Consider the following 70863-nt stretch of genomic DNA (forward strand, 5'->3'; position numbering starts at 1 on the left):
TTACTCTATATCTATTTATGTTTAAAGCTTAATAGTTAAAATCGTCCCATTTATTTACATTATTGATAAATGTGTAAATTGTCATAAATTAATATTACTAGTACTAAATTTGCCTATGAAAAACATTCTTTTATTTTTTTTATTTTATTTTGAATCGTCCACTCTCTTTAATTTTTATCTATTTATTCTACGTAATACTCCTTCCGTCCCACAATAATTGTCACACTTCATTTTTACCATAAATGGTAAGTAGGTCTCACATTCCACTAACTCATTTAACTCACATTTTATTATAAAACCAATATAAAAAAGTGGGTCATACGTTCCACTAATTTTTTCAACTAACTTTTCTTTACATTTCTTAAAATTGATGCCTACAATAAAAGTGACAATTATTGTGGCACAGAAGGAGTAACTTTTTTCTCTGTATTCAACAAACTTTTTTTATTCTATCTCTTTGCAATATAAATGTTTTAAGTCATGTTTTAGTTTTAATCTTTTGTCTTTTGTTTAAAGAGTGTCCATATATTCAAATTCTATTGGTGTAGTAGATGTAGAAGAGAGAGTTTATATATTAGTCTCATTTATTTTTGTAAATAGATGCTACATGTCTATTTTTTATTTGTGTATTAGGTGATGTTTTAGGTTATTCTCACCGCTTTTTTACTAGTTTATCTGTTTACATTGAAACTCATACCATCAACTTTACATTGAAACTCGTACCATCAACAATTGAGACTACATTTTATTAACTGAGATAATGTAAAATTTCATATTGACGATAATGCTGGACGCAGGGTAATAACATACGAAGCGATTTATTCCAACCATAAAATACACCTTCTTGCAATAAGAGGTCAATACATGAGCTTTGACAGAAGATCTCACAATATAATTTCCTCTTGAACACTGACATTCATAGTCTTGTTTGGAAGAACAATGCTGTTGATCACCACAACTTCATCTTCCACTGTCACCGATTCACCTGTTTCAACAACTTGTTCATAAGCTATGTATGAAAAAGGAGAGGAGAAAAAGCTCGCTCAACGGAAGGTGAAAGTACCTAGAATGGTGACCCCAAGCTTTGTGTTGTGGTCTCCCGAGGCCTGAAAAGCGTAAGATAAACGTTATAATCGGGCTGCAAAGAGCAAGAGACGCGTGAAGGAAAAGATTTCCGATCGAAGAGGTAAAAATGGAAAAGAGGCAAAGAGCAAGGACCTCTTTCAACGCGGCCGAGGCAAATAAAATATGGAAAAGAGGTAGATGTTGAGAGTAACAGCAGACCTAGGCTGCTTATTGCTGAGAAAAATGTTGAATACATTTTTAGACATACCTGGACTCTTGACCACCTTCCGATCGAAGATTTCCATCCAACGATTGCATGAATCACCACTGCGTTTTCCTAATAACGATACGATAGATGAGTTTATATATTCAAAGATGCATATTTTGTCGCTAAAATTGAGTGTAGTACCTTGATTTCGACATCATCAAGAATAATGCAGTGGACGAGCCTCACACCAGCTCCGATCCTAGCATTAGCTGAAATCGAAGCATTGGGACCGATCTGTTTCAAATCAAAGAACGCTGAATCAGAAACGAGAGAGTGTGCATACATTTCACTCATAACACTATAAATTGCAGCCTACCTTAGCAGTTGGATGGACTTTTGCTGAAGGATGAATATACACATTGCCAGAAATTGCAGCATTCTTCGTGCCATCTCCACTAGCCAAGAGATCTGGTGAGGTGCGCCTGAATTGGGCGAGGTACAACCCTGAGCATTTCAGGGACATTCTGCACGACACCATGTCACATGAGATAGGATCCAAAGGTACAAGAGTCTTGGAAGAGGAAGAAGTAAATATAATCTATAGCTCACCCGGGAGTTTTGATTTGTTCCCAGTAATCTGTGGTTTCGTACACATAAAACTGTTTTTTTCCAGCAAGTGGTGATAGAATGTCCTGATCCAGTCTTACAAAATCTGACGGGAGACTTCTGTTTATACATCGGTCATCAGAACCGAATATCAACAGTTTCTCTAGCCACACAATGTAAACGTAGAAGCAAATTTTGTGCATTTTTTCATGAAAATGTTCAAAATAATAAGTATTGGATTAATCTAGAACGTTTCAACTAGCTGCACATAGTACAGACATTCTACCTGTTTGCTGGTTGAAGTGCTTCAAAACTGGATACACGCCTTAAGGTAGCTGAAATTTGAACATCGACTAAATTAGAACATACGCCTCGTTATAATAGTTTTTGATGAAAAAAGATTAAAATAAGACTTCAAGAGCAATTCACATTCTTATTAAATGAGTACAGTACTTCCTTCAGGTTCGACATATTATGATTCAGATAATTTAGACTTATACATCAAGTCATCAACCTTTGTTAAACATATATAAAAACATGTCAAGGACAACGAAGTTCACATAGTAAAATTCAAAACTGCCACTAGTAAATAGGATCTCATTTTTGGGCGACTTAACTAAGGCAAACCAAAATAGAATGTCTATAGTCATAGCCATTATAATAAAGAACTCAGGGTAACGCTTACCCCGGTCTTTTCTTTGGGAGGACACGCCTTGAATGGCTGTAAAGATGTCAGGGGTAAATATATAAACCCCACAGTTGATACGGTCACTCACCTGTTTAAGATAGAATTGAGAAAGTTATATTGTGACCGAGCATACATCCATCACATTAGCGAAATGGGAGCAGACAGTAACCCAATCTTAGAACTTTCACGTACAAATGTTTCAGGCTTCTCTGTGTAGTGCAACAATTCATTTGTAACGGGATCAGCTACAAGTTCCCCAAACTGGTTTGCTGATTCCGGAGAAACCTGTACAAGGCATAAAGAGAGAAGCATCAGCCTCTATTGTATAATGAATTCGTTGTCAAGAAGGATGAAGATTTGCTAACTAGAGGTGCGGACCTCGATCACCAAAATGGTTCCCATCCCACGGTAGCTAATGTGAGCCTCTGTACAATCAACCAAAAATTCAATATGCATATAAAAAGAATATCATATGCTTTCTATATACATAGGTTATTTCAGGCCTGTAATGCACTAGATAAGTAGCTAATTTTTAATGAGTGGCAAAGTGACATTTTACCTAGCATCTCTGCAAGAGGAAAACTGCAGCAAACATCACAATTCAGCAAAAAGATGTGTGACTGCAAGATCGAATACACCTCTATTAACAACATTGTCAAGCACTGCATAAAACTAAAGTTAGCAACAAGAGAATGAAGTTAGAATAATTACCGGGCTCTCTTCCATGATTTGATCCCTGAAGTTATAAAGTCCGCCTGCTGAACCATGTGGCTTGTCCTCTTTCAAGTATCTAAAAATTCCAACACAACAAACAACAAAAAGGTCACAAACTAAGCTTTTGAAATGAGGAAAAGAGACAATCTTATATAGCAAGGTAAGTACCTGACAGGAACTCTGAGCTCATTAGATATAGAAGAGACAAACAATGCGAATTCACGCTCCTCATAGAAACCAATAAGGTAGATCTGTGCTAGATTCGGTATCTAACATGAATAACATACGCTAAATGAGTTAGTCAACCTCTCACCTCCACAATAATGAAGAAGCTAAGACAATTCTATTCCTTTTTTTTCATTTTCACATACTCTCAACTTCATCAATTCCACAAGTCAATGTCAACAATAAAATGATGAAATAAACAATGGCCAATGCACATTAAAGCATACCCTTTTACAAGCAGATATAGGATGATTAACCATTGGCTGTCCAGCCAATGGGAAAAGGGGCTTTGGAGTATTAAGTGACAATGGCCTAAATCTGGTCCCTGCATTTCCAAAGCCATCACCAAACAATCAAGAAACAGGATTAAAGCCCTCATTATTCCCCAAAAATCTTAGCTTTCTCTTCTAACAAACTAACAGAATTAACAACATGACTATTGAAAAATATAATTAAATCACAATTACACAAGAATCAGACATTGGTGATCATTATCAAGCATGAATGAAAATCAAAAGATGTTACCTTTAGTAGGGCCACCCACCATGATCACAGCCACCACTCTCTCTTCTGAACCACCCATTTTCCAACACCAGAGAAAGAAAAACTAAAAAGATAGACCCAATAAACCCAGATCTCTATACCCAGCTATAAATTCCCAGATTAGATCAACAATAGAACTTAGAAGTAGTAGTAGATAAAATAATCAATTTGCTTAAAAATCACGTGATAATTTCCAGCATCACAGTAACAGGACAAGAAATGCTGAACCAATCACGTGAGCTGAAAACGGTAAGAAGTTATAGTAAAAGATTGGTTCAAGATTGAGTGAACAAATCAAAATCTAAAGAGAGTTGAAGAGTAAATACGCGAGTCAGGTAATTTTGGAGTAGGGGTGGGGGTGGATATGAGTTCGGTGGCAAGTTTCCACCTCAAATTTCACGAGAGATAGAGATATGGGATGTCACTTTGCTTGCATGTGGGGTAGATTGCATTGACAGCCTACTACAAGGAAGGAGTGAATGCTTCAGAGATAAGGTATCATTCGAAGTGATCAATTTCAATATATTTACATTTTTTAAGAATATTCTTTGGTGATTTCTTTTATACTGTAACTTGAATTGAAATCAATTGAATGGCTGAAAATCGAATTATTGGAGAATAAGCTACGTCACCAACGGTTAAATAATTATTGAAGTTTGACTAAACTAAATATTGGGTCAGATCCAGAAAACTAATAAGTGGTGTGTTAAAGAAATGAAGTTTGATTCGATTTGATTTATGTATGCATTTATTTATCTCTATGAAAATAGACTTTTTTGTCTTTATTTTTTCTTTGACAAACTTAATTTAGCAAACTCGACCCTACTTAATGCGTAATGATTCTCACAATGTTAATTGTTTATTTTTTCAGTTAATTAGCTGCAACACCCTTAAGGATTAGGCAGACATATTTAGGCACAATACGAAAATATAATATAAACACTCACAAAATTAATATTATAATTTTAATTATTTTTACCGTTTCAAAAAAAATATAGTTTAGTTTTATTCTTAGGTTCATATAAATCAATTTAAATTGTACAAATCAAGTTTAAAAATGAAGTATTAATTGTTTAAATTTGGTTCATGTCATGTCAATCCAAATTGAATTTTGTCATTAATAGGTCTATGCCGTGTGGTCATATATGCATTTTGAAGATAGTAGGTATGTTCATGTTCAGACTGGGTTGAGAGTTTCCTAAATATTTTGTTCATAACAAGACAGAAATTTAATGGATAACTTTCTGTCTGAATAAAATTTTTCTCAGCCAAACAAGCTAACAATACATGTAACTAGAAAACTATTACATGATTGAGAGATAAAAGGGAAAAGAAATCTAATAGTACATAGATCCTACAATTTCCATTGCTGAAAATATTAAAACTGAAGTAACAGCAGCAGCCACTTTCCATTCTAAAACCATCAAATCCCCAAGAAAATCCTATTCTTTTCTTGACTGATCAGTGGTAGCTTTGAACCAAAATCTTAGCTTGAGCACCACCTTGAATGTACACAAAACTGAAGTCGGAATTAGGCTGTAGTGGTTGAATCCATTGAGGAAGCTCATAAGTATTCTTTGCCTGTGTTGGAGTCAGCCCCCACAGTGATCCTGTCAGCCCCTCAAACTGCAGTTTCATCTTCCCAATAGGCTTCTGTGAGATGTTCTTCACCACCACCTTGTGATGGTAGTATATCTCCCCTCCCACTGTCCATGTGTTTGTTATGGAGTGAAGAAACTCAACTGGAACAGCTGCAAGAGATCATAATGATGGATGGAATCTATTACTATCATATATACATAACTAAACAAATATAGAATCTTGTTATAGTTATGACTGATACTTTACCTACTTTGGAATGGGGAGCTGGTGCATTGTGTTGAGATGGAACTGTAAGATTACAACAAGAATTCAATCGTGAGAAATCTGACATACACATTTGATAAATGAAATAGAACTTCCATAATTTGAGAGACATGATCACAGACCTTGTGGTTTGTTGTAAGGACTGGAAGGCTTAGGCTGTTTTGGCTTCTCCATTTGTTTGCCTGAAGACAGTGTGTGCAATCTTGAGAAAACTCCCACAAGAGGTGCAGTTCCAGACAATGTAGGCTCAGTCTGCTCATAAGCAGATCTGTCATCTGTGAACTCATCGTTGGCGTTAGGGCCTCCGACTAGGGCTCCATGTAAGACATTAGGATTGGCCTCATGCCGTTTGTACCAAGTCTCGAACCCCTCAACACATCCAATAGCAGAGTGGAGGAGAGAGACGGGGGCGATGGAGGCACCCCTGTGGTGGACATGGAGAGGATACCTCTTGCCATAGCCCACCAAGTAGCTCAAAGACTTTGGATTCTTGCCAAGAATGTAGTCTGCCTGAATTTGAAACAAGCAACATTGTTATAGAATATGACACACTACCAATGCAAGAAAACAGACATGGAAACAAGAATAAACATTTACTTGTGATTTGGCAAAGTTGAGAATTTGTTGAGGCTGGATTAGGCCATCTGGGCACTGCACAGATTTCTTGGCCTTGGAGAGATAATCAGAGTAGACAGTGAGGAGGAAAGAAGCAGAGGCAGGGTACTGCAAGTTGTTCCACTCTCGTAGATAGATTAGGCCACCTAATTGTCAAAAATAGCAAAATTTGAGTCACAACAATTCTTGAAAATGGAATAACTTGTTTACAAAAATGTTGAAGTTGGAGCTAACCAGGAGTCATCTTCACATTGTATCCATCATTCTTCTGCATACAAGCGCAGGTGAAGTACTCGGCTTTCGCCTGATACTGCTGCAACGTAGAGGCATACTTTCCGGCCCGCCCTTCCAGCAACAACTATACAAAAAGTTTGCATTTTGGTTGGATTAGTACATTGTGCTTGTGTGTTTGATCAAGATTCGTGGTTTACCTTTGTGAGAAGGATTTGAACTCCGGCATACTTGTTGTCCCAGGAGAACTCTTTGACAGCCCAGCCGGTTCCACCGAAGGCAACGCAGTTGTCCACGGCATATTTCAAGTAATATTCATCGTTTGTAGCTCTGTGTAGCCATGTTGCACCCCACAATAGTTCATCCTAAAAGGAAAAAAAGTTACTTACATGATACATATTGTGAGAAATAAATGGAATATTATGCGACAAAAAAGGAAGAAAATCTTACATAGTAACCAGATGATGTGTAGAATTGCTTGGAGTTTCCAATTGAATCAGTAAACAAGCCTCTGAATCTGTCTGCAAATGAGAAAATCTAGAACAAAAAAGTCAATTAGTATTAGATATTTTTAAGTCGATTATGTGTAGGAAATTAATAAAGTACTAACCTGTTTTGCATGCACTAAAAGAAGTCTAGAATACGCAGCATCAAAAGGCTCGAAAGCTAGAGAGGCGGCAGCCAAGGCGGCCGCGGTTTCTCCGGCGAGGTCTGACCCCGGATGCTCGATGTCCAGCTTGTACGCCGTTCGGGACGTCGTCATGTCCTCCGCTCGTTGCCAACAATAGTGATCCGACGCTCCATCTCCAACCTAATGGTAAGATAAAACCATTGTTACAAATTTACAACGTATAGCAAAAGTAGTAGTTGTGCCAATAAATTTGACTAGATAACATTAGGGAAAAAATTGTCACAAAAATTGTTGACCTACTAGTAGTATTTTCTTCAACAAATAACATACCTGTCCCCATAGCACATTTTGTTGAGGATGGCATTTGATGAAATAATCAGTGCCCCATTTGATTGCCTCCAACATTTGTCCCATTTGATTTAATTTAATAAAGTCTTCCTTAAAATCGACAGCTGCCCATGACAACATTGTCACACTAAACGCCATCGGTAGACCAAATTTTACATGGTCTCCGGCATCATAGTATCCTCCAACCAAATTTACCTGCCAGAAATTCAAAAAAAATTAGTTTTGTATCAAAGCATATTAATTGTAAGTAGGTGAATATTTGGTTTGGCAATGGGAGTTACCCCTTGAGGATATCCGTCGCCAACGCCCGAATGACTTCGCCATTTCACACGTTGGCTTGAAGGTAATTTACCGGATCTTTGTGCCTCGAAGAACAACAAGGTTTTATCGAGGGCAGCCCCGTAGTCGAACGACTCGACTGCTGCGGCTAGGCCGAGCAAGAGGACTAAAATGGCGTGTGAAGGTGTTGTGATTGCCATTTCTTAGGAATTGTACACTTAAAAGATATTGAGGTTTTTGAATTGTGAAGTGCATTTATATATTTAGGGTGAGAGAAAGAGAGGTAGGGTAGGTCGAATGGGATTAGAACTTAATTGGTAGCCTCCACGTTGTTGGAATTGTGAAGAAATTATATGGAAATCGATGCAAAGATTAGGCTTCCCACGTTGGGTTTGACGTTTTTAAATGTTCATAATGTCAATTATCAGATGAATCGTTTATGTTTAATGATAGAATGAATGTGGGGCGACAAGCAACAAACTAGTCGTTTTGGATAAGAAATAATCTTATTCTTGATTAGATACATTTTTGTGTTTTCAGCAGAAGACGAGAAGACTTTATTTTTAAATAGTTTGGAATCTGTGGGAATTATAAGGTTCTTTTGTCTTTATTTTTGCGCATAAATTCGAACGTGCATGTAAGCTTTGACAAATTAATCTCATTCATGAGGAGTATATAGTATATATATATACATGGAAGATCTTATAGCATTTAAATAAGAGTACTTTACATCTTAATTATTTCAATTTCAATTCTAGGACTTTGATCTTTACCGGTAATAAAGTGTGCAACAAGCGGAATAATTGATGTTTTTTCATCAAACGTGGAAAACTTACTAAGTATTTTCTCAACATTAAGTTTTCGATGGAGAACTAATACATATTCTTTTCAATTTAATTCAATGTTAATTCTCATAATTTTCTAAGCATGCCGTTATAAGTGTTTTATGTCAAATTATCACTTAGTCTTTTTATCATGCATAATGGGCTTAATACAAGGAGTAGCACCATCAAGGCATCAACACAAAAAGAAAAAAAAAGGTATACTGGTCATGTTTTTAAATACAAAAAATGATTTAAAAAAAATCTTAAATTAAGACTGCATACATGATACATTGATCAAATTTTAAATTCAACTGCATAGCATGTACACTTATCACACAATGTGATTCGAAGGAATTATAAAAAATGCGGATCCTCGTCGGGTCAAAGTCCAAATAGTACCCAATGGGGAATCAGAGTCATTCAGCTTGGGGTTAAGCATTAGGTATGATTATAAAATAATTCATAATGTTAAACTATAACAATGGATTTTTTTTATAGTATACAAAGATTGAACCTTTTTTCATATAGAATGATTATAAAATATTTATGTTATTTTATTTATTTATAATTTTAAACTATAGTAATGTTAATGTTAATAGTTTTATTAAACTAATAATTAATACTCCGTCTCATAAGTGATCAACTTTCCATTTTGAGTTGTCCCATCACAAGTGATCAATTTCCTTTTTTAACTAAAAATAAAATTTCAATCATCTCTTACTCTATTCTCTCTTTATCTTTCTTACTTTTTTCTCTCTCATACTTTATTCTCTTCATTAACTCAATATATATCATTTTCTTAATTCTCGTGTCCAAAAGAAATACATCACTTGTAATGGGACGGAGGGAGTAGTATATAATTTTTTTAAAGCTAAGCGAAAATTTTGGCTCCATAACAAGCATGAGATAGTGCACTATAATTTTGCAAGTGATTGGAAATAATAGCTGCGTGCAGGGTTGTTGAAATATAAGTTAATAAAAAAACTACATTCAAGTTAGAGCATCCACAAGGCGTGGCGTAATCGGCCCGCGTTCCGTGCCGGAGGAACGAAACCGCGGAGAAACGCGTTGCAGCCGGCCGTTCCGTCCCCAGCCCGTCCCGAGACCCGCCACCACGAGACGAGGCACGAGACGTCTCGCCACGCGCCGAGGCGACGTACCATGCGTGACGCCCACTCGCAGGCCCACGAGTGGGCGTCGTCACGATGACGCAATAAATATTTTTTAAAAAAAATTTGAATTTTTAAAAAAAAAATTAAAAAAAATTGTAAACGGTAATGTTACCGTTTATAGCCGTTTTTCAAAAAAAAATTATTTCTTTACTCTATAAAATACTCTTATTTCATACTCATTTCACTCACAAACACACGTCTATTCCTCTCAAAGCCTCTCTATTTCCACCCCAATTTTCATCTCAAATCAAATCGCCGACGGGAGGCAGAGGAAGCCGCGCCGCCCCAACGACAGTCCCGTACGTACATTCATCGTAACCGGGAGGAAGGCGCCTCAAGGTTAGTATGCGACTACTTCTGCGATAACCCGGTTTGGGGAGATACGTACTTCCGTCGCCGTTTCCGCATGGAGAAACCGCTATTTCTCCACATCGCGAATACTTTGGCAGCTCGGGAAGAGTTCTTCCAGGAAGGGTTCGACGCGGTCGGCCGTCCGAGCCACACGACGCTGCAGAAATGTAATGCAGCAATCCGTCAGCTTGCGACTGGACAAACGGCCGACATGTTGGACGAATACCTCCACATCAGAGACACCACTGGTCGACTGTGATTGCTCAAATTCTGCAAAGGAGTCCGGGCAGCATTCACGACGAATTTCTCCGGAGGCCAAGCACGACCGATTGTCAGTTCCTGCTCGACCTTCATGAAACAGTGCACGTATTCCCCAGGATGCTCGGCAGGTCGATTGCATGCACTGGCAATGGAAGAATTGTCCGGTGGCGTGGAGGGGGTCCTACACGAGCGGCCACAAAGGCACCCACCTAACCGCTATACTCGAGGTCGTTGCCGACTACCGGCTTTGGATCTGGCACGTGTACTTCGGGGTCCCCGGGTCGAACAACGACGTAAACGTGCTCCACCAATCCGACCTCTTTACCGAAATTTTGGATGGTAAAGCGTCGGCCATCAACTTCGTCGCCATCAACCGGCTTTATAAAATGGGGTACTATCTCGCCGACGGCATCTACCCGAAGTGGCCTACCTTCGTGAAGACGTGCAGCAGGCCTGCGAACCCAAAGCATGCTCTTTTTGCGCATAAGCAGGAGCCTGCTCGCAAGGATGTGGAGAGGGCATTCGAGGTTCTCCAAGCGCGCTTCAACATCACCAAAGCCCCAGCTCGTACGTGGTTCATGGAGAACATGGTCGACATCATGTATACGTGCATAATCTTGCACAACATGATTGTCCAAGATGAAGGACTCGAGGCGGCAAATTGGTTCGACCCCGAATCCCGCGGAAGCTCAACCGCAAGTAGTCCGCCTCGAAGTGGAGCGCATCCGTCTATACAAAAACGGTTATCTATTCGTGCAAGGACACGCGACTCTAGCGCCCACACCCAACTACAAGAGGATCTAATTGAGCATATTTGGGCAAACTTTGGCGGATGAAATTATTAAATTGTGTACTTTTATTTTTTAGGAAATTATTAAATCATATTTTTTTTTACGAATTGTGTAAGTTTATTTTATTTAATGAAGTGTGTTTGTTTTAATTGAATTTGGTTGGAAATAAAAATAAAAAATGAAATTGAATGAATATTAATTTAAGGAACGGTTAAGGGACGGATAAGGAACAGAGGGTTGTAGGTTCCGTTCCTTAATTAAAAAATGGAGCTAAAAAGTACAGTGAAACCCGCAAATAGTAATTTAAGGAACGGTATAGCAACAGCGCTGTGGATGACCTTAATACCTCACTAAAAGCTGATTTTTTTGGTTTTGATATCACTATATGTTGTACAGCATATATTCAAATGCCGAGCTGGTTTGGTTAAAGTTGGCTGATATATTATCTTTTTGTCACCTCAGGTACCTACACTTTCCTATTATTGATAGATCAATCATTTCTGATAAAGTGTGTGTATAATAATTTATGTAGGTATTTGAAAATGATACTCTCTCGATTTATCCCTTAAAAATAATTTAATTTTATCATTTTAGATTATCCCTTAAAATTAAACTAATTTTAAATTAAAAATAAATTATTTTCTCTTTAATAAGGTGAGTCACGTTCTCCATTAACAATATCCTTATAACTTTTTCTTTCTATTTCTCTATTACTTTACTAATTACATAATAAAATCCATGTCATTTCAAAATTGATTTATTTTTTAGGAATGGAAAAGTATTCCTTTTTATCATAAGTAAATATTTGAAGATTTTTGTAAGTGAATTACAACAAATATTTGCAAAGTTGGGAAATAAATAAATTTGGCGCCACAAGTATACTGTTACACCCAGCTTCATATCTTGAGACTATTTATTTTTAGTGAGGTATCTATTGTAGTACTGATTTATTTTTAGTTCTCAATTAATATCAGTATGTATGTTAAATATATATTTTATGGGCGTTCTTAGTACTTAGCTAGTAATAATAAATAATTTGTTCACATTCACATTTGGGCAATATAAATATTTGGACATTCACACATATATGTGCTCTTATTCTACTGAAATGTGAAAATTAGCATTCAATGGTCTCTCTGAATTATTAACATTCAATGGACTCTCTTGGTAAATAACAGAAATAATAATAGTTCAATTAATCGGATGGATAAATAATTTAATACCATTAAACAAATGTGCAAATAACCAGCTAGTATCTGGTTTTATTTGTATATTACAAAGAAACCTAAATTACATAAATCAAAGTACTATAAAATAAAGGCACTAACCTTAAGTCATAATGAACGCTAAATTAATTTATCCCCCTCAAAAAAGCAGTCAGACATTTCACCAAAACACTAAATGGTCTTAGCACTTGTACTTGAATATCCTTAGCCATCAAATTAGAAACAAAGTATGCAGCACTGCAGCTAGATCATTGGAACACACCTTTAGAATGTAATGATATCTAATATTTGTGAGGACTGCAATTGTATATTTTTCATGCCACTTCTCATTGATAAAGTAGAATATTAGTTAGAAATAAATACATGAATAAAAGAGGAATAAATATTACTCCCTCTCTCTCACAAAGATTGTCCCATTTTTCTATTTCCGTCTGTCCCACAAAATTTGTCTCATTTCACTTTATACCATTTTTTGTAGTGGACTCCATATTCCACTAACTCATTCCTACTCACATTTTATTATAAAACTAATACATAAAAGTATGACCCACATTCCATTAACTTTTTCAATTCACATTTCATTATATTTCTTAAAACTCGTGCCCAGTCAAAGTAAGACAATTTTTATGGGACGAAGGGAGTATAATTGACAGAGGTTAAATTAAACGGGGGGTTATAGATAGCACCGGCCCTACAGAGGAGTAAGATATTAGATTAATTATATACTGTACCTAGCTTCAGATTTAATGTGAGTTTGAATTAAATCATTAATATTATGACAGATGTATATGCCAACATAAAAAATAATCTTCCAGGCATATAATTGTTGGAATTAAATTTTTCCACAGGGGCATCAGTGTCAAAATAAAACAAATGACTATAAATTCACAACTAGCAGGACTTCATACACAAAAAAGGATAAAATCTCTCATTGCAGAAAAAAAAATGGTGGCTTCTAAACTGGTGTTTGCACTCATCTTCTCACTCTTCTTGGTTTCTCAGGTTTTTATTTTTACTACCTTTTAAAAATAGAGTATTGCAAAAGAGATGCTTGTGAGTTAAAACATTTCCATTTTTCATGCAGGTTTCATCTGATTCAAAGAAGGATGAAGAGTCCAGCCATATCAGCCAAGCATTACATGTAGTTCCAACACTTGAATTTTTCTTTCATTTTTTTTAAATATGTATTAATTTTCTATGGTCAACTAAATATGGCATGAACATAGATAATAGATCTGAATAATTGTTTATCCGTTTTGCTATTAATTTGATTTATTTTTTTCTTTAGGTTTTCAGCAGAGGAGACGGAAACCTAATGCGTGCTGGTAAGTTATACTATGAGTAATTATGATTACTACTTCATTTCACATTATCATACTTCAATTGTGCCTTAATTTGGATTAGTTATATTTACTATATTGCGTATAAGAAGAAACATAAACTGGAAAATACAGTAAAAGTTAAAAGTACAATAGTCAGGCTATTTAATCGTTACTTTTTTCCCTTTGGACTTTATCGTGTCATTTTGACTGAAATCATTAACTTACAATATGAATCTAGCTTAGCTAGTCTTTAATGAATTATATTTATTTCGAAATGTTTGTCCAGACCATCTCATTATTAACTTTCAAATTATTTTCTTATTAATTAAGAGAAGTAAAAATCAATAACCTTGCTTTAATAAAGTTCAAATCTAGTGTTGATAGTTTGATAGTAAGTACTCAACTTATTATGACTTTGAATTGTTATGATTAATTAATTTTAGTGCAAGACATCTCGAAGTATTTCAAAGGTCGGCAAGGCCTCACCCTCAGCCCGGCTCCGGCTCCAGCCCCAAACCCTAGCCACGGGATCGACTGCAGCGGGCTGTGCAAGAAGCGGTGCAGCCTCCACTCAAGGCAAAATACATGCTTGAGGGCATGTGGAACTTGTTGTGCTAGGTGCAAATGTGTGCCCCCAGGGACTTTTGGCAATAGGGAAATGTGTGGAACATGTTACACTAATATGACCACCCATAGAAATCAAAGCAAGTGCCCATAATCAATTAATATGGGTCCCATTTTGCAGCTGGATCTTTTATGTGTTTCATTGTACTGTTACACTATTAAGTTATGTTATGTGGGACTAATTTGTTTGGTTTCAATAATTTATTGCTATTATTATTATTATTATTATTATTGTATTTGTGCGTATGTATCTTTCTTGGATTTTAATTTATTGCTCACATGTATGATTGAGCTTGGGGTATTAAATGCTTCGATTATTTTTGAAGAATTGAAGCTGAATAAGCCATAAGGTAAATAAGTATGCATTAATTTCGTGGAGTATCAATTAATGGGCTACAAGATTATTATTTTGGTATCGGCGTATCAAGAAATGATAGTGGATAGAGCTGTACTTAGGCCCATCTCAAATATGTAGTCTAGGAGTAGTAATATTTTCTTTTGGGAATTTTCAATTTTATTGTTTTATTGGTGATTTTGAGTTATTGTTTGTCGCAAGCGGGGAAAAAAGGGAAAACAATCATTTTTCACTCAAAACATAATTCGAAAACTCGGAATTTAAGTGAAGCAAATCAGAGTAGCGATCTCAGTAATTCAACACTTGAAAAGACGATATTATCCAATGACATAAAAATATAAATGAAAAACATAACATGCAAAAATCAGACTTTAGGAAAATTATTTAATTTAAAAACAAAGCATGCATCCTAATATTCATTTGACCCTTCCATATTTTTAAGAAAATTCTAAAATTGTATGTGACTTTGGAACGATGTCTTCATCCTTCTATTGATTTTATTTTGCGACCGCCTAAGGCGTCGCGGTGAATACCTGCCGGCCATTCGCACCCTTCCTCCGACACTTGACAACTTCAATACTTCAAATAGCCCAACTAATTATTCTTGAACTAATATCTAATTCAACCAATATTTAGTTAAGCCAGCCCAAACCATCCATCTACTGGCCCAACTAAATTAATTAAAATAAAGGCTTCCGCTTTCACATTGTTGGTCCAATCTTCTACTAAAATGCTGGCCCAAACAACAGTGCCCAAACTCTTTTTCTTCATCGTGCAGTCCCAAAACATGAGATGAGAGATCCCACTTCAAATTATACTTAAACAGCCCAATCCCAAATGGAACAGCCTAACTCACGCTTCCCTCTCTTCGTCATTTTCTGAGAGACTAAATCCCAAATTCTTAATCGGCGCATCCCTACTCTCTCCTCCTTCAATCTCACTCCCTGAATTGGGGAACCCCAGGTCAGCGGACACCTACACCTTCTCGCTCTTATCAATTAACTTTTCTTTTGTTTGCTGATTTGTGTTTCATAAAAAGTTATGAGAGCCTGTTGGAGGTGAGAGGTTGGGCTTACACATAGGCTTTACATTTATATTTTGTTGGGAATTAATTTGCCATCATTACCGAACTGAGTTGTAGGTGGAGGAGTTACAAAACGTTTTTTTTTAGTGGGGGAGGGATCAAGAGTTTTTGGTGAGTAGCTAAATAAATTTGTTGAATTTTTGGTGAAGACTACTATGATTATGTTTTAATTTATTGAATTTGAACCTTTTTCCAAGCTTTTGTGATTATTTTGATTGCTTTCATGCTTTTATTGTTCTTTGTTTGGCCAGCTTTGGAACTACGATTGTTTAGCTATATTGTTCGCGAGATAGGTAGCTTTTCGTGGTTAAGGGAAGTAGGATTTTATAGGGCAGGCTCCTACTCCCTTTGTCCCCCATTATGTGTCCCATTTTTACATTTTGGTCTAGCCCTTAATCGTTACACTTCACTTAGTACTTTTGGTTATTAACTCCACGTTCCACTAACTCAATTCCACTCACATAACGCTAACTTTTTCAGCCCACTTTCTTTTACATTTCTTAAAATCGAATCAGGGCAAAGTGGGACACATATTGAGGGGCGGGGGGAGTATTATATTTTGAAATGTTTCATTTTTATTAGTACTAAATTAATCTAACTGTGAAATGAAGGTGGGCTGAAAGAGTCCTATGAATCCCAGTTTACTCTCCCCTTTCAATTTTGATAAAACAGCCATATGATTAAATGATGATGATGATGATAGACATCGTCCATCTCCCGATAAATCCCTAATTCTAATCTCCATTTTCTCCACAGCCTCTGAATCGCCTTGCTTCTCCTCTCTCGACTGTTACTCTCTTTCTCTCGGTGGAGGCCTGTCAAGGAAGCAGGCTTGCAGCCGATATATTGGGTAAGAAAATCTCCAATATTGATTCCTTTGTGAGAAAGGCTTGGATTTTAGATGCTTTTATACTATATGTTGAGCTTTAAGGCAGCTAAGGTTCATTAAGTGCATCCACAATAGCGGATGCTAGGTAGGAGTAGGACATCAGGTAGGACTAGCGGGATGTCCGTGAAGCGCAATAGCGGATGAGTGGTGGGTAGGACGTCCCGAAGACGAATGAGCGTTTGTCCGCGCCTAAACCGGACGTCCTACCTGACGTCCGTGCTCTTGTCTGCTATTGCGCGGACAAGAGCACAGTCGTCCGGTTTTTTATTTTTTTATTTATACTCAATATTTACAACGCATTGCACTTCATTTTTTGTATATTTGATAAACACCAACAATTAAAATGAATTGATCGTATTTTTCAATTTGTTTTATTGGCTAGGGCGTCGGCTAGTCCCAGTGCGAAGCTATTATTGTGCCTTGGGATGTTCTAGTGATGTGGCAGTGCAGTGGGATGTCCTAGTAACGTGGCAGGAGGTGTTTTTGGGATGGCCTAGTGCTAGGCTATTGGGATGTCCGCCCTATCGTGGATGCTCTTATGATGCCTAGGTGCCGTTTGGTGAGCTTATGAACATGTTACATGATTTCTAATATAAAAGTTAAAAGAGTGAAATTCTTGACATCAAAGTTACCTGTTGAGGATTTCCCTTAGACAATTTGTATCGATTCCTTCTTGCTTCTCTGCAATTCAGATTGTGAATGTGGAATGGAAGAGTTGGTTGTTGAGGTCGTAGATATCATATTGACAGCCGAGTTGAAAATATTAGATCAGCCAATCTAGAGTGATAATATATACTCCTGTAAGTAGATGATTTAATGAAAACAACCAGTAATTCGAGTACAAAGCTCAAATTCTAGACACGAGGCATGAATCAATGTTATATAGCAACTTTTGAAATCGTTTCATGGTGCCTTGGTGCAGGGTGATTGCAAGCAACGCGCCACCTTCATTTTGAGGATCAGCAAACAGAAAACTCTTCCCTTCGAAGATAGCTCCGCCGGGTCCGATAAAAACAGGCTTCCCCCATCCGAAATCCGCTTCATAGAACGGCAGCCTAAGCCAGTTCGTGATCCCGAAATTTGGGCATTTGACATTGTTTTGGCTACGAACAATGCCTTCCACATTCCGCATATGCAACTCCAAGTAATCCAAGGCAGACCTTAAGTATTTGTCATCCATTCGAGCGATTGCCTCGTGCACTTTCTCCACCGCGAACTTCAACGGCTTCGATTCCAGCTCCCCAATCAGAGCAAATGCGCCCGTGTAGAAGACTCCATTGCCGAAAAAACCCTCTGGAAGAGGGGGCCGTAGTTTCTGCCGCGCATTCATAGGGAACTGCAGCTTCGTCTCCTGATCTTGTGGCAGGCTGCGGGCAATGCTGACGCAGCGCCACACGTGGCCCGCCACCACCTGGTACGTAGTATAATTCAAACCATCATTGCATTTTTGCTTGAGGGCGTTGATGTGATGGCGGCTTAGCCTGAACGTGGAGAATGTTGCGTCTCCGCTGGCAGCCTGGATGGGGGTTTTGAGCCGCGGAGGGGGTTGGTGCTCGATGTGGGGGAACTGGGGCTGCGGGGGGTTGCGCGCCGAGAGGATGCGGCGGTCCAAGGAAACAGGTGGGACGGTAGTCAGGCCGCGAGCGATTTCCGACCACGTGTTGACGAAATGGAGTGCGGAGATCCCGTCTGATGTGTGATGCTCGTTGGTGAAACCTAAGCTCACGCCGCCGCATACGAAACGAGTTAACTACATGTACAAAAATCAAACTCATAAGATAGGTATATAATTAATTTGTGGATAATAAGTAACGCACCTGCACCAGGAAAAGTGGGAAGGTGGAAATTCCTTGAGAGTAATCGACAGCGGGGATGAGGCTGAGGTCAGGGCTAAGGGTGCAGAAATCACCCAACTCATCGAGGGTAGCGTCGCACTCTGCCTCCACGAACAACACCCCTTCCCCGTTGCAGTTGATCTCAAGGCGGCCGCTGTCGTCCTTTCTCAGCCTGCCCGCATACGGGTAGAACTCAACAAGGGCTCGGCTTAGAGCTGCCTTGAGTGCCGCCGTGTCGAAGAAGCCGGCGCCGCCATCGCCATCGCAGCGGTACAAGTACATCCACCGGGTATGGTAAGTATCAGGAAACATTAAGTCTAAATTGGAGAGCCACACACTCCCCCTCGGAGTTTCTTCCATTGGTTTTACTGTTACTGATTCTTTCACTCTCATCTTCATGCTTCCCACTTCCCACAAATGAATTACTACTACGACTTTTCTTCCGATTCTTCAATATAACTACGTGCTTACTTACGTGGACTATATATATTCGTCTTTTTTAATAATCAACCACCTACTCTATTTTAATTGTCTTGATTGGGTTTCTCAATTGCCGGCGGTATTGAATTTTATGTGGAGTATATACATTCGTCTTTTTTAAATAATGAACCACTTACTATATTTTAATTGTATTGGGTTTCTCCATTGTCGGCAGTATTGAATTTTACGTGCTATAGTGAAATCAATATATTCCACTTCACTCACTTCACTCACATTTTCTTATAAAATTAATATAAAAAAGTAAAACTCATATTCCAGTAATTTTTCCAATCATTTTCTTTTTAAATTTTTTAAAACTCGTGTTCACAATAAAAGTGATAATAATTGTGGGACAAAGCCGGTATAAAAGGAAGCCATGTTATAATGGCCGACAACTTCTAGGTGGGATAATAGTATCAGCTAATGCCACTTATGGCTTGGGAGGAAAAAAAAGATAAAAATATGAAAAAGTAATATTTTTATTTTTCGATAAAGAGGAACGTCTTTTTAGTACATCAATTATCCTAAATTAGTAAATTTGGTCTGTAACATTTCATAATATTTTTTAAGGTCCATCAACTATAAGTTAATATCAATTCAACTATTTTTTTGCTATTTTCAATATTTTCATGACCAAAGTACCGTTAAGGCCAATGAGGGCAATTCAATCTATTTACCATCTCATTTTCATTAAAGTAGTAGTATGTAATTTGAGATAGGTAATGTACCAAAAAAGATGTTCCCTCTAATTTTAATTTCAGTATAAAAATATCTTAATGATATTAATATTCAATTACTATTAATTATTTACGTTTAGTTTTACTTATTTGTAATATTTTAAATCATTGTATTATATTTAATATTAATAGTGAAACAACTTAGATATTAATATATGTAAACATTATACTTATACAATATTTGTAAATAAAAGTAGTTCAATTTATTAGGTGGAATATTAATTTTTCAATCTTAAAGCTATACATAGAATATGTTATTTTTAAGTACAATACAAAATTGATAATTAAAAACAAAATAAAATTTATTAGCATACATAAAATCTTAAATAATTCAAAGAGCTAAGTTTTATTTTATCAACTCTTAAATAGTAATTATAGTCTAAAAAATAGTTGAAATTATCAATAATCAATTTAATAAAAAAGACAATGACATTCTTAGTTAAATATATGATTAATTTAAATCTATGATTGTTTAATTAAATAAAAAATCAATAGTTGCTATCAATTGTTTAATATCACAATGTCGCGTCTTAATTTTATCATTAGGTCATTTACAACATCATGAAATTGTTCATAATTCTCATATCTATTCCCTTGACTATTCGTGAATCATATTTTTTCTACTTTATTAAATTTTTATTTCAATGTAGTATATATTATATATTATTATTAACTTAAATTTTCAGTTTAATAAAATTACGAGATTCATTAAAATAATATATTTATCTTAGTTTTATTTAAATAATTGAGAATGTTACCATATAAAAGTATTAACTAGAACTAGAAAGTAATATCATAGTATTCAAATAAGGTATGGTATATATTAGTAATAATACTATAAGATCTATTAAACTTAATCCCAAATAAATTAGAAGAAATAAAAAAGTGGATGAATAAATAGATTGAATTGCCCTTAATTGCTTTAATGGTACTTTGGTCATGAAAATATTGGAAATAGCCAAAAAGTAGTTGAATTGATATTAACTTATAGTTGATGGACCTTAAAAGATATTATAAAATGTTACGGACCAAATTTGCTCATTTGGGATAGTAAAGATGTTCCCTCTTTTTGATAAAAAGTGCTTTCTTCTTTTTATGTTAATTTGTTTCATGCTAAATGAGCTATTTTTTATTTTGAGAAATTTTAAGATTATTGAGTTATTTTTATTTTTGGTAAAAAGTAATTTTCACTTTTACTTTATTTATTTTTTCTCTTACTTTGTTCTCTCCTATTTTATTCATCATCCTATGCCGAAAGAAATGCCTCAATTAACTAGGAACGAAGGACATCCCAAAAAATGAAAATATGTTACTTAGAATGGGATAGAGAAAGTACAATAACATACATGTCATACTACTTTCTCCATCCCGTGACAATAAGGACTTTAGGGACGATATAAATTTTAATGTGGAAGTGGTAAAGTTGTAAAAATATAGAAAGAAAAAGTGGTTGAAATATTGTTAGTAGAAAATGAAGCTCACCTTATCAGAGATAAGATTTGTCAAAATTCGAAAATAGTTATTTTGTATGCGGAAAAAGAAAACTACTCCTTCCGTCCCATAGAAATATGCCCTTTAGAGTTGGCACGGTTTAATGTATAATTGGTAAAGTAAGAGAGAAAGAGAAAAAATAGTTAGAATTGTGTAGCGGGTGGTATGACCATAAATGATAAAGTAAAAGAGAAGAAGAAAAAAGATTATCATAAATTGATATGAACTATTTTTATGGGATGGACGAGAAAAAAAATAGAACATATTTTTATAAGATAGAGGGAATATTTATATGGAATGGTGGAAGTAATACTATTCTACTAACCAAAATAGCTGCTCAAAAGTCTATTCTAAACGAGGGAGAAAAATTACAGGGGGTGGTGAGCTTTACAAGCGCACTACTAGTTTCAGACGTTATAACACAATCTCAAAACTCAGTGCGTTGTTAACTTGTACTACCAATTTATTATTATCTAATATGTGCTCTATTTTGATCTAGTATGAATTTTAAGAAATATAAAAAAAAGAAATTAAAAAGTTAGTGGAATGTCGGTCACGCTTTTATACATTAATATATGCATTAATATTATAGTAAAGTATTGGAAAATGAAAAAGGTAGAGATGATGAAAGAATAAATTAAGTAAGAAGAAATGTATTGACTTTTACTAAAAAGAGAAATGATTCCACTACTATGGAACGTACCATATTGTCAAAATGACTCTACTACTATGAAACGAGGGAAATATTAGGTTATGTTTTGTGGGACTATTTTATTTGGATTTAAATTATTATTATAGTTCTAATAATAATTATAATTTAATTATAATTATAATTATGAGCGAACTACAATAATGGTCCTTGGACTATGGGGTTTATCTTGCCCATAGTTCCCTGGACTTTAAAAATATCATTAGAAATCATTGGACGAAGAGTTTATCTCAAAAATGGTCATTTTGGCTTTTTTTGAACCGAAACTGACCTTTTGGAGTGCTGGACAATTTGGTCTTTTTACACTTTTAATTTTTTAAATCTAGCATTATTTCACTGATGTACTAAATCTAATATTATTTTAGTGATGTACTAAATCTGATATTATTTCAAAATTATCATTCTTCTTCCCTTTTGTCATCCTTCACTTTATTTCTTTATTTCAATATTAGATTTAATTTTATAAAATTAAATTTTAAATTTAGATTTTTAAATATCAATAAATGTTTTTAATTAAAACCATGGACACTATAAATATTGATTAACACAATTACTTTTTGTTATTTAATATAATATTCAGCTGAATTGAAAAAGTACAAAAAAATAATACGAATCGTGATGGAAAAATAAGAGTTATTCTACTTAGGCTTTGTTCGGTTGTCATATTGCTTGTGATTAAATATTATAAAGTTGACTAAAAATTTGATACTACTAAAAATTTGATACTACTAAAAATTTGAGACTACTATTATTCTATAACACTCCATCCTTTCCAAAATCTTTTTTTTGTCATTTTTGTCCATCCCACAAAATTAGTTCATTTTTTTTTATTTTTTGAAAACCTTTTTTATCAAAACATTATAATCCGTACAATAATAAGTCTGTGTCTCGCTATCCATTATTTCCTCCTACTTGCCCATTTGAAGTTTTTATATATGAGTATTTTTGTTTTAATTTTCTAGTTAATTTTGATTGTTTTCAAATAAATAAATAAAAATTATATAGTCTTACATTAGATGTATATCTATTCATGATTAAAACTATTAAATATTGATTAAAGCTAAATTGGCGTAGTCATATCTTATTGATTAAATATTAGACGCTATCAAATATTGATTAAAACTATTAGTTTTTGTTATTTAATATTTTTAATAAAATTTATTGATATTTAAAAATTTAAATCTAAAATTTAATTTATAAAATTAAATATAATATTGAAATAAATAAATAAAGTGGAGGATGACAAAAGGGAAGAAGAATGATAATTTTGAAATAATTTAAGATTTAGTACATCACTGAAATAATATCAGATTTACCAAAGTTAAAAGTGTACAAAGATCAAATTGTCCAGCACCCCAAAAGGGCATTTTCGGTTTAAAAAAGCCAAAAGGACCAGTTTTGAGATAAACTCTTAGTCCAGGATTTTTAAAGTCCAGAGACTATAAGGAGATAAACTCATAGTCCATAGACCATTTTTATAGTTCACTCAATAATAATAATAATAATAATAATAATAATAATTAATGTGGTTGTTTTTTCTCTGTCTTGTACATAGTCTAATCTTGAATCTAGTTTATTTTGTATATGAATTATGATTGAGGTGGGATTAATAAATATTTCTATTATTTTATACTAGTATGAATCAAAGTTGAATAAGGTGATTGAGGTGGGATTAATAAATATTTCTATTATTTTATACTAGTATGAATCAAAGTTGAATAAGGTATCTAAGTATGCGTGGCTAAATCTGTGAAAGTTTCTAATTAAATGACGACAAGGGACATGGCCACTTTGAACTAATTTCATACTAGTACCAAATAAGGCCACCCACAACGCGTCTCGCGGGTGGCTCGTATCTCGTCCCGCTGAGACGAAACGGCGGCGAGACGCGTTGCAGCGTCCCGTCTCGTCCCGGTCTCGCCGAGACGCCCGTCCCACAGAGACGGTTCGCGGTCTGGCTCGCCACCCGCCCGCGCGACGTGGCGCGAGCTGGCGCAACGAGTGACGCCCACTCGCCGGCCCGCGAGTGGGATTCGTCACGCTGACACAATAAATCATTTTCTTAAAATTTGAATTTTAAAAAAATTAAAAAAATGAAAATGTTAATATTACCGTTTTTTTCGACTGTTTTCCTTTTTTTATTTTTTGACTCGATAAATACTCATATTTCATCCTCATTTCACACATAAACACATCTATTCTTCCTAAATCATATCCATTTCCTCTCCAATTTTCATCTAACCTCTCCAATTGTAATCACAAAATGTCCGGCGACGGAAACTCTGGCGGTGGCAGCTCCGGTGGGTTTGACATCAACGCGTTTGGCGACTGGGGGCATGTACAATGTCTTGGGAGGTTCCGGTTCCGGTTTGTCGACGCCGGGCACCCAGGGCTCGTCGACGCCAGCGGGGTACCAACCACCCCATTTTGATGTTGATGCATACGCTCGTCCCTCCGCCCCGAGGTATTCGCAGGGATTATCCCAAATTCTGGAGGATTATCCGGATGAACCCAATCCGGAAGGAGGACGAGGCAGTGGAAGCTCCAGGGCATTCGATACCGCGGAGGAAGAGGCGGAGGCGGCCGAGGAGGAGGAGGATGTAGGCCGACACCCGTACAGCCGCAAGGACACGATGACTGTGTACAACGCCTGAAACAACGTTTCGTACGATCTCATCGTCGGGAATCAACAAACCCGGAAGTGCTTCTGGGAAAAGGTCACCGATGCATGAGATTAAGCCAAGGGGGTCCCGCCGCCGCACATTGAAGATGCTCCGCGCTCACTTTGACTGAGTCGACAGAGAGGTCAAAAAATTCTGCGACATCTACAAGAACGAAGCGGCTCATTACCAAAGCGGAGCCACGGGAGCCGACATTATGAGATCGGCTTTGCGAGTCTATTTCGACGACACCAGCAAAGAATTCAAACATGTCGATGTTTGGGAGGCCGTCAAAGACGAGGAAAGGTGGGCCAGCGGTGTCCGGTCCAGCACGAGCTCGACCTTGAAATGCATGAAGCACACGGCGGGTGGCCAATACTCGTCTAGTGGGGGCGGTTCGGGCAGCGCCGCACAAGAGGTTGTCTCGCAGGAGGTTGAGGTGGAGGCAGACGATGCAGGGGGGTCCTCCCGTGGGCGCCGTCGGCCGCAAGGGACCAAGGCGGCGAAAGCGGCGAGAGGGAGGAGAGGTCGAGGCGAATCAAGCCAGGCAGACTCCCAAGGGCCGCCCTCCTCCTTAATGTCCATATACTTCACCGCCACGATGGCGGACACTTCCCTGATGACGCCCGCCCAATATCAAGCCCATCATGCCGGCATTGTGTATCTGGCGGGACAACTTTGTATTCCGCCTCCCTCGGGAAATGATTCGCCAGCGGAGTAGTTTTTATAATTTCTATATAATTGTATTTTAAATTATGTCTTTTTATTTATTTTTCCATGAATTTAATTAAGTATTTTTTAGGATTTTAAGTTTTATTTTTATTTTATTTAATGAAGTGTGTTTTTTACTAATTGAATTTGTTGGAAAAAAATAAAAAATGAAATTGAATGAATAGTTAATGGATGAAATGGTTAAGAGACGGATAAGAGATGGAGGGTTGCAGGTTTTGTCTCTTAGTTAAGAGATGGAGTGAAAAGAACAGTGGGGCCTATGAATAGTTATGGGATGAGACGGTTAAGAGACGGATAAGAGATAGCGTTGCGGATGGCCTAATGGGAGTGGGTTATAAGATTATTTTCCGGTATCGACATATCAGGAAATGATAGAGGATAAAACAATACTTGCCCACCAAATTTTGAATTTTATAGTTTTAATGATAATTTTGTGTTAATGTATGTCGCCGATCACAAAGATATCTTTATAGTTTTTTATATCCATTCGTCTCTTGTTATTTAAGGCGTTTTTTTTAACACGAGATTTAAAAGTGGTGTTTAATAAGTTAAATAAATATAAAATAAAATAGAGTAAAGAATAATGTAAAAGAGAGAAAAGTAAAAAAAAAATTAAAGTAGATGAGATTAGATGTTTTATTATTAACTAAAGAAAAAAAATGATTCAAATAATTAAGGAGAACTCAAAATGAAATATGAATCAAGTAACTTGGGATGATGGGAGTAGTCTTAATTTAGTTACATAAGTTCATTAAATAGTTCACTTTTCAAATTAATTTTAGAGTGTTCACCATAGGACCGCCGCGGCGGGGAGGGCGCAGCCGCATTTGCAGCGTGGAAGGGGCGGTTGGGGCTCGGGCGCGGCGACCGCCGCGGCTGTCTATTGCAAGCTGGAAGGAGCCACGACGGTGTTTTTCATTTTTTTCAAAAAATTTAAAATTTTATCTATATAATATCTATTCCCAATTCATTTTTTCATTCCATTCCATTCAATTTATGTTTATCCAATTAATTTTGTTCTAATATAATTAAAATACATCAATACTTGATAAAATAATATGATTTGTGATTGTGGTGTAGCTGGTATTGGGTCTCGGCAAGTTTTGTAGCTATGGTATGACTATGGCGTGACTGGTCCGCATTATTGTGGACGCTTTTATAGTCACATGATAAGGTAGCTCGATTGGACCATCCATTGGATGTGATTACCCATTATCGAGAAATGGAGCAGGGCCCCTTATCTCTCTCTCTCTATTATTGCACCCATAGTCACCACCGTATTCTTACTTCCTACTAATATCTTTGTTCTATATTTCTCCCAATTTCAACACTGGAACGGTTAAATTAATTAAATTGGGGCTTGCCAAATTGAGAAGTTAAAAAATGGCAAAGGATTAATTTGTTGCAGGGATTGAATACAATATGGGAATTTATACAGATAGAGAATCTATGAACATATGTTGTGGAATTGCAACTAGGAGAATAATTGACAAGGAGTGAATTTACTAAATGAGTTTGTATGTGATAACAATTGTGTAGATGAGTTTTGATTATCAGAGAAGAATAAGAATTGGTCAGAAGGAATAGACACAATCTTTATGAAAAATTAGAACAATGGAAGAAATAAGAAAATCCGTGTTGATGGAAAAGAAAAAAATTTCAGATAGGAAGAAAGAGAAACAAGTACATTAGTTGGAAGAGTAGGCGCTCACGTTGTCACTCGCACTCAGCATATCAAATCTACATAAATACCAACCTCTATTATCTACAGACTTTTTATAATAATCCACTCTATTTAAAATGAAATACCCAAAATCGGCATTGATTTTTAAAACCTTACAATTACAAGTAGTACTCCCTCCGTCTCTGAAAATTTGTCCCAAGTTACCATTTCGGTCCGTCCCTGAAAATTTGTCTCACTTCAAACTTACTAAAAATGGACATATCTATTTACTCCTCTGCAATATTGTTATTTGCATTTTGGCCCTCTCTCACTTACAATCGGGTGAATGCATTTTGCATCACAAAAATTTTGAACATTTAAGAGTGATAAGTAGATGAATTAAAATGAAAACGATTCGTAAATGGAATTCAATTTTGAGAAGTAAAAACACAGAACACATTATTAACCAAATACTATTATTGTGTTGATTGACTGAAAAAAAAAGCTCAAAATTTAGAGACGAGGCATGAATCAATGTTATATAGCAACTCTTGAAATGGTTTCATGGCGCATTGGTGCAGCGTGATCGCAAGCAACGCGCCACCTTCATTTCGAGGATCAGCAAACAGAAAACTCTTCCCTTCAAAGATAGCTCCGCAAAAACAGGCTTCCCCCATCCGAAATCCACTTCATAGAATAGAACGGCAGCCTAAGCCAGTTCGTTATCCCGAAATTTGGGCATTTCACATTGTTTTGGGTGCGAACAATGCCTTCCACATTTCGCATATGCAACTCCAAGTAATCCAAGGCAGACCTTAAGTATTCGTTGTTGGTTTCTGGATTACAAGATAGCAAAACCGGACGTAATACAACCCAAAAGAAGGAATACAGAAGAAAGAACTGAACTGAAATTACAACTTAAAAAAATGAAGCAACTAAACCAGTATGGTATGATAGCCGAGTCGAGTATGCCTCTTCCCGCAAGACGAGATACGCCCCGGTAGTGCTCTCGATTTGGCGTGTCGTCCCCAAAGGTAAAACGGCTACGTCTCTTTTGATGCAGCACCGCAATCAGCAGAGCTCCGGAAAACTGGATAGAGGAGAGGACAGAGCTTCGACAGAAGAACAATGCAGAGAGAGAGAGAGAGTTTATGCAGAGAATGCTTGTATGTGTGTCCTAATGCAGTGGTATGACTAGCCTATTTATAGGCCAAGCCACCATGCAGGGTCAACCAAGCCATGAAGGCTCATCATGGCAGATTCGTAACCGACGGCGGTTACAAGCGCGTGGCAGGAGTGTGCCATTCGCGTGTGGAGCGTGTGGATTTCTCACGTGGCAGCCGTGACTGTGCCTCGCTTGACGACGTGTCAAGCCACTTGGATTGCTGACTCGGCGGTGGTCTAAAAAGAATAGTTTGGGCCAAGCACCAAGCCCAAAGACCACCCAAAGACCAATTGCCAAGATCCAAGTCCAAGATCGAGATCGGGATCGGGATCGGGCGCGAGGCCCGCGACCTCGAGCACGAGCACAAGCACGTGCACGGGCTCGGGCTCGGGCTCGGGCGGGCGGGCGGGCGGCGGCGGCGGGCGTGTGCGCGCGTGTGGGCTCTTTCACTCATCTTGGTCCACTATAATTATTAAGTAACATAAAGTCACTTAATTTAAACACATTAAATGATGTGTTAATCCTCCAATGTGGGATAATTAACACTAGCTAATTATTCCCTAAGCTCCAACTCCAAGCTTTAATTAAAAGCTAATTATGCCCAACTTTAATCCACTATTTCTCACTCACCGGAAATCGGATTTGAGAAAGTGAATATACTACATTTATCTACGTAAAATATAGATCGACGCTATGTCATTTAATTTCACAAAATGAAATGACTCGTCACATTTATTATTTGGTCAAAGTCCATTGACCGGGCATATTTAATCCATGATTTTTACAATCCCCCACATGAGTGGAAATAGCCAAATGCATATGCATGCAGACACAAGCTCAACCCTCGAGAGGTATATAAGCATAAGGATAGGTAGTTGTTGGCCTTGAACCTTGCATAGTCGACACCATCGAATACACAGGCGGCTTAGTAGCGCGATGCTTTGAACTAATCCCCCACGGCGTGCACCGAGACAATGGTGTTAACGCTTAAACACCTCAACCTCATCCATTCTCACGTTTTGTGTCCATTGCGGTCTTGGACACCACTTTGGATTCATAAGTGTGTTTTATGAAGCGACCACACTTCGCACTTACATAGGTGATTCTTAGTCAAGTACCTTGCCATACTTGGTCTCTTTGAGAACTCCATCTCTTTGAGATCCTTAAGAACCATTAAAAGTCATAGACTTAGCCTTTACCACTAGGCAAGTTCTCTAACACTCTATTGCTCTCTAGGGAATAGATATAGTTAAGTGTTTCTCATGAACTCTCATAGCTTAGTTGTCCCTTTGAACCAAGTTCTTGGGATCTCCAGTCATCATGGTTGGGTTACCACTATAATAGTTCTTTAGTTTGTGTATTTCAAACTCATTCCCTCTAGCAACTTGTTCATTTGATCACGGTTTAACCCTTTGGTTAGCGGATCCGCTAGATTATCTATTGACTTCACATAGTCAATTGTAATCACCCCTGTTGTGATCAAATGTCTCACGGTGTTATGTCGTCGACGTATATGTCGAGACTTACCATTATAGAAACCATTGTTTGCCCTTCCAATAGCCGCTTGGCTATCGCAGTGGATTAGCACTGGTGGCACTGGCTTAGACCAACATGGAATGTCTTCAAGGAAGTTCTTAAGCCACTCGGCTTCCTCACCAGCCTTATCTAAGGCAATGAACTCTGATTCCATTGTTGATCGGGCTATACATGTCTGTTTTGTGGATTTCCACGATACAGCTCCACCCCCAATAGTAAAGACGTATCCACTTGTTGAAAGTGAGTCTCTATTATCGGATATCCAATTGGCATCACAGTACCCTTCAAGTACCGGGGGGTATCTCGAGAAGTGTAGCCCAAGATTTTGAGTATGTTTTAAATATCTCAAAACCCTCACAAGAGCTCTCCAATGCTCTTTGCTTGGATTGCTCGTGTAACGACTCAGCTTGTTCACGGCACAAGCAATGTCAGGTCGAGTGCAATTAGTCAAGTACATAATGCATCCGATCACCCGTGCATACTCTTCTTGAGCAACGGGCTCGCCTTTGTTCTTGCTCAAGTGAACGTCGAGTTCAATTGGAGTCTTAACCGGTGCGCCATCATAGGCTTTGAATTTATTCAATATCTTCTCAACATAATGTGATTGTGTTAAGATGATTCCATCAGACGTTCTTAGAATCTTCATTCCAAGAATTACATCGGCTAGACCCATGTCTTTCATGTCAAAGTTTCTATTTAACATGGCCTTTGTATCGTTAATTACTTGAGTGTTAATACCCAAGATTAACATATCATCAACGTATAGACACACTATAACATGGCCGTTATTAGTGCTCTTGATGTAGACACATTTGTCGCACTCGTTGATTTTAAACCCATTTGATAACATCACATTATCAAACTTCAAGTGTCACTGCAATGGCGCTTGTTTCAATCCATATAGAGATTTTACTAGCTTGCATACCTTTTTCTCTTGTCCAGATACTACAAACCCTTCGGGTTGTTCCATATAGATTTCATCTTCTAGTTCACCATTTAGAAACGCGGTCTTTACATCCATTTGATGAATCTCAAGATTGTGCAATGCAGCAATAGCGAGAAGCACTCGGATAGATGTAATCCTTGTTACAGGTGAATAGGTATCGAAGAAGTCATGTCCTTCTTTTTGTTTAAAACCATTTACTACTAATCGGGCTTTATACTTATCCACTGTTCCATCGGCCTTAAATTTTCTTTTAAGTACCCATTTGCAACCTAGAGGTTTCTCACCTTCAGGTAGATCTACCAACACCCAAGTGTGGTTTAGCAAAATTGAATCAATTTCGCTTTGAACAGCTTCTCTCCAATGCAGCCCATCTGGGCCAGCAAAGGCTACTTTTATCGATGTTAGTTCTTCATCCAACATGAAAGCAATGTAGTCAGGACCAAAAGTTTTTGGTGTTCTGACTCTATTACCACGTCTTAGTACTGTATCTTTTGGATCGGGCCTTGCACGTTTGCGCGATTTAGGTTTCTCATCCGCTGATTTAGAACTAGTGGCTTCTTCTTCCACTGGTTTAGAACTAGTGGCTTCTTCAATTCTTGTCTCAGAATTGGTTGAGACTTTTTCCTTGTCTTTGCAAGGAAATGCATTTTCGAAAAATACAGCATTCCTCGACTCAATTGTTGTTCCTACTGTGATAGTCGATATTTCAGACTTGTGAACAACAAATCGATATGCACTACTGTTAAGTGCATATCCAATGAAGATGCAATCAACCGTCTTAGGTCCGATTGTAACTTCTTTGGGCGGAGGAACCATCACCTTTGCCAAACACCCCCACACTTTGAGGTATTTGTAGGATGGCTTCCTTCCCTTCCACAACTCATAAGGAGTGACATCTTTTCCTTTGAGAGGGATCTTATTCAAGATATAGTTGGCTGTCAAAACAGCTTCCCCCCACATGTTATGTGGTAATCCTGAAGTTAGAAGCAGTGCATTCATCATCTCTTTTAGAGTTCGATTTTTGCGTTCTGCAACACCATTAGATTGTGGTGAATATGGTGCAGTCGTTTGATGGATTATACCACTTTCGTTGCATAATTCCTCAAACGGGGCTACATATTCGCCTCCTCTATCGCTTCGAATCGTTTTGATTTTACAACCAAGTTGATTCTCAACTTCGTTCTTATAATTTTTGAACGCTTCTATTGCTTCATCTTTACTTCTTAAAAGATAAATGTAGCAATACCTTGTGCAATCATCTATGAAAGTGATAAAGTACTTTTTACCACCTCTAGTTTGCACCATCTTTAAATCACATACGTCCGTGTGAATTAATTCAAGGGGTTTTGTGCTTCGTTCAACCGAGTGAAACGGCAACTTAGTCATTTTTGCTTCAAGACAAATTTCACATTTATCTTGGATATCCAATTCATTAGCCTTTAGTAAATCTAAATTTACTAATCTTTTAATGGCTTTTGAATTTACATGTCCCAATCTACAATGCCACAAATTTGAGCACTCAGTCAAGTAAGAGGAAGTAGATGCTTTATTTTTATTAGCCAAAGGCTTTGCAACACTGCGAGTTGCCACACTAAGCTTGAAAAGCCCATCGGTTACATAACCTTTTTCGATGGATTTTCTAAACTTATACAAAGTAAACCTATCAGACTCAAATACAAGTTTAAACCCCTTATTAACTAGTATTGATCCTGACACTAGGTTCTTGCGGATGTCCGGGACATGCAACACATCCTTCAAAGTGATCGTGACGCCAGACATCATCATGAGAATCATGTTACCAACGCCGAGGACTTTGGATGATGCTTGATTCCCCATGTTGATCTTCCTCCCTTCAGCAGCAGTGTAGGAGGCAAACTTGCTCCTTTCTGAGCAGACATGAGCAGTAGCGCCGGTGTCGATGTACCAGCCACCCTTGTTATCAACAAGGTTAACCTCTTCAGTGACCACAGCAATGAGGTCGTTTTCATCCCAGTCTTTGAACTCCTTCTCAACGACGTGGGCAGCCGGCTTCTTCTTCTTACTGCGGCAGTCTTTAACAAAGTGGCCTTATTTGCCACATTTGTAGCAGTCGCCTTCAAACTTATTTGAAGGCTGCTTTCCCTTCCCTTTGTCATATGGACGGTTTGGGCGAGGGCGTTTGTTGGAGGGACCGCCCCGCTCCAACAGATTGGCTTTGGCTTCATTTGGGGTGAAGCCCTTAGCCTTTTGGTCGCTTTTGCGCACATCAGCCTCAATGCGCAACTTCACGATCAAGTCTTCAAGGGTCATCTGCTTTCGCTTGTGCTTAAGATAGCTCTTGAAGTCCTTCCAACTAAGAGGAAGTTTGTCAATGATCGTGCACCTTAGGAATTTGTCGGGCAAGGTCATCCCTTCAGCCACTAATGCGTGGATGATCATTTGGAGCTCTTGGACTTGCTCCATGATGGGTCGAGAGTCGACCATCTTGTAGTCCATAAATTTGGATGCTACAACTTGTTCAGTCTCTGCAGCATTATATATGCTATATTTCTTTTCTAGGCTTTCCCACATTTGTTTAGATGTGGTTACATTGGAGTATACATTGTACAAACTATCATCTAAAGCACTTAGACTGAAATTTTTACAAAGATAATCTCCTTTCCTCCAAGCCTCATAGTCCGCCATGACTTCGAGCCTAGTCTCTTGGTCACTTGGCACGGGCGGCTCGTTCTCCGTGAGGAAGTTGGCGACGCCCAATGTTGTCAAGTAGAACAACATCTTTTGGTACCACCTCTTGAAGTCAGATCCTCCAAACTTGGGTGGTTTCTCGGCAGGTGGCATCATTCTTGGTGCCAAAGGTGCCGAACTTGGTCCATGGAAGGAACCAATTCCGTTGCCCCCGAAGGAGCCAACAACATGGTTGGGCATAGAGCCCCCACCATTCATGTTGGGCATAGAGCCCGCCATGGTCATGTCGGGCATAGAGCCCGTCATGGTCATATTGGTCCAGGAGGAGCCAATACCCGTGTTGGTCCAGAAGGAGCCAACCACCCGTGTGAGACCCGAAAGCCCCAGCACTCGATCCATTAAAGGATCCGAAGAAACCACTAAAAGTGGAACCAACTGTTCCACTCGAGGTGGATCCGCCAGTGAGCCCATGAGTGTTAACATAAACCCAAGGGGTTGTTGATGAAGATGGATAGAACCCAGGGGTTGGCATCATCGACGGAATCGATGAAGTGTCGACAGGTCCAGTGGTCGCCATGGTGGAGGGAATGGCAGCGGCGGAGGTGGCAGCGGCGGTGTTGGAATCAGTCGACATCTCCAGCAAAGGTATTAAGTGTTTCGAAAGTTTTTAGGTTCAGTTTAGAGTCCAAATTCCTTCAAAGGCAAGTTATCTCGTCTTACGATTGTTGGTTTCTGGATTACAAGATAGCAAAACCGGGCGTAATACAACCCAAAAGAAGGAATACAGAAGAAAGAACTGAACTGAAATTACAACTTAAAAAAATGAAGCAACTAAACCAGTATGGTATGATAGCCGAGTCGAGGAGGCCTCTTCCCGCAAGACGAGATACGCCCCGGTAGTGCTCTCGGTTTGGCGTGTCGTCCCGAAAGGTAAAACGGCTACGTCTCTTTTGATGCAGCATCGCAATCAGCAGAGCTCCGGCGAACTGGATAGAGGAGAGGGCAGAGCTTCGACAGAAGGACAATGCAGAGAGAGGGAGAGAGCTTATGCAGAGAATGCTTGTATGTGTGTCCTAATGCAGTGGTATGGCTAGCCTATTTATAGGCCAAGCCACCATGCAGGGTCAACCAAGCCATGAAGGCTCATCATGGCAGATTCGTGGGTCAACCAAGCCATGAAGGCTCATCATGGCAGATTCGTAACCGACGGCGGTTACAAGCGTGTGGCAGGAGTGTGCCATTCGCGTGTGGAGCGTGTGGATTTCTCACGTGGCAGCCGTGACTGTGCCTCGCTTGACGACGTGTCAAGCCACTTGGATTGGTGACTCGGCGGTGGTCTAAAAAGAATAGTTTGGGCCAAGCACCAAGCCCAAAGACCACCCAAAGACCAAGATCCAAGACCCGAGATCGAGATCGGGCCCGGGCTCGGGCCCGCGGCACGGGCACGGGCTCGGGCGGGGGACGGCGGCGGCGCGCGCGTGTGCGCGCGTGTGGGCTCTTTCATCCATCTTGGTCCACTATAATTATTAAGTAACATAAAGTCACTTAATTTAAACACATTAAAAAATGTGTTAATCCTCCAATGTGGGATAATTAACACTAGTTAATTATTCCCTAAGCTCCAACTCCAAGCTTTAATTAAAAGCTAATTATGCCCAACTTTAATCCACTACCGGAAATCGGATTTGAGAAAGTGAATATACTACATTTATCTACGTAAAATGTAGATCGACGCTATGTCATTTAATTTCACAAAATTAAATGTCTCGTCACATTTATTATTTGGTCAAAGTCCATTGACCGGGCATATTTAATCCATGATTTTTACATTCGTCGTCCATTCTAGCGATTGCCTCGTGCACTTTCTCCACCGCGAACTTCAACGGCTCGGATTCCAGCTCCCCAATCAGAGCAAATGCGCCCGTGTAGAAGATCCCATTGCCGAAAAAACCCTCTGGGAGAGGGGGCCGGCCGTAACCTCTGCCGCGCGTCCACAGGTAACTGCAGCTTCGTCTCCTGATCCCTTGGCAGGCCGCGGGCAATGCTGACGCAGTGCCACACGTGGCCCGCCAATTCGAACCATCATTGCATTTTTGCTTGAGGGCGTTAATGAAGTCGCGGCTTAGCCTGAATGTGGAGAATGTTGTGTGACCATCGAGAGGGGCTTTGAGCCGCGGAGGGGGTTGGTCCAAGGAAACAGGTGGGATGGTGGTCAGGCCGCTAGCGATTCCCTTGGCGAAATGGAATACGGAAATCCCGTCTGATGTGTGATGCTCGTTGGCAAAACCTAAGCTCACTCCACCGCATTTGAAACGACTTAACTACATTGTAGTACAAAAACACATTCATAACACATCTATAATTAATTTCTGGATAATAACGCACCTTCATCAGAAAAACTGGGAAGGTGGAAATTCCTTGAGAGTAATCGACAGGGCACCCAACTCATCGAGGGCCACGAACAGCACCCCTTCCCCGTTGCAGTTGATCTCAATGCGCCCGCTGTCGTCCCTTCTAAGCCTCCCCGCATACGGATACTACTCAACAAGGGCTCGGCTCAGAGCTGCCTTCAGCGCCGCCGTGTCAAAGAAGCCGGCGCCACCATCGCAGCGGTACAACTACATCACCCGCGTATGGTAGGTATCAGGAAAAATTAAGTCTGAATTAGAGAGCCACACACTCTCCCTCGGAGTTTCCTCCATTGGTTTTACCATTATTCTTTCTTTCACTCTCATCTTCATGCTTCCCACTTCCCACAAATGAATTACTACTACGATTTTACTTCCGATTCTTCAATATAAGTACCTAATTATTTACGTGGAGTATATATATTGTCTTTTTTAATAATCAACCACCTACTATATTTTAATTGTCTTGATTGGGTTTTATTTAATAATCAACCACCCTAGTATATTTTAATTGTCTTGATTGGGTTTTATTTAATAATGAACCACCTAGTATATGTTAATTGTCTTAATTGGGATTTTTTAATAATGAATCACCTAAGTTAAGTTATAGCAAAACTCAATCTTATTGACAAACCACAGAATCACACCTAGAGATCATTTTTAGTCTATTTTATGTCATGATAGTAAGTATGACCTAAAATGATCTAAAAATGACATTCGTATTTTGCAAATCCAAATTTTATAAAATGACCTAAAACAACCTAAGCATGACATAAAACAAACTAACAATGTCTTACAATGACCTAAAACAAGCTAACCATGACGGATTCAACAATTTAATCTTTAAAATTAGTTCGAGATTGATTATAACCCAGAACACCTAGTATATTTTAATTGTCTTGATTGGGTTTTTAATAATGAACCACCTAATATTTTATAATTGTCTTATTGGGTTTTTTAATAATCTACGACCTAGTATATTTTAATAATGAAACACCTTTGCAATATCATAGTTTCAAAACCTTCACATCACCCAACATCCTTAAAGCAAGGGATCAATACCAAGATTCGAATCACAAACAAGCCTGAATCACGAGTACTTGTAATGTCACAATAACGTGAATGTCATACAAGGGGTAGCTTTACAAGCTGGTCATGAGATAGACGTTATAATACAATTATTAAAACTTAGTTAAATATGAATCCTATTTTTATATATTAATATTATAATACTCTCTCCGTTCTCAAATAATATACATTTTGGGTTTGACATGGATTTTAATGTAAAAATTGATAAAGTAAAAAGAAAGGTAGAGATAAAAGATAATTAAATTATTGTTAATGTAAAATGAGTCTCACCTGAATAGTAAGAAAATAGTTTCCAAAATTAGAAAGTACATATTCTTATGCGACGGACTAAAAAGGAAATAATGCATATTCTTGTGGGACGAAGAGAGTAAAATATAAATAACATAAGTTAATGAAATGTATGGTCTAGTTCCAAAAATTGTAAAAATGAAGTAAGACAATTAACAAACAACCCGTCAAATGAAAAACTGAGATACATAAGTTAAATTCAACTCACGTGTAAGATGCATACAATTTCATTTCATTTTGTGCATTTTTAAGATCCGTGTTTCCTTTCCTACAATCTTATACTCTCTCTGTTCTTTCATAATTGAGATATTTTTTCATTTTGAGAAAGTTCTTTTATAGTTTAGTCATTTTCATACTCCATCTGTCCTACAAGAATATGTATTGTTTCATTTTTAATCCATCCTACAAGAATATGCAATTTCTAATTTTAGAAGCTCTTTTCTCTCTAAAGAGGTGAGACTCATTCTCCATTAACAATATTTTAATTACGTTTTCTCTCTACCTCTCTTACTTTACTAATTTTGCATTAAAACTCGTTTCGAACTCAAACTGCATATTCTTTGAGGACGGAGAGAGTATATGGTAGTAATAATTAATTCACTTTTCCTTTACTACTTCATTATCTCCGTTACTTTATTCTCTATACATTATTCACTTTTTACTTTATTCTCCCTATTTTTTTTCTTTCTCATAATTTATTTAGCTACTTTGTTACCTACTCACTTAACTCACTAAATATCGATTTTTTAAACTTCATGCCAAAGAGAAGTATTTCAACAATAAAGGAATGGAAGGAGTAACAACTATTCAATCACAATATAACATATCGAGATTTTGGAGAATGTATCATAAGAACGGTACAGACATAAAAAAAAATTCCTAATTTCATGAAACCGAAAGTTATTAATGATAAAATTGATTACTCCCATTCCTCTCCCAATATGTGTCCCACTTTGGCCTGACATAGGTTTTAAGAAATGTAATAGAATGTGAGTAGAAAAAGTTGGTGGAATGTAGATCCTACTTTTATATATTCACGACATCTCACTCTAAGTGGAGCATTTCTAATTCAGCACGAGATTTTATGTAGTGTTGTTTTGTGAATAAAGTGGAGAGAATATGCTCTTTGGATTAAATATGGATTTTAATGCACAATTGGTAAAGTAAGAGAAAGGCAAAAAGAAAAAGTAATTAAAGTATTGTAAATGGAGAAAGAGTCCGACACATTAGAGACAAAAAAGAGCTTTCAAAATTAAAAAGTCCATATTTTTACATGATGGAATATCAGGAAAATGATAGTGGATAGAGCTGTTACTTGGCCCATCTCAGATATTAACGTTTGGATATTCAGTTTTATAGTTTTATTGGTAATTTTGTGTTATCGTTTGTCGCCAATTACAAAGATAATTGGGCTGAAAAGGCCTATGAATCCCAGTTTACTCTCACCCAGCCCAAATGAATAAATGATGCGAGACGTCGTCCCTCTCACGATAAAACCCTAATTCGAATCTCCTCTCTCTGAAACTACATCCTACCGCCGTTTCTCCGCCGCCTCCGATCGCGACGACAGGCGTCGTTCCTCTACCTGTGAGGCTTTATGGCTGAGAACTATTGGTACAGATTCCTTATTTCTTCTCTGCTATTGAGATTGTGAGTTAGTGATTGTGGAGTGAAAGGAGTGTGGAAAGAGTTGGATGTTGAGGTCGTAGATATCATAAAATCCCGTTGAAAAGGTTGATCAGATCAGAGTGATTAAACTCTATAAGTAGATGAAATAAATTGAAAACAATTCGTAATTCGAATTCAATTTTGACACAGAAGAACACATTAACCAATTATAGTCATCAAATTTTAGATATGAGGCATGAATCGTCGTTATTAGTATACAGCAAGTTTTGAAATCGTTTCATGTGTTTTTGGTGCAGCGTGATTGCAAGCAACGCGCCTCCTTCATTTTGAGGATCAGAAAGCAGAAAGCTCTTCCCTTCAGAGAGAGCTCCCACGGGTCCGGCATAGAAAGGCTTCCCCCATCCAAAATCCACTAACGGCAGCCTAATCCAGCTCGTTATCCCGAAATTGGGGCATTTCACATTGTTTTGGCTGCGAACAATCCCTTCCACATTCCGCATATGCAACTCCAAGTAATCCAAAGCAGACCTCATGTATTCGTCGTCCATTCTAGCGATTGCCTCGTGCACTTTCTCCACCGCGAACCTCAACGGCTTCGATTCCAGCTCCGCAATAAGAGCAAATGCGCCCGTGTAGAAGATCCCGTTGCCAAAGTATCCAGGCGGGAGAGGCGGCCGTAGCCTCTGCCGCGCATCCACTGGTAACTGGAGCTTCGTCTCCTGATCCCTTGGCAGGCCGCGGGCAATGCTCACGCAGCGCCACACGTTGCCCGCCACCACCTCGTACATGGTATAATTCGCACCGCCGCTGCTCTCATTGCATTTTTGCTTGAGGGCGTTGATGTAGTTGCGGCTTAGCCTGAATGTGGAGAATGTTGGGTCACCGGCGGGGCCGTCGAGAGGGGTTTTGAGCGGCGGAGGGGGTTGGTGCTCGATGTGGCGGAACCGGGGCTGCGGGGGGTTGCGCGCCGAGAGGACGCGACGGTCCAAGGAAATAGGTGGGATGGTTGTTAGGCCTCGAGCGATTTCTGACCACTTGCTGATGAAATAATAAGCGGAAATCCCGTCAGATGTGTGATGCTCATTGGCAAAGCCTAAGCTCACTCCGCCGCATTTGAAACGAGTTAACTACATGTACCAAAATCACACCCACAAAACGTTACTACTGTATTTGAAGACTCGATTCATTGGATATCTATTAGTACTCGTTTTGGAGTGCAGTGAAAACGCACCTTCACTAGAAAAAGTGGAAAACTGGAAATTCCATGAGAGTAGTCGAGGGTGGGGGCGAGGTTGAGGTCAGGCCGGGGTGTGCAGAAATCACCCAACTCATCGAGGGTGGCGTCGCACTCTGCCTCCATGAACAGCACCCCTTCCCCGTTGCAGTTGATCTCAAGGCGGCCGCTGTCGTCCTTATTGAGCCTGCCCGCATACGGGTAGAACTCAACAAGGGCTCGGCTCAGAGCTGCCTTCAGCGCCGCCGTGTCGAAGAAGCCGGCACCACCATCGCAGCGGTACAAGTGCATCCACCTAGTATGGTAGGTGTCAGGAAAAACTAAGTCTAAATTGGAGAGCCACACACTGCCCCTCGGAGTTTCTTCCATTGGTTTTACCATTATTGATTCTTTCACTGTGATCTTCATGCTTCCCACAACTGAATTACGACTTCTGATCTGATTTTGCAATTATTCAATTTATAGTTGTGTATATGTGTAGATTGGAGATTGTTCATTATCTCGAATGTGCGTGCAGTATTGTTTCAGTTGTCTTATTACACAAGTATGTACGGCAAGGCAGCAAGCCACGTTAGCCGACAACATGTGGCCCTAAGTCTAAATTAGAGAGCCCCACACTGCCTTGGTTTTATCACTAATGACTCCTTCACTGTCTTCATGTTTCTGGGAATTACTATGATTTTAGTTCCGTCGGTATTTCTCTTGCTTAGAGCATCTCCAGTAACGGTGTCAAAATCGCGACGCCGATTTTTCGCCGACGCCGGTTCTGATGCCGAACCATTGGAACCGGCGTCGGCGAAATCGGCGTCAAAATCGGCGTGGCCATGCCGATTCGCGCGATGACGCTGGTTCCGACGCCGATCCTCACGGCGCCATTGTGGGTCCCGGATCGGCGTCAAACCGGCGTCAGATTTTATTTTTTATTTTTTTTTCTTTTGAAAACACTATATATACGCGCTTTGAACGTCATTTTCATTCGCACCACTTGTTTGAACGAGTACTCTCTCTCTACCTTACTTTCTGTTCAAGATCAATTTAAGAAATGAGTAATGCCGGTGGTAGTGGTGGGGATAGGTAGTGTACCAACGCGTTTGTGGAATGTCGACTGCATTGCTGATATAATGTACGCCAGTATTATTATGCACAACATGATTGTCGAAGATGAAGGTGTACAACTAACTGATTGGGCAACGACGATAATGAGGCCGGTACAAGCCACGGCGTCGCCACCGCCAACGTACGAGGTGGGGTACCTCACGATGAAGAAGCCCTCCTCCAAGCACATGCCGACATGCGTCAGACGGAGGCTCATATTCGACTCCAAAAGGATTTAGTTGAAGAGTTGTGGGCGCGGAGGATTGCAAGGCATTAGTTTTTATGTAAATTTATGTAATTTTTTTAAATGTAATTTTTTTAAATGTATTTTTTTTAAATTATTGTACTTTTTGAAATTTTAATATTACTATTCGAATTTTCCGTATTTGTCTCGTAAATTAAATTCCGTATGTTGATACGAGTGTAAATTAAATTATATAATTATTATTAGTGATGTGGATAGGTAGTGTGAAGGCTATGTGAGGGCTATTTGATGTCCAGTTGATGTGGCAAGCTGATGTGGCAGGAGAATTGTAGTGCTGATGATGTGGCAGTGTGAAGGTTATGTGAGGGCTATTTGACGTCCAGTCTTATTGGAGATGCTCTTATGATTTCTTGTTTTGTATGGCTTTCAATGTAACTTATTTTTAAAAATAAGAAGACAGTGTGGGGAAAAAGTTAGGATAGGTAAAAGATAATTACATTATTTATATAAGGTCATCCATAATTCATCCCTTCCATATGATATTTAGATGCCTTCTTTTTTGGCAAAATATAACATACTTATATTTCTTACTTTATTCTATTTCTTATTTTTTTCTTTCTTCTACTTCATTCTTATTTTTTCCACTTCATTTTGTACTTCCTCAATTTTCATCTCCAAAAAAAATGGCCAATCATCTATCCACAACAATGTGGATCAAGCCATATACTTTTGCTATAACCGTTATGTCTTTATCATTTTAATTTAATTGATATTTGATGTGTCTTTATCATTTTAATTTAATTGATATTTGATGTTTTTGGGCAGCTATGCAGTACTATATTAGATCCAGATTTTCAACCATATCCTCTATCAATTCCAATCCTGCCACGTTTGGTTTGACGAACGGCTATTCCGCAAAGATTTGTTGTGTTTAGATAGTGATGACGGTAGATATTTGTAAATTATTTATATATTACTCCCTCCGTTTCAAAAGAATATGCATTTTAGGTTTGACACGAGTTTTAACGCAAAATTGGTAAAGCAAGAAAGAGGTAGAGAGAAAAAGTAATTAAAGTATTGTTAGTAGAGAATGCGTATCACCTTATTAGAAAGAAAAGAGTTTCCAAAATTAGAAGGTACATATTCTTGTGGGATAGACTATAAAGGAAAGAGTGCATATTCTTGTGGGACGGAGGTAGTATGTAGAATTCTCTAGATATTAGGTATTAGAATATCTAGATATTTTTAGGGGAATTATCTAAATATGAAATTATCTAGATTATAGATATTATTATTTAAGAATATATGTACTACATTCGTTCTATTCAAGATGTCCACATTATTGAATGACACGAGATTTGAGTTGGAGTAGTTGTTTATGATAAAGAAGAGTGGAAATTTCCGAATATATAAAGTGAACATCTTGAGTGGGATAAACTAAATAGAAAAAGGAAGACATCTTGAGTGGGATGGAAGGAGTAGATTTTATGATGAAAAATCTACACATTTAGAACATAAAAAATGAAGTTTGAAAATAAAATTGTTTCTTAGCTTCCCACCTTACCTATCTCCTAAATCATTTGCTATATATTTAACCAAATTATCCTCAACATCATTATCAAAGTGATTAACAAGAGAATGCACTAGCTCTTTGAACAACCAAATTATCCTCAACATCATTATCAAAGTGATTAACAAGAGAATGCACTAGCTCTTTGAACACTTCGTCCACCTTCTTAGCTACATATTTTCCCTTGGAGGCAGATCCCACTTTGTCAAATGCTTCCGTTATAAGGTCATATGCTAATAAAGTTGGTTCCACGCCCGCTTGTGAAAACACGCGAGACGTGGTTGATCAATTTTGCAAAAGGCCTTCACCTCAACTTTCAAAACACGCGAATTTAGTGGAGATGTCTTTCAAAGTTCTATTTATAAGAGTTGTATTGCTTTTGTTTATATGTATGTATCTGCTCAAAGTTCACAATCTTTTGCAATTGAGATTTAGCAATAAGAGAAAAGTTGGGTGATCTGTATGAATGTGCAAACGAATGGGAGAAATCTCAGGAGATACTTAGAAGTATTGACCTGCATTCCGAGATTAGATTTAACAAAATTTGTTCTTGAATTAGTGCTAAACCATATCTAGTAGAATTCTTTTAAAAGTTTTCTTACTTAGCTTGGCTTTATTTTATGAATTGGCAGATCAAGTGAAGATTGTTTATCCAAGCTTTTAGTATGTGTCCAAAATTTCGCTCTGTACCAGCAGGGATTTCAGGCTGTCAATCTAAATTCTTTTGTTGGCTTTTATTTTCTATTCTGATTTATGAACTCCTATTTTATTCATCATTGTAGCTTTGTCATGATGAAAAGTCAAAGGCTTATGCACATAAAGCTGTAATGAGAACAATGATTAGAATAGAAAGGAAACTTATAAATATTCTTGAATAAAAGGGACATGTGCCTATGACACGCGTGCAAAACTCCTTTCTTTCAAATATTAAACGAATGATAACACAATTATCATACTTAGGGCATAGGATTGTGGTGTTAATATAGTACTCCATCCGTCGATCAACACAAAGGGAGTTTTGACACGACACGAGTTTTAAGAAATGTAGTAGAATGTTAGTTGAAAAGGCTAGTGGAAGGTGGGTCATATTTTAATACAATTATATTAGTTTTATAATAAAATGTGATTAAGATAAAATTAGTGGAATGTGGGGTCCCATACAAAAAGTAGTAAAAACTAGCAAATCAGAAGTTTATTGGCTGGCGGACGGACAATGGCAAGACATGAAGTTTATTGGTGGACGGAGGGAGTAGTGTATAAAAAATATCTGCATGATGACATTAATATGTTAATATAATTTAATATTGACATTATACATGTATTATCTTAAGATACTAGTATTATGATAGTTATATTGATATACTCCATCCGTCCCACAAAGTTTGTCCTATTTTACCCATTTTACCATTTTCGCTCGTTCCACAAAGTTTGTCCCACTTGAAATCTTACCAAAAACAGACATTAAATACACCATCAATCTCCTCAATGCGGGACCCTTATTCCACTACATACCTCCATTTAATACAAAGTCAAACAATTTCTTAAAATCCATGCCGGGTCAAACCGGGATAAACTTTATGGGACGGAGGAAGTATTAAACTACTAATTGAAATATATTCAATATCACGAAAATATTATATCAAATTTTGTCATCAGAACATGTAATTACGACATCGTTATAATCTTTATTAAATTACTTTTCATTTGATATAATTTGTGTTAAAAAATACTTTCAATTGACATTTGTAGGCAAGAGATCATAATTTTTTATAACTAATTTGTTTTTAGTTGACATTAATGCCTATATTAATGCTTTTTTTGCTATCTACTTTCTCCATTCTAGACTAGTTTTACTATTTTGAGCCCTTCCTAAAATTAGACAAAGTCTAAATATGGAATTCTTTTAAAAACATATTAATCTTATGTACATCATTTATTGTAAAACTCGCAATTCGCCAATAATCAGTGGCTGATCCAATTACTGTACGAATAAAAATTTGATGGTCCTTCCATACCAAGTGGCATGATGATTTGGTATACCTCACCAATAATTCCTTGACAAATGGATATAAAAAATTGTCCACATGCCACATCTATTTAAAGTCAATTCCATAATCTAACGGTGTCATGAATCAATTTATGGAAAGTAGTATAATACTATTAAATAAGAATTATCATACCTTAGAATTGGCAATGTCATATAATACAATATATATGTATATTAACTTCATAATATTTCACTCATAAAAAAGTAATCATAGTATTACATTCTTTCACGTCAAGAAAAAAAATTATACTATTATAATTGTTTAATAGTAGTATTTTTTTCTTTATTTTATATTCATATATATATATATATATATAATTTATAAAAATAAAATTTATGACTATAACTTATATTTTATATAGCTTTCAATTATTATTGTGTTAAAAATTATTAATAAAATTTAATATGAGGATTCACTATCTTATCTTTATATAATTAAATTGAACTTATTAATAAAAGAAGAACTTCGATTATAAAATCAAAAGCAAAGAGTATTTTAAACAATATATTAAAAAAATACAATTAATAACATATTCCACTATCTATGTAGTCAAACAAACACATACATATATATTTTATAAAAAGCTTTGGAGGAAAACTTACCCATGGAATTCAAAAGGAATGGAGAATTGAAAATAATTTCTTCTCTATATTGTATAAAAACACCGAATGAAAATTGAATAGACATAAGAATATTTTTTATTTTATAAGAGATATATTTGAGTATATTTCACTCTAATTTTATGGTACGATAATTCCATATTTAATAGTATTATACTACTTTCTATAAATTGATTAATGAAACCGTTAAATTAGTGAATTGATGTTAAATAGATGTGGCATATGGACCATTTTTTATATCCATTTGTCAAGAAATTATTGGTAAGGTATACCAAATCATCATGTCACTTGGTATGGAAGGACCATCAAATTTTTACTCATCACTGTACCCCTTTTATTTTTTCAATAAGTATCTACTGAGACAAGTTTATGTCTAAATGTTTATATGGTGGAGTGACAGCGCATGCTCTCTGTCATAGTAGAATATCGAGTTCAAATCCCTGCAAGCTCAAATCTTTATATTTTATTACTTATGTATTCATTTTTTGCTCATTCCTATTATAGTTTTTTTTTTTGTGATTGTTTGATTATTAAATAAAAAAATATTTTTAAAAATTCTGCATTCAAATATCGCACCCCCGAATTGAACCCTCACTATCTTTTCACTAGTTTTAAGAAATGTAAAGAAAAGTTGGTTGAAAAAGTTAGTGGAATGTGAGACCTATTTTTCATATTGGTTTTATAATAAAATGTGAGTGAAGTGAGTTAGTGGAATGTGAGAGCCATTTACTATTTATGGTAAAAATGAAGTGTGACAATTATTGAGGGACGGACCGAAATGGAAAAGAGTGACAATTAATGGGGGACAGATGTAGTATATATTAAAACATGTATTCCATCATTTACAAATTTATCTCAAGACGAATGAAGTTTTAATAATTTATACTTTACCAATTATATATTAAAACACATGCTCCATCATTTATAAGTTTATCTTAAGACGAATGAAGTATTAATAATCAATCATTTACAAGTTTATCTGAAGATGAATGAAGTATTAATACTCAGGATAGATCATCTTGGGCTAAATATAAATTAGTAATGATAGTATTGATACTAAATAAAAAAGTATCAATCATTTTTTTGGTCAAAATCTCATTTAGTTTTTTAACATATACTTTGATACGTCAATATCTCATTTAGTTTTTTAACATACTTTGTAGTATCAAATATGCCCATACACGAAACATAACGTGTTGATACGTGCATAATTAAAACGGAGAATACTTACAATGAAGGGAAACTGAGGAAGAGAGGCGCCACTAAAGCACTAAGTCGATCCACTATAAAGATTTGATTGTTGAATAATATTTCAAAAAAATATATTACTTGATTGTTGAATAATATTTCAAAAAATATATCATAATATGTGGCCAAATATTGACAATTAGATTACAAGATTGTGGTCTAAAATTCTCTTTGGTTATGCATTTAAATACAATTTCCTTCGCGCACTCTTTTTTTAGTCCGTTCACAATAATATGCACTTTTCAATTTTGAAAACACTTTTTCTCTATTGAGGTGAGACTCATTCTCCACTAACAATACTTTAATTACTTTTTCTTTTTATCTCTCACTTATTTTATCATTTGTGCATTAAAATTTATGCTCAACCCAAAGTGCATATTCTTGTGGGACGGGTGGAGTATGATTTATTGTTAACCTCACTTGTATTTTTTACATTAGTAGTAGTATTGGTTAACATTAGAACCTGACTCGGTATTAATTTCCTTATTCATAAATATCAGCTTTTGACTTAGTATCATTTTTTTGATTCAATATCAGTTCTTGACTTATATATCATAAACTAATGTATATTTTATGATGCCAACTAATAATAATGTATAAGAGAATTGATACTCACTTCGTCCCAGAAAATTTTTCACATTTAGTAGTGGACCACACATCCCACTAACTCATTCTCAATCACATTTTATTATAAAACTAATATATAAAAATTGGACTCACATGCCACTAACTTTTTCAACTCACTTTTTATTACATTTTTTAAAACTCGTACCGAACCAAATAGTGACAAATTATTAAAAACGGAAGGAGTGCTATAAAAAAATCCGGTACAATCTATTCCCCATCATTTGATTATTTTTATATGCTTCATGTGTCCCTAAAATAAAAACCTTGAAATGACTACATTTTTAATAAAAAAATTGGATAAATATGAGAAAAAATTGTAGGGGACCATTTTCGTCTCTCTTTGAAAATTTGTTTTTAATTTTCATTTTCGTTCGTCCATAAAAATTTGTCACCTTTCATTTGTTCCATTTTTTGTAGTGGACATCGTAAAACAAATATATAAAAGTAGGACTCAAATGTCACTAACTTTTTAAGCTACTTTTTATTACATTTTTTAAAATCTGTGTCGAGTCAAATAGTGACAAATTGTGAGGGACGAAGGGAGTATGATTTTTTTTCTCAAAGTTCTATTTTTAAAAACACATGAACTGTAGCTTCTTTTCAATATCATTAAAATGTTACAAAATTTCATATTCAAAAAAATTAAATGTGATAACTAACTTTAACAATAAAAAATAGCTAAAAGCATATTTTAACGTAATTAATCATGCAATTTGTGTATATGAATATAACACTAACGCTTTAAAAATCGTCATTCATTATTACGGTTCCAACTAAAATTAATACAAACAGAAACTCTCACAAAATTAAAGATTAAAATTCTTTGTCTTTAACTTAGCAACGCATTCTGTTGCATTTTAATTTGTGATTATTTTTCAAAAAATTTCAATACAAATAATTGAGTCTCTATTTATATATCTTTAATAAAAAAGTTTTTTTATAGTACTCCTATAATAATGGAGTACAATTTTTAAATAAAATTACTAATGAAAAACTAACGAGAAAATAACTTGTAAGCAAGATAATTCTCTCTTTTTTTGAGAAATTAATTAAGCTTGACAGGAAATAACGGAAAACACGAGAAAATTTGATTATCATAGTTAAATTTTGGTTAAAAAGATGAATTCAGTTAAAAGCAAATAGATGTTCGTATCTGGAGTATTTTTAACATTACAAACACATACACACACACATGCAAATTATCCAATTGGCAGCAAAATAAATGCAAACTTGAAAAAAGACGATCAAATTTTAGATATGATATATGAATCGTCGTGATAAAGCAAATTTTGAAATCGTTTCATGTGTTGTTGATGCAGCGTGATCGCCAGCAACAGGCTTCCTTCATTTTCCTGATCTGCAAACAGAAAACTCTTCCCTTCAGAGGGAGCTCCGCCGGGACCCACAAAAACAAGCTTCCCCAATCCGAATTCCGCCTTGTGAACAGGCAGCCTAACCCAATTCGTTATCCCGAAATTTGGGCATTTCACATTGTTTTGGGTTCGAACAATGCCTTCCACATTTTGCATATGCAACTCCAAGTAATCCAAGGCAGACCACATGTATTCGTCGTCCATTCGGGCGATTGCCTCGTGCACTTTCTCCACCGCGAACCTCAACGGCTTCGATTCCAGCTCCCCAATCCGAGCAAATGCGCCCGTGTAGAAGATCCCATTTCCGAAAAAACCCTCTGGGAGAGGGGGCCGAAGTTTCTGCCGCGCATTCAGAGGGAACTGCAGCTTCGTCTCCTGATCCCTTGGCAGGCCGCGGGCAATGCTCACGCAGCGCCACACGTGGCCCGCCACCACCTCGTACATGCTGTAATTTGAATGGCTGCTGCATTTTTGCTTGAGGGCTTTGATGTGATGGCGGCTCAGCCTGAATGTGGAGGAAGTCGTGTCAGCCAGAGGAGGGGCTGTTTTGAGCGGCGGAGGGGGTTGGTGCTCGATGTGGCGGAACTGGGGCTGCGGGGGGTTGCGCGCCGAGAGGACGCGGCGATCCAAGGAAATAGTAGGTGGGATGGTGGTTAGGCCACGAGCGATTTCTGACCAGGTAGTGATGAAATGGAGCGCCGAAATACCGTCTGATGTGTGATGCTCGTTGGCAAAGCCTAAGCTCACTCCGCCGCATTTGAAACGAGTTAACTACATTGTAGTACAAAAATCAAATTAAAGAATCCATGTCTATAATTATTTTTTGGATAATGAGTATACAAGTGAAACGCACCTTGACCAGAAAAAGTGGGAAGCTAGAAATTCCATGAGAGTAATCGACAGCGGGGACGAGGCTGAGGTCAGGCCTGGGGTTGCAGAAATCACCCAGGTCATCGAGGGAGCCGTCGTACTCCGCCTCCACGAACAACACTCCCTCACCGTTGCAGTTGATCTCAAGGCGGCCGTTGTCATCCTCTCTCAGCCTCCCCGCATACGGGTAGAACTCCACAAGGGCCCGGCTCAGAGCTGCCTTCAGCGCCGCCGTATCGAAAATGCCGGCGCAGCCATCGCAGCGGTAAATGTGCATCCACCGACTATGGTAGGCGTCAGGAAAAACCAAGTCTATATTAGAGAGCCAAATACTGACACTCGGCGTTTCTTCCATTGGTTTTACCATTACCCATTCTTTCTCTATGATCTTCATCATACTCACACAGGGAATTAGTATGATTTTAGTTCCATGGAGCTTGTTCGTTTTATAGTTTGATTCTCCCTCTCTCCATAAAATAGAGTACTACTCCGTCCGTGTTCGCACGAATATGCACACTTTCTGTTGGAAGGAAATCCGAAGCATCCCAAAAATCATGGAAGATTATATGAGATCATGGAGAAGATTATACAAAATCAAGACCAAGATATTAGGGAGATATGATTGAGATCATTACCAGCATTATGTCTTGCCTTATATAGCTTTTCTCTAGTCTATATAAGATGTACAATGTATTGTAAATAATACATCAATCAATTACCCAATTCTACATGTTATCCGAGCAGGTTAGGCTCAGATAAATATCACCATAGCCCGATATACCTTTCTCGACCTAAACGGTGAGAAACAACCAATCCAGATCAAACATGACTGAAAATAAACCAGAGATAAAATAACCCACAGTTGAAAAAATTAGATCCAACAAGAATGTTACCGTAGCCTTCAAATTGAATGGCACAAACTACTCACTATAGGCAAGATTGATGAGATAGACTTAATAGTCTTCTCTTGGATCGTCGACAAAATGGAGACTAATCTCATAGCCGATTTCGTACATCGCCAAACAGCGAAGTCACTGTGGGACAGCCTCGCAGTAACTTTCACAAATTCGGCCGATTTATATCTCATCTACAATCTGTGAGAGAAGGCCAACAGAATTACACAAGGAGAACTAAGTTTGGAAGCATATTTGAGTCATCTCCATGGATTGTGGATCGACATCGATCGATGCTCACACAAAACCACTAGTTGTTGCGATAAAGGGGTAGCAGAATACAAAAGCCTCAAATCTGATTGAGGTTGTTCAAATTTCTCACTGGACTCAATGAGAGGTACAACAAGATTCGACGGGATAACTCAAGGAGGATCTTTATCCCTCAATCGATGTGGCTTATGGATGAGTGAAATGGGAAGTGGCTCTACTCAAAATCATGCCATCGGTATCCGGCTCACCCACCACTGCCGCCGGAAAGGATTCATCATTTCCTCAACCACAATAAAGACACAACAAACTGTTGCTGCTAGTTCTACTTAGATCTAATAATTAGTACATTAAATTTAGTATAATAAAGACAAGAGTAGATTGACCAAGAAAATAAATGTATTAAAAGAAGAAAAGAAATATGAGAGAGAACTTGATCAGTAATCAAGCTAAATGAGGATCCAAGGAACTTAAAACACAACTTTAAACTCCAAGTTGTTTCTTACTAATAATTAGTACTACATTTGTTCCATAATAAGAGTCACATTTAGTGTGGGCACGGATTTTAAAAAATATAAAGAATAATGAGTTAGAAAAGTTAGTGGAATGTGAGTTCTACTTTTTTATATTGGTTTATAATAAAATGTGAGTGAAGTGAGTTAGTGGAATGTGAGACCTACTTACCATTTATGATAAAAGTGAAATATGACTCTTATTGTGGGACGGATGTAATATATCTCATTTCCAAGCATGATTCACATTTAAAACGAAATCAATCTCCAATTCTTATAGAACAAGTGTCTGCTTTTTTCAGCTAAATATCTTGTCCAGCATCTGTTACGGATTTTCTCCCTTAAAAATTTCAAACTAACACTGCCTCTTACTATGATATTAATCTTTCCAAACCAAAATTGATACAGGTAAACTCGTATCGAGAGATGACTGCGAGAGATAGCGGAGAAGATGTTGGTTCATTCGCGGGATCCTCCCGTCGAGCAGCCAACTATCGTTCAACTTGAGTTTTTGATAAAGTAAATTACAGAGAAAAGTAAAAGACGATAAAAAGATAAAGAGAAATGTATTTCTTCAAATGGATGATTCAAAAGATAACAAAGGCTCCTATTTATAATAGGAGTAATCTAACTTAATGATCAAGAAATAAATATCCTAATTATATAGAAAAGATATAGAAAATCACTAATTAACTAAATAATAGAGATATGGTGGTATTCCATAGATATTCTCGTATCAACTCCCCCACGGTTAAAATTCACCTTGTCCTCAAGGTGGAAACCACGAAGCATGGCGAACGTCCATGATCCTCTCGTCAAGCAGCTTAGCCAGAACATCGTGCTCCACCGACTTCACAAAATGGGCTAGAATTGCATTGGTGTAGGCAGCCATAGCCACAACAATCCCAATCGATGTGCTATGTTGATTCATTCCACCATTGGACTCAACATATAAATATCCATTTGACTCAGGCAAGTCCCTTATGCACCCTCTCCATTCACTGTTATTCCATATAGTTGAAATATAACCAAGTGGAGAATTATCAAAGTCCATGACTCATAGGAGCTTCGATCCATCATCTCTTTCGCCATCCAACAATGCCTCTTCCTCCTCAATTTGAACTCGATTAAGTAATCGATCAATTTGGAGCTTGTCAAGGCGTCCATGAATGCCCAAACACGGCCATGTTGTTTTGCGGAGGGATCAATCGTGCATCGGCGTCGAGCGATGTTGATCGATGATTCATACTCGTGACAACCCTGACATGAGATGAACCACTCAATAATTTCAGCGATGCGTTGTCCACAATGGAACTACCTAAACCAATCTGGACTTGGGGAATCTTGATTCTAGAAGCACTCAATTGTCGCGAGCACTGAATCTCGATGCAACCTTGAACCGGTTTCTCTTTGCGTGCGGAATCCGGACTGGACTTCTCCATCTTATCAACCTTTTCAACTCCACCAAAACCAACAGAAGAATCGGGAATCTTCTTGGTAGAATCAGCAAAGTCTTCCTCAACTTGATCACAATCAGAAATCAACGGCGACGGTGGCGGCGGCTGGTAGGTTTTTGGAGGAGGCACCTTCGGGTAATTTTGGTGGGGTAAGGCTGCTGTTAGCAGCGGTTGCTGGGAGGAAAGTTTTGGCGGCTGGTAGGTTTTTGGAGGAGGCACCTTCGGGTAATTTTGGTGGGGTAAGGCTGCTGTTAGCAGCGGTTGCTGGGAGGAAAGTTTTGGCGGCTGGTGGTAGTCGTGTGACGGCGGCGGCTGAGTGTGGAAGTAGTTCTGCGGCGGCGGCGGCGGTCTGTAGACGAGCTGCTCCTTCTGCCATGGATCGGTGTAGGTCTGGGACGTCGGCGGCCTGTATGGGTCAGTGTTGTGGAAGTACGGTTGTGGCTGGTTGTCAAAGTAGGGTTCAACCGTTGTTTGCCACGGTGCCGGATATTGCAACGGTGCAGTGGGAAGGTGCGGCCATGGTGGGTCCCAACAAAAATTTGGGTTTGCCTACGGCAACGTGTAGGGCAGCTGTGGTTGCGGGTAGGTATGGAATTGCTGCACAGGCTGAGGGAGGTCGTATTGATGATGGGCGTGTTGTTGTTCATCAAGCTTGTCCAATCTCTTGTTTAATCTGTTGCAGAAAGCCATTAGCCGGTCACATAGTGAAGATAAAATGATTTCCTCATTGGGATTCATGGATGAAGATGATTGAAGATGGAGGATGAGCACGAAATGAAAGCACCAAATGATACGAGTAAACTCGTATCGAGAGATAAATGCGAGAGATCGCGGAGAAGATGTTGGTTCGTTCGCGGGATCCTCCCGTCGAGCAGCCAACTATCGTTCAACTAGGGTTTTTGATAAAGTAAATTGCAGAGAAAAGTAAAAAACGATAAAAAGATAAAGATAAATGTATTTCTTCAAATGGATGATTCTAAAGATAACAAAGGCTCCTATTTATAATAGGAGTAACCTAACTTAATGATCAAGAAATAAATATCCTATTTATATAGAAAAAAGATATAGAAAATCACTAATTAACTAATTAACTAAATAATAGAGATATGGTGGTATTCCATAGATATTCTCGTATAAAAAATGCTATTCATTACAAGACTCCCAATCCTTCAAAATTCTCAAACAAATAGTACCTTCTAAGTTGAAGGATTCCAAAGTGAAATCCAAAGAAACAAACAAATTGCAACTCCCCAAAGTAAAAAATCATAAATCCAAATGATGATTTTGGCTTTAGAGCCCGAGAGTACCGTTCATCTCAGCCACAAAACAACAACAACAACAACTGTCGTCGTCACGCTTTGTCGCCTCCAATCGCCGGGAAACAACAAACCGGACAAGTCGAGATTGTGGTGTTCCCACTGTGGATTGCAAAAGCATACAAATGATACATGTTGGAAGGAAATCCCGTCATTTAACTTGAGGGGAGTGTTGGAAGGAAATCCGGAGCTTCCTACAAATCAGGGAAGATAATATGAGATCATGGAGAAGATTATACAAAATCAAGACCAAGATATTAGGGAGATATGATTGAGATCATTACCACCATTATATCTTGCCTTATATAGCTTTTCTCTAGTCTATATAAGATGTATACAGTATTGTGAATAATACATCAATCAATTGCCCAATTCTACATTTTCCTTGTTAGTCCATCCCATAAAAATATACCCTTTTAAATTTTGAATTTTTTTCTTTATTGAGGTGAGACTCATTCTCCACTAATTATACTTTAATTACTTTTTCTTTCTATTTTCTCTTTTACTTTACCAATTGTGTATTAAAACTCGTGGCTAACCAAATGTGCATATTCTTGTGAGAGAGATGATTAGTTTTTTAGTATTTTGGTTCGCCTCATAAAACTGGTTCACTTTTATTTTTGAGATTTTAATTAATGTAGTTTTTTTAATTTTAAAGTAATGCGATGTATTTTTTTTAAATGATTCTTGTAAAATTGATTGGAGCTAATTCTGGGACTATGTTATTGTATGTATTGGGGGTTGAAATTAAAAATGCTGATGTTGTAGGGAAAATGGATTGTGGCTGATTTTTAGCCCTTAGTCTGTATTTCTAATTGTTTGCACACTCGAACTTTTAGATTAATTTATTAAAAAAAATTCTCTCCAATCAGATAAATTCATTCATTTTTTTCTTTTTTATCTCTTTTATGTTATCAATTATACATTCATTTTTTCCTTTTTTTTATCTCTTTTATGTTATCAATTATACGTGTGGTTCATAGTAGTTTTTACTATACTTATTAGGGCAGGAGGGAATATTTTTTGGGTCTACTAAATATGGCATAAATATAGATGATAGATTTTTTATTTTTTATTTTAAATTAACTCCTATATGCAGGAGAAAATTACAACTGAGATGGCTCAAACTCGGCACCTCATACAATAATGTCTAAGCTCATTGCCGGTAAGACACAAGCTCTGGACGAATATAGATGATAGATCTCAATAATTGTTTTTCCATTTTGCTGTTAACTTGGTTTATTTTTTCTTTTGGTTTTCAGCAGAGGAGACGGAAAATTAATGCGTGCTGGCAAGATACGTGATTAGTACAGTACTCCTACTTCATCGCTTTCAAATAGTAATGTTTATTAAACTTCAATTTTTGCATATACTTTGATTAATTATTTATGTAGAATGATGATGCACAATATTATTAAAACAAAAATAAACTGGAAAATTAAAGTTAAAAATACATTAACTAGTTGTATTGCTATGTCTTTATTTTTCTCTTGTCGTGTCAACATTTTCTCTATCTGCCATGTTTTCTTGCAATGCTACGCCCTATTTTCATCATCATCAATATTATTAAAACAAAAATAAACTGGAAAATAAAAGTTAAAAATACATTAACTAGTTGTATTGCTATGTCTTTATTTTTCTCTTGTCGTGTCAACATTTTCTCTATCTGCCATGTTTTCTTGCAATGCTACGCCCTATTTTCATTTCCAAATCATCATTGTTTTATAAATTTTAATTTTATTCAAGTTTTAACTGTTGGTGACAAATAAAATAAATTAAAACAATAATAAATTGAAGACAAAAATCAAACTTCATTAATTTTTAAAAAAAACATAAAAAAACAAACTAAAAAAACATATTAAAAAAACAAACTTAAAAAACATATTAAAAACAAACTTTAAAAAAAAACATAAAATCACAGTCAAGCTGTTTCCATAAAAAAAAACTGTCGTAGCTTATTAGAGCATCCGCAATGGGCGGACGATGGCACGCCCGATGGCGCACATCGTCTGAGCCATCCATCGTCCGCATCCATTACGGGTGCGCGCCATAGGGCGCGGATGATAGTCGCGCCCTATACTTTGGTCGCGGAGGATAGCGCGGACGATGGCCATCGTCCGCGCCATCGTCCGCCCCATTGCGGCTGTCGCGGACGATAGCCATCGTCCGCGCCATCGTCCGCGCCATCGTCCGCCCCATTGTGGAGGTCGCGGACGATCGACTGCGGACGATGGCACGCGGTTTCGTTTTTTTATAAATACCGTTCATTTGTAACATTTCATTTCACGCGATTTCATTTTCGAAACTTACATTTACATAATTACTACGAAATGGATTCAAGCCCCAATAGTCCTACGTTTAGCGCAGGGGCGCATTGGCCGGGTACAGAACCCGGCGATTATCGTTCGTTCGACACCAACCCCGACGAAGCCAAATATCTCCGGGCGTTACTCGATGAGCTGCGACGGAAGTTGGGAATTGGTCCGACTTAGTTTTTTTTTTATTAGTTCAATGATGTAACTTTTTTTTATTAAAACTTCGCTGTTTGTTATTTAGACCGTTTTTTATTTACTCGTTACTTGTTATTTGAAAACAGTTAAATTAATTAAACAAAACAATAAATTGATGACGTGGCGCGCCATAGAACGCGCCTTAGGGCGCCCCATTGCTAATCCATTGCTAAGACCATCCACAACGCGTCTCGCGCCGGGCTCGCGTCTCGTCTCGGAGAGACGAGACCCCCGCGAGACGCATTGCAGCGCCCATCTCGTCTCCAGCTCGCGACCGTCTCGTCGCGTAGCTCGTCTCGGAGAGACACGAGACGAGCTGTCTCGCCACGCGCCAGGGACACGTGGCACGTCCCCATGCGTGCGTGACGCCCACTCGCTGGCCCGCGAGTGGGCGTCGTCACTGATGACGCAATAATTCATTTTTTTTAAAAAAAAATCAATTTTTAATAAAAAATTTTTTTTTTCAAACGGTAATATTACCGTTAAATATTTATTTTCATTTTTTAAATTTTTAATTTTTTTACTCTATAAATAATTCTATTCCATACTCATTTCAAACACAAACACACATCTATTCCTCTCAAATCCTCTCTATCACTCCAATTTCCATCTTCAATCAACTCAAACAAATGGATCCTTTTGAGCAAATGCGCCAATTAATGGAACAATCACTCGAAGAAGATCGACGACGAGAGGCGGAGGAAGCCGCACTACCCCCACGACGCTCCCGGAAGTACATCAATCGGAACCGGGAGGAAGCCGCCGCACGGTTAGTACGCGACTACTTCTGCGATAACCCGATTTGGGGAGATACCTATTTCCGTCGCCGTTTCCGCATGCGGAAACCGCTATTTCTCCACATAGCGAATACTTTGGCGGCCAGGGAGGAGTTCTTCCGAGAAGGGTTCGACGCGGTCGGTCGTCCCAGCCACACGACGCTGCAGAAATGTACTGCAGCCATCCGGCAGCTTGCGACTGGACAAACGGCCGACATATTCGACGAATACCTGCACATCGGAGACAGCACTGGGCGCTTGTGCTTGCTCAACTTCTGCAGAGGCGTCCGGGCAGCCTTCAGTGACGAATTTCTCCGGAGGCCAACCACGGAGGATTGTCAGTTCCTCCTCAACCTGCACGAACAAGTGCACGGATTCCCCGGGATGCTTGGCAGTGTCGATTGCATGCACTGGCAATGGAAGAATTGCCCGGTGGCTTGGAGGGGTTCCTACACGAGCGGCCACAAAGGCACCCACCCAACCGTTGTACTCGAGGCCGTTGCCGACTACCGACTTTGGATCTGGCACGCGTACTTCGGGGTCCCTGGCTCGAACAACGACGTAAACGTGCTCCAACAGTCCGACCTCTTTACCGAAGTTTTGGATGGTAAAGCGCCGGCCATCAACTTCGTCGCCAACAACCGGCGGTATAAAATGGGGTACTATCTCGCCGACGGCATCTACCCGAAGTGGCCGACCTTCGTGAAGACGTGCGGCAGGCCAGCGAACCCAAAGCAGGCTCTTTTTGCGCAGAAGCAGGAGGCTGCGCGCAAGGATGTGGAGAGGGCGTTCGGGGTTCTCCAAGCGCGCTTCAATATCATCAAAGCCCCGGCTCGTTCGTGGTTCATGGAGAGCATGGTCGACATCATGTATACGTGCATAATCTTGCACAACATGATTGTCCGAGACGAAGGACCCGATGCCGGAAATTGGTTCGACCCCGAATCCCCCGGAAGCTCAACCGCAAGTAGTCCGCCGCGAAGTGGAGCGCATCCATCTATACAAGAACGGTTGGCTATTCGGGCAAGGACACGCGACTCTAGCGCCCACACCCAACTCCAAGAGGATCTAATTGAGCACATTTGGGAAAACTTTAGCGGAGAAGATTAAATTATGTCATTTTTATTTTTTTAGAATTTTAATTATGTCTTCGTTTTTTTTAATGTTAAGTTGTAATATTGTTTTAATTTTAATAAAGTGTGTTTGTTTAAATTGAATTGGGTTTTAAAAAAAATTATAAATTAAATTGAATGAATAGTAATTAAGAAACGGTATAGAGACGGTTAAGAGACGGAGCGTTGCAGGTTCCGTCTCTTAGTTAAGAGATGGAGGAAAAAAGGACAGTGGGGCCCTCAAATAGTGCTCAAATAGTAGTTAAGAGACGGTTTAAGAGACGGAATAGAGACAGCGTTGTGGATGGCCTAATGCTCTTAGTTTCTTTTCTCGGTCCCAAATCTTTATTAAATACGAAAATCTTTCTCACTCTCGAGGTTGCTCTTTTCCTCGGAAAGAGGTGAAAGAATAAAAGAAAAGTTGGCACTTGTGATTTAATTAATTTGGAATCAATTGTGTTGCAGTGGAACTCTTAAAAAAAAGATCAAAATCTAATCTAATGGCTTCATGGGCTGGAAACAATGATTTCACAGCAATAAAGATTGCTGCACAAATCTTTTCTCAAAGTCAAAAATATGTAGGAAGACTTTGATGATTCCTTTAGCAGTTATGCTATTCACCTTTTTGGCCATTTCCTTTGTTCGTCGAGCAATTAAAATTTCATGTTAATTTTATTAATGAAAGTTCGACACCAAAGCATATAAACAAAGCATTCTTATTTGCAAAGAATCTTTTGGGAGATACAACAGCCTATAAATATGCATTCATATATATTGACTTAGTATTTATTCTAATTTCAATTCCAATTATCATATTATTCAAGTCTTATAAGAATTTAAGTAACAATTTTAACTTGTTATTGAGAGTTATCAAAATGGGTCATTCAATGTTAATTATCTTGTTGTTTTGTAAGGTACAGAATGACTAAAAAACTCAATGAATTGAGAATTCTAGAGTATAAAATTCTAATTAAAATTAGTAATCAAAGTTTATCTTTTTAGTTCAACTATGAAGCCTTTATATAGTTAAAAGAAAATCTTAAATTTATAAAAAATAATACTTAAAGGAAATAACTAAAAGGAAAATAAACAAAAAGAAAATCCTAATTTAGTAGAAGAAAAAAATTTAATATTTTCATCTACTAATTCTACTAACTAGGAAATAAATAACACTCAAAATATAATTTGCTTAGCCTCCAAGTCTTGTCATCATTTTACTTTTTTATTTTTTTTAATAAATACAAAAAAGACATTGATTTGTGGAATGTATTTCCACTATTTTAAATTTATATGAATTGAAATACCAAGTGGAAAGTCCAATTTCTGACACTTGAAAATTAGTAATGGCTTGGTTAAGATTGTTAGTAAATCAATTTTTTACTAGACTTTAAATTGAACTACGACCAAAACTATCAATGGGCCAATGTATAAATCATAAATATGTGCTTCTTCTCAAATAAAAAATATCATGAATTCATATCCAGACTAAACAAATTCATAATGATGTAAAAGTTGGTATGTTTGTAATCGAATTTAATTATTATTAATATACAATTCGTGTTGCTCATACCATATGACTCGGGGGCTGAATAATGATTATTTTCTGTCATCAACAAAATTTGCACGATCTAATCATTGTATCTTCTGTACTCTATCCAAGGTTGGCATCTGAAAAAGAATACATTTTCTTCCTCCTTTTTCTCTAAAAAATGTTGATGATTTGGCGAATTTTTGATGGGAATAAATGCAAGTAATAAATGAAGATCACAACACTGAAAATTACGTGGTTCGATTTACTGAGGTAAATCTACGTCCACGGGAAGAATAGAGGGCAAATTTGTATTGCTTGATCTAGCTTACAGATTACAATGCTGATTTGCTATATCAGATTCAGAATCTAGAGAACTTAACCTTGGTCTATCTGATCTAAGTTCTATTTATACATTCGAACTAAGATCGTGGTTTGCAGCCCTGGTAGGGGGGTTGATAACTGCTTAATACCACTAAATAGATCGTGGGTGTAATGGAGGTCGTGGAGATCCTGCATGGGTCCACTATCTCCTTGTTCGGTCGAATACTGAGACCGAACTGCTGAACTTTGCCGATCAGCTTTTGCCGATCTGAGAGTTGAGCTCGATTAGTCGGCTTTTACCGAGCTATAGGCTGTGACCGAACTCTTTGGTTGTGCCGAACTGATACTCTTTCTTGGGTTTTGGGCTGATGGGCCGTCACTGCTATTGGGCTCGCAATTATTGTTTAGTTGTTTAGTTCGTATCCCATCACCACCCCCCCGAAAAGCGAAGTGAATCACTTCGGCATTTCGGATAAGTGTAAGGGGGAGGCTGACGTCAGGGGACGTGCTCTGCACGTGTCTGCATTAAATGTGACAGCAAATCCGGCCAGAGAATCCAGAAAAAGTGGGATTTGAAACGGTGCGACCAATTTGAAATGCCTCTGCGAATCTGATAAATATTTCCTTTCTTCATCATTGGAACACTCTTGCGATTATTTCTTCTGCATTCTCTCTCTTTTTCGTAAAATTTTCTTCCGCTTCTTCAAGAATTTCTTCAGAGACTTTCGACCATCAAAGAGTAAGAATCATGTCTTCTTCTTCTGAAACTGTTTCTGAATCAGGTAGCGGTAGGAAGGGGGGTAAGGGATCTTCTGGCCGGAAAAAGTCCAGGGAGAAGACGGTAGAATATTTTCACAGCATTTTGAGTAAGGATACTGTGATATCCTTACACAGAAAATATTTTCTTCCTGGGGGGTTAGTGGTGATTCCCGACGACACTCATAGGGCTAACTCGCCGCCGGAGGGTTATGCCACCATTTACGAAGCCTGCTTAGAGTGCGGGCTTCGTTTCCCTCTTCCCCCCGCCTTTGTAGAGCTTCTTGATTTTTTCCAACTTCCTTTAGGTCAGGTGACTCCAAATTCTTGGAGGCACTTATCGGCCTTTGCTGCCGAGCTGCGTAGACTAGAAAAGGATCTGTCTCTGAGGGCAATCCTTAATTTCTTTCAGTTTAAGAGAAAGGGATCCTGGTTTTACTTGATCCCTTTACAGCCCTTTAGAGCCTTCTGTAAAACCAAATGGCCGATGTGGAAAAATCGCTTCTTTTTTTACAATAGGACAGCGGCTCCGGACTTTTCCTGGAGAGGGCCGAAGTCCGTAATTCCTCATCCTCGGGTAGAACCGTTGGACGAGCTCGAGGGCGGGCTCAATAAGATTCCCATGATTAGGAAACAGTATTTGGAATCTGAGCTCGTCAAGGGTGACTTCGTGTTCGACTCCTCGTCTTCGGACGAAGAGACTGAGGGTGAGGATTTCTTTTTTATGCTTTACTGCTTTAGCGGCGAAAACTAACTTTGTTTTCTTGCTTTTTGGCAGTGAACATGCTAAGCAGGCTTGGTCGCAAATCCTCCGAATCAAAGGAGCCGGAGAAACAGAAAAACACCAGCTCGGCGTCTGATGCCGAGAAGAATCCGAAGAGGCAGAAGACCTCTTCGAGTCAGTCTTCGGATCCAAAAAATCCGGGATCGACCTCGGCAAAGGGGAAGGCGAAGACTCAGAAACCCCCAAAAGCGCCAGAGAGAGACATTGTCCAGGGGGGTTATGGATCAGGAGTGGTTACGGCCACTTCGGAACATATCTCTGAGCCCTTTTCATGGCCAAAGGACTTTGTAGAGGTGAATTTTCTTCTTGATTTTCTGGCTTTGCTTCTTTCCTATATTTTTTTTGTGGCCCCTCTGTTGACTTTTTCCTTTTTCCATTTTCAGAGGAACAATATGCTCTGCAAACTCGTCACAGTTGAACTCTCTAAAGCGTCCAGCGATTATGATGAGATGCAGAGGAATTTGAATGCTGCTCGTCACCAGGCCGAACAGGCTCGGGCAGACTTTGAGAGGGCAAGGGCCGCTATGATCTCGGCTCAGGATGAAGCCCAACGTGCCAAAGACCAGCTCATCATCCAGAGAGAGCGGTCGAAACAGGGGGAGGCGGCTGCCGTGGTTGCTCAGGGGGAGGCTCTCCGTGTTTACACGGAGAAACTCTTTTTGAGCAATCAATTTTCGGCCCTTATCGGTGATCTGCTGAAATTGATGACCGATAATGCTGAGCAGGAACCCGAAGTCGTCTTACCGCTGTATGGCCGAGAGATTGCAGCGCGTCTCCAGAGTCTGCCGCTCCTTGAGGAGCTTGCGTCTTCATCGGTCCTGCTTTCTGCTGAACGAGTCCGTAATTGCCGTGCTGACCGTGACGAGAACATGGAGGCCATCTTTGCCTCCTTGGGGCCTGTTTCACCCGCTTCAATTTTCAAAGAAGAGGGTGAGCAGGAAAATGAGGCCGGCAAGGAGACCGAGCAGAAGGATCAGCAGACCGGCGACGGGCACGCCGAGCAAGAGGTGCAGCAGATCGGCGATGGGGGCGCCGAGCAGGAGGGAGGGAGGAGGGAGGCCGAGGCTGAGACCGAGGTCGACAAGGAGAAAGAAGCTGAAACCCACAGGGAAGCCGGAGACGAAACTGGCGAAGTATGATTTCGTCTCCCTTCTCTTAGTTTAGTTTCTTTCTTTCTATTTGTAAAATGGCCTTGAAGCCCTCCTTGTGTAAATTTTTTCTTGTGAATGAAAAAAAATTCTTCTTTCTACACTCGTGTCTTCCTTATAGCTCTTCTTAATCTCTTTTACTCCTATTGTGGTTTACTGCCTGCTCGGTAAACTGAAATGCCGAACTGACATAGCTGCTTCGTATTCTTAACTCTAAGGAGCTGGAGGTACTTCACTGGAAGCGGCTATACTCTTTGGCTTTAAATGAAGCTGAGAAAAAAGCTATAGATGACCAGATGAAGTATGATGAACTCTTGGCTCGTTTAGTGGAGCTGGAGTCCAACAATAAGGACTTAGAGTCCATAAAGAAAGATCTGGAGGCCGAGCTGAATACTGTCATCGCTGAGAGGACTGCATATGAAGATTTCATCTGCGGGCGCGGGGGAATGACTATATCTGAAGTTCAGAATCAAGTTGATGAACAGTGGGAGAAGCTTCATGTACTCCGGAAGAACAATGTGCTGGAGAGCTCGGCTTGCCAACAAGTTGTGAAATCATTGCGGCGCTTGGCTTCTCTGTACGACATCGTTCTTTCCCGGCGTCCCTCAATCGAGAGATTCCTTAGCCGTTTCCCGCTAACAGATGCTCACACTCCAACTCAAACCTCTAATCCACTTACTCAAATTTCTACTCCAAATCAGCAACGGACTCAGGAGCAACCGGAAACGTCAAGACAAGAACGCCCTGAAGTTCGTAGAGGAGTTGTGAATATGAGTGAGCAAGATCAGCGAATGCTTCGTGAAGAGACTCTTCGCCGCCGAGGTGCTAGAACTTCCCGGACTCAGGGAAGAGGCGGTAGGTCGATCAGAGCATCTCGCCCACCTACTTATTCTTCATCTGCTCGGAACGCCCGAACTCAGCATCATGAGGATTTTTCGGATAGGTGGCTCAACTTTAGCAATCGTAGACAGTAGAATAGTCCTTTGTAATAGTGTAACGCATTCTCGTAGGGCAGCGGAATTGTATGCCCAACAAGACTTAGTAAATGAAATTTTTTCATTTCGCTTCTATCACTGCGTATTTACAGTTCAGCGATTTTTTATTTCATTTATTGTACTCGTCCTCGGTCTTATGAAGTAAACTCTTCTTTGACCGGACTTAGTTAGTGTCCTTATTTGGCGAGTTTTATCGCTTGGATTGGACTTTCCCTAGTTAGCCGGAGTGGTTTTCGGCTTATTGCAGTTCGTTTCAGACGAATTGCTTGTTTCTTAAGCTGAATTGTGGAATCTTGTATCTTCCTTAGAAGCTTGGACTCACAATTGTCTTTAATACATGCTCTAAAAAAAGGGGATCAGCCTTTAAGGAGCAATATACCTCAGTAACATTTATAAGAGACAAAACGCACATAGAGAGACAAATAAAAAGGACGAAAAAGATTTTAACCTTTTAAAAAACGAACAACAACCCTAGGACCGAACTAGACACAATAAAAATATGAAAGCATATAACCCTAGGACCGAACTAGACACAAGACTGACCGGACCTTGTCTCTTACAAATAGAACTTCTTGAGGTTGGAAATATGCCATGTTCGGGGTACTTGTTCTCCTGACATGTGGGTTAATTTATAAGACCCTTTTCCCAGGACTTCTGACACCCGATACGGACCTTCCCATGTGGGTTCAAGTTTGCCCAGCTTTTCTGCTCGGCTTACTTCATTGTTTCTCAATACGAGATCTCCCACTTGAAACTGCAGCTTTTTCACCCTTTGGTTATAATACCGGGTTACTTGCTCCTTGTACTTGGCTTCTTTTATGAAGGCCAATTCTCTTCTTTCTTCGGCAAGATCTAGTTCGGCTCTCAGCCCGTCGTCATTCAGTTCTGTTGAGAAATTAAGGGTTCGGGGGCTGGGTATGCCGATCTCAACCGGAATTACGGCTTCAGTGCCGTACACTAGACTGTACGGAGTTTCACCGTTGGAGGTTTTTGGTGTAGTTCGGTAAGACCATAGGACTTGAGGAAGATTTTCTACCCATTGTCCTTTGGCTTGTTCTAACCGAGCTTTTAATCCTTTCACCAAAGTACGGTTTGTTACTTCCGTTTGTCCGTTTGCTTGTGGGTGAGAGACTGAAGTGAACCGCTGTTGAATATTCAACTCTTGGCACCAATTCTTGAATGTTTTGTCAGTAAACTGAGTCCCATTATCTGAAATGAGGATATGGGGTATGCCAAATCGGCAAACTATGTTCTTCCAGACAAAATCTAATGCCTTTGAGCTTGTTATCGTAGCTAATGGTTCAGCCTCCACCCACTTTGTGAAGTAATCCACGGCAACGATCAAGAATTTCATTTGCCGGGGAGCTTGTGGTAGTGGTCCTACTATGTCTATGCCCCATTGCATAAAAGGCCAAGGGCTTTGCATAGCACATAGATCAGTCTGCGGCGTCCTTGGGATATTTGCATGGATTTGGCATTTCGTACATTTCTTAACTAGCTGTACTGCTTCTTGTACCAAAGTTGGCCAATAATATCCCCATCTCAGAACTTTTTTAGCTAATGCTCTAGCTCCGATGTGGATACCGCAAGATCCTTCATGAACTTCTCTAAGGATGTAATCCGTCTCTTCTAGTCCTACACATCGCAATAACGGTTGAAGGTAGGACTTTCCATATAGGACTCCTTCATGAAGTTCATACCGACGTGCTCGGCATGTGATTTTCCTTGCTTCTCTCTTATCCTCGGGCAGTTGTCCTTGATCTAGATACTTTAATATTGGCGTCATCCAGTTTGGTGAACTGGTTACTGAGTGTACTTCAGCTTCATCAATGCTTCTGTGCGGTAATTCCTCCACCTTTGAGCTCGGATATGAGGCCAACTTACTTAAAGTATCTGCTCGGCTATTTCCCGCTCTGGGAATGTGGATTATCCGAAAATAAGAGAAATTTCGGCTAATACTTTGCGCTTTGTCCAAGTATTTTTTCATCCTTTCACCACGGGCTTCACTTGTACCCAGCATGTGATTCACTATGACTTGTGAATCACAATGAATTTTGAGAGATTTGACAAGTAGATGTTGCGCTAACTGAAGTCCGGCAAGAAGGGCTTCGTATTCGGCTTCGTTATTAGTGGTTGGGAATAAGAACCGAAGTGAATAAGTTACTTCGTGTCCGTCGGGAGCGATAAGTAGAATACCAGCTCCACTTCCTGTCTTATTCGAAGCTCCATCTACGAATCCAATCCAACAGTCCGGCGGCTCTACTTCGGGTTTCTGGGGCTGTGTTAGTTCATCATTGGTAGGATTTTTCTGTTCGGCAATAATAGGGATTGCCTGATCGAACTTTGCCTCTACAAGAAAATCTGCCAAGGCTTGTCCCTTGATGGCTTTCCGAGGTAGATATTCTATTGAATGTTCTCCCAACTCTATGGCCCACTTGGCAATTCTGCCCGACGCTTCTGGCTTAGTCAAAACTTGCCGAAGTGGAAGATCGGTTAAGACGCATACTTTGTGAGCATAGAAATATGGCCGCAGTCTCCTTGCTGCATTTACTAATGCCAGAGCAATTTTTTCCAGAGGTTGATACCTTGTTTCGGGACCTCTTAATGCTCGGCTTGTAAAGTAGATAGGACGCTGTTTTAGGCCTTCTTCTCGTACAAGCACCGCGCTAATGGTTTGATCTGATGCTGCTAAATATAAGAATATCACTTCGGCATCTGTTGGAGCAGAGAGAGTAGGAAGTTCGGTTAAATAACTTTTGAGTTCGTCAAAAGCCTTTTTCTGTTCGGCTCCCCACTCAAACTTTAGTGCCTTCTTCAAAACATTGAAGAACGGCATTTGCTTTTCGGCTGCTTGGGAAAGGAATCTATTCAGTGCGGCTAGACATCCAGTTAGCCTTTGCACATCATGTATGGACTTCGGCATTGCCATGTTCTGAACAACTTGAACCTTTAGGGGATTTGCCTTGAGTCCTTCCTTTGAAACCCAACAACCCAGAAATTTTCCCGAATCTACCAAAAAGGTACATTTTTGGGGATTGAGTTTGAGGTTGGCTTTTTTGAGCACGTCGAGAGTGGATTTGAGATTGTTTTCGTACTCCGAAGTGCTTCTGCTTTTAACCACTATGTCGTCAACATATACTTCAACCTCTTTTCCGATCAGGTGCCGAAATAGCTTATCTACCATCCTTTGATATGTGGCTCCGGCATTCTTTAAACCAAATGGCATCTTTTTATAAGCAAAAATACCGAAGTCAGTAATGAAAGCCGTTTTTGAAGCATCATTCTCATCCATTAAAACTTGGTGGTATCCTTTATACAAATCAAGAAAACAGAAAATTTCGAAGCCTATCAGAGCTTCTACTTTTTTATCTATGTTGGGAAGGGGGTAGCAATCTTTAGGACAGTGCTTATTTAGATCCGTAAAATCTATGCACATCCGCCATCCTCCTTCTTTTTTCTTGATCATCACAGGATTGGCCACCCAAGAAGGATATTTTACTTCAAATAATACATCCGCTTTCAGTAATTGGCGGACTTCGTCATGGATGACTTGACTTCTTTCTGCCGCAAAGAGTCTTTGCTTCTGTTTTATAGGCCGGACTGAAGGATCAATATTTAACCGATGTGTAATTACCTCGGGAGACACTCCAGTCATGTCCAACGGAGACCACGCAAAGACATCTTTGTACTCTTTGAGGAGCTGGATGGTCTTTTCCCGGAGTAGAGGTGTTCCCGCGAAACCGATCTTGACCGTTCTGGATGGATCATCTTCGTATAACTGAACTTTCATCGAGTTCGGCTCCGGTGTGACTTCGTTCATTTCGCCTGCCTCTGACTCCGGCTGCTGTGATTGCTATGCTTGATGGTGCCGATCTGATTGTTCGGCACTTTTAAGCTCAATCTGCAAACATTCTTTTGCTCTCTTTTGATCACCTCGGATGACTGATATCCCTCCTTTAGTGGGGATCTTGATTGTGAGGTGATAAGTAGAGCAAATGGCCCGAACTGTGTTGAGCCAGTCTCTTCCCAGTATAATGTTATACGGGGATCGAGCTTTTACCACAAAAAACTCGATCACCGTACTGGAGCTAGTAGGCGCTCTTCCTACCGTAATCGGAAGGCTGATAATACCTTCAGGGCGGGTGTCCTCCTGGGCGCAAGGAATTGGGGCCGGACTGAGCCGAGCTGGATCCACTTCCAGTTTATCAAAACATTCTTTAAAAAGAATGCTAACCGACGCTCCTGTATCCACAAACACTCTGTGGATCAGTTTGTTTGCCACTCCGGCTTGAATGACAATAGCGTCTTGATGAGGAGAAATGGCCGGGACGGGATCTGCATCTGAAAATGTAATTACTTCCTCCTTCTTCAGCCTTTTATGTGTTGGCTCCTCTCGATTGAAGCCTCTGCGCTCTGATTTTAGAGACGATTTAGTCTTCCCGGCTGGGAGAGCGTCAATAGTCTGGATTACTCCATCATATTGCGGCTCGTCATCGTCTTCGGGATCCTGTTGCCTTTTAGGATCCTGAGGAGCGCAGTTCGCACTTCTCTGTTTCTTATTCTTTTTCGGCGGCTTGCTTTGGTACTTTTTTAACGTCCCTGCTTTCACAAGAACATCAATATCTGCTGCCAAATTTCGGCACTCCTCGGTATCGTGACCGTGGTCTTGATGGAAGGAGCAATATTTATCCTGACTTCGGCGCGTGGCCGATTTCGTCATCGGCTTTGGTTTTTCGAACATATCAGAATGCAGTTCGAAAATTTCCGCTCTCGACTTGTTCAATGGTACGAACTGAGCGGGTGGTTTCTCAGGATTGAGACGTGGTCCCAATCTATCTTGTACCGGTGCCCTTTGAATTCTTTCAAAAGGAGTTCGGCGAGGATGTCCCTGATCGCTATGATCGGGCTTCCTCTTGTCTCCTCTGGAAGAGCTGTCTAAAGACCGTTTTCGACGGTCTGCCTCATCAGCACGAGAAAACTGGTCCGCAATGTCCCACATCTCTTGAGCTGTTTGCGGACTGCATTCAACGAGCTTTCTGTAGAGAGCTCCTGGCAGAATTCCATTTTGGAATGCCGAAATGACAAGTAGATCATTGAGATCATCTACTTGTAGGCATTCCTTGTGGAATCTTGTCATGAAGTCGCTAATCTTTTCATCGCGACCTTGACGTATAGAAAGCAGCTGAGCCGAAGTGATTCGGGTTTCAGCTTTCTGGAAGAACCTCCTATGAAAAGCATCCATTAGATCTCTGTAAGATCTAATGCTGCCTTGAGGGAGGCTATCAAACCACCTTCTTGCGTTCCCGATGAGCAGCTCGGGAAACAGCTTACACATATGAACCTCATTGAGACCTTGGTTCGCCATATTATACTGATAGCGTCCCAGGAAATCATGAGGATCCACTAACCCGTCATAAGTCACTGACGGAGTTCGGTAATTCTGTGGCAACGGAGTTCTGGTGATATCATCCGAAAATGGAGTCTTCAGCGCTCCATACATAGCGAATCCGACATCTCTACGGTATGGTGGAGATGGAGTTCTCCTGTGATTTCGGTAACAAGGAGGAGAAGGAACATATCGGTGGTGAGGATTCTTTCTCCTGGAAGATACGACACTACTGCGGTAGTGACTTTCATGTCTGGAGGGGGAGGGAGAATCCGCCGTTTTCTTCTCCGGCTTCTGGCTCTTTTGCAGGAATGTTAAGAACTCATCCTGCTTCTCAGCCAAGAACAACTTGACAGCCTCATTCAAATCGAGCTGCTGGGAAGGCTCGGTGCGATGACTTTTTGAGTGGTTTGTTCTTTCACCGTGAGAACTGGAGGCAGATTTCTCCCGAGGCTGTTTTCCAGACCTACGGGCTGGACTAGCTTCCTCACGTTCATCACGGACGGAAGTATGGGTATTATGTGATCTGGTACGCATTTTTTGGTGGAAGAGGATCAAAAACTCCCTTTTATCACAGTTTTGGTTTTCTGTCGATTCCCACAGACGGCGCCAGTGATGATTTGGCGAATTTTTGATGGGAATAAATGCAAGTAATAAATGAAGATCACAACACTGAAAATTACGTGGTTCGATTTACTGAGGTAAATCTACGTCCACGGGAAGAATAGAGGGCAAATTTGTATTGCTTGATCTAGCTTACAGATTACAATGCTGATTTGCTATATCAGATTCAGAATCTAGAGAACTTAACCTTGGTCTATCTGATCTAAGTTCTATTTATACATTCGAACTAAGATCGTGGTTTGCAGCCCTGGTAGGGGGGTTGATAACTGCTTAATACCACTAAATAGATCGTGGGTGTAATGGAGGTCGTGGAGATCCTGCATGGGTCCACTATCTCCTTGTTCGGTCGAATACTGAGACCGAACTGCTGAACTTTGCCGATCAGCTTTTGCCGATCTGAGAGTTGAGCTCGATTAGTCGGCTTTTACCGAGCTATAGGCTGTGACCGAACTCTTTGGTTGTGCCGAACTGATACTCTTTCTTGGGTTTTGGGCTGATGGGCCGTCACTGCTATTGGGCTCGCAATTATTGTTTAGTTGTTTGGTTCGTATCCCATCATTATACTAGTATTCTATTTGGCTTTTAAGGGGTGTTCGATCGACAAGATTAAATCTCATGATTAAATATGTATC

At 38.8% G+C, this 70863-nt stretch overlaps 6 protein-coding genes, 1 long non-coding RNA gene and 1 pseudogene across 8 annotated transcripts; 2 read left to right on the forward strand and 6 right to left on the reverse strand.

Annotated features, from left to right (window-relative positions):
• Window positions 1-799: 799 nt before the first annotated feature.
• Window positions 800-4544, reverse strand: LOC121808622 (mannose-1-phosphate guanyltransferase alpha-like). 2 transcript variants are annotated; one of them, XM_042209200.1, is made up of 15 exons: window positions 4032-4544; window positions 3734-3831; window positions 3450-3550; window positions 3279-3357; window positions 3127-3187; window positions 2946-2992; window positions 2760-2852; window positions 2565-2655; window positions 2166-2214; window positions 1883-1996; window positions 1650-1797; window positions 1475-1567; window positions 1334-1402; window positions 1064-1106; window positions 800-985 (listed from the first exon to the last, which is right to left on the reverse strand). In XM_042209200.1, exons 1-15 carry the CDS (start codon window positions 4087-4089, stop codon window positions 885-887), a joined length of 1245 nt encoding a protein of 414 aa, XP_042065134.1. In that variant the 5' UTR covers window positions 4090-4544; the 3' UTR covers window positions 800-884. The 2 variants fall into 2 exon arrangements, with proteins under 2 accessions (XP_042065134.1, XP_042065133.1); XM_042209199.1 differs by having other exon boundaries at window positions 1883-1999; window positions 4032-4542.
• Window positions 4545-5148: 604 nt separating this feature from the next.
• On the reverse strand, window positions 5149-8219 carry LOC121809172 (endoglucanase 5-like). The gene is made up of 10 exons (XM_042209713.1): window positions 8022-8219; window positions 7723-7935; window positions 7372-7572; window positions 7212-7298; window positions 6962-7126; window positions 6765-6888; window positions 6513-6676; window positions 6038-6425; window positions 5898-5939; window positions 5149-5800 (listed from the first exon to the last, which is right to left on the reverse strand). The coding sequence occupies exons 1-10, from the start codon at window positions 8217-8219 to the stop codon at window positions 5511-5513; spliced, it is 1872 nt and encodes a 623-aa protein (XP_042065647.1). The 3' UTR covers window positions 5149-5510.
• Window positions 8220-13498: 5279 nt separating this feature from the next.
• On the forward strand, window positions 13499-14842 carry LOC121807325 (snakin-2-like). The gene is made up of 4 exons (XM_042207546.1): window positions 13499-13646; window positions 13729-13785; window positions 13933-13969; window positions 14410-14842. The coding sequence occupies exons 1-4, from the start codon at window positions 13518-13520 to the stop codon at window positions 14682-14684; spliced, it is 498 nt and encodes a 165-aa protein (XP_042063480.1). The 5' UTR covers window positions 13499-13517; the 3' UTR covers window positions 14685-14842.
• Window positions 14843-15745: 903 nt separating this feature from the next.
• Window positions 15746-17982, forward strand: LOC121806644. The gene is made up of 4 exons (XR_006051691.1): window positions 15746-15908; window positions 16786-16879; window positions 17301-17477; window positions 17841-17982. It is a non-coding gene; the product is annotated as an uncharacterized LOC121806644 (long non-coding RNA).
• LOC121806643 (rosmarinate synthase-like) lies at window positions 17673-19356 on the reverse strand. The gene is made up of 2 exons (XM_042206761.1): window positions 18736-19356; window positions 17673-18668 (listed from the first exon to the last, which is right to left on the reverse strand). Exons 1-2 carry the CDS (start codon window positions 19150-19152, stop codon window positions 17766-17768), a joined length of 1320 nt encoding a protein of 439 aa, XP_042062695.1. The 5' UTR covers window positions 19153-19356; the 3' UTR covers window positions 17673-17765.
• An 8369-nt stretch (window positions 19357-27725) lies between these two features.
• On the reverse strand, window positions 27726-36314 carry LOC121807457 (annotated as a pseudogene).
• Window positions 36315-39103: 2789 nt separating this feature from the next.
• Window positions 39104-40902, reverse strand: LOC121809492 (rosmarinate synthase-like). Its single transcript, XM_042210144.1, has 2 exons — window positions 40185-40902; window positions 39104-40080 (listed from the first exon to the last, which is right to left on the reverse strand). Exons 1-2 carry the CDS (start codon window positions 40593-40595, stop codon window positions 39169-39171), a joined length of 1323 nt encoding a protein of 440 aa, XP_042066078.1. The 5' UTR covers window positions 40596-40902; the 3' UTR covers window positions 39104-39168.
• A 7942-nt stretch (window positions 40903-48844) lies between these two features.
• On the reverse strand, window positions 48845-50254 carry LOC121809173 (rosmarinate synthase-like). The gene is made up of 2 exons (XM_042209714.1): window positions 49827-50254; window positions 48845-49744 (listed from the first exon to the last, which is right to left on the reverse strand). The coding sequence occupies exons 1-2, from the start codon at window positions 50238-50240 to the stop codon at window positions 48845-48847; spliced, it is 1314 nt and encodes a 437-aa protein (XP_042065648.1). The 5' UTR covers window positions 50241-50254.
• Window positions 50255-70863: the final 20609 nt, after the last annotated feature.

The sequence above is a fragment of the Salvia splendens genome, chromosome 6, assembly GCF_004379255.2.
Source record: "Salvia splendens isolate huo1 chromosome 6, SspV2, whole genome shotgun sequence".
Taxonomy (NCBI): domain Eukaryota; kingdom Viridiplantae; phylum Streptophyta; class Magnoliopsida; order Lamiales; family Lamiaceae; genus Salvia; species Salvia splendens.

Bases quoted from the DNA above. Each gene is read 5' to 3' on its own strand.
- LOC121808622 (XM_042209199.1), bottom strand. From the start codon at position 4,089: ATGGGTGGTTCAGAAGAGAGAGTGGTGGCTGTGATCATGGTGGGTGGC. The intron at 2,656-2,759 runs GTACGTGAAAGT...TATCTTAAACAG, and splicing joins CAGAGAAGCCTGAAACATTT to GTGAGTGACCGTATCAACTG. The intron at 1,107-1,333 runs GTATGTCTAAAA...TACGCTTTTCAG, and splicing joins GAAGGTGGTCAAGAGTCCAG to GCCTCGGGAGACCACAACAC.
- LOC121809172 (XM_042209713.1), bottom strand. From the start codon at position 8,219: ATGGCAATCACAACACCTTCACACGCCATTTTAGTCCTCTTGCTCGGC. The intron at 7,127-7,211 runs GTAAGATTTTCT...TTTTCCTTTTAG, and splicing joins ACACATCATCTGGTTACTAT to GATGAACTATTGTGGGGTGC. The intron at 5,801-5,897 runs GTAAAGTATCAG...GATCTCTTGCAG, and splicing joins AGCTCCCCATTCCAAAGTAG to CTGTTCCAGTTGAGTTTCTT.
- LOC121807325 (XM_042207546.1), top strand. From the start codon at position 13,518: ATGACTATAAATTCACAACTAGCAGGACTTCATACACAAAAAAGGATA. The intron at 13,647-13,728 runs GTTTTTATTTTT...TTTTTCATGCAG, and splicing joins CACTCTTCTTGGTTTCTCAG to GTTTCATCTGATTCAAAGAA. The intron at 13,970-14,409 runs GTAAGTTATACT...AATTAATTTTAG, and splicing joins CGGAAACCTAATGCGTGCTG to TGCAAGACATCTCGAAGTAT.
- LOC121806643 (XM_042206761.1), bottom strand. From the start codon at position 19,152: ATGAAGATGAGAGTGAAAGAATCAGTAACAGTAAAACCAATGGAAGAA. The intron at 18,669-18,735 runs GTGCGTTACTTA...TTGTACATGTAG, and splicing joins TCCCACTTTTCCTGGTGCAG to TTAACTCGTTTCGTATGCGG.
- LOC121809492 (XM_042210144.1), bottom strand. From the start codon at position 40,595: ATGAAGATCACAGTGAAAGAATCAATAATGGTAAAACCAATGGAAGAA. The intron at 40,081-40,184 runs GTGCGTTTTCAC...TGGTACATGTAG, and splicing joins TTCCACTTTTTCTAGTGAAG to TTAACTCGTTTCAAATGCGG.
- LOC121809173 (XM_042209714.1), bottom strand. From the start codon at position 50,240: ATGATGAAGATCATAGAGAAAGAATGGGTAATGGTAAAACCAATGGAA. The intron at 49,745-49,826 runs GTGCGTTTCACT...ACTACAATGTAG, and splicing joins TCCCACTTTTTCTGGTCAAG to TTAACTCGTTTCAAATGCGG.